This window comes from Quercus robur, chromosome 7, assembly GCF_932294415.1.
Source record: "Quercus robur chromosome 7, dhQueRobu3.1, whole genome shotgun sequence".
Classification (NCBI taxonomy): Eukaryota; Viridiplantae; Streptophyta; class Magnoliopsida; order Fagales; family Fagaceae; genus Quercus; species Quercus robur.
In genome coordinates, this window is record NC_065540.1 from 43,117,300 (window position 1) to 43,189,388 (window position 72,089).

At 35.9% G+C, this 72,089-nt stretch overlaps 3 protein-coding genes and 1 pseudogene across 3 annotated transcripts; 2 read left to right on the forward strand and 2 right to left on the reverse strand.

Annotated features, from left to right (window-relative positions):
* Positions 1 to 9,450: 9,450 nt before the first annotated feature.
* Positions 9,451 to 11,535, forward strand: LOC126693528 (UPF0481 protein At3g47200-like). The gene has a single exon (XM_050389507.1). The coding sequence runs from the start codon at positions 9,529 to 9,531 to the stop codon at positions 11,107 to 11,109; it is 1,581 nt and encodes a 526-aa protein (XP_050245464.1). The 5' UTR covers positions 9,451 to 9,528; the 3' UTR covers positions 11,110 to 11,535.
* A 17,468-nt stretch (positions 11,536 to 29,003) lies between these two features.
* On the reverse strand, positions 29,004 to 29,648 carry LOC126691447 (lycopene beta cyclase, chloroplastic/chromoplastic-like; annotated as a pseudogene).
* Positions 29,649 to 33,204: 3,556 nt separating this feature from the next.
* Positions 33,205 to 38,370, reverse strand: LOC126691448 (zinc finger BED domain-containing protein RICESLEEPER 1-like). Its single transcript, XM_050386495.1, has 7 exons — positions 38,352 to 38,370; positions 37,508 to 37,600; positions 37,222 to 37,294; positions 36,250 to 36,256; positions 34,301 to 36,147; positions 33,984 to 34,222; positions 33,205 to 33,236 (listed from the first exon to the last, which is right to left on the reverse strand). The coding sequence occupies exons 1-7, from the start codon at positions 38,368 to 38,370 to the stop codon at positions 33,205 to 33,207; spliced, it is 2,310 nt and encodes a 769-aa protein (XP_050242452.1).
* Positions 38,371 to 40,280: 1,910 nt separating this feature from the next.
* LOC126693530 (UPF0481 protein At3g47200-like) lies at positions 40,281 to 42,120 on the forward strand. Its single transcript, XM_050389508.1, has 2 exons — positions 40,281 to 41,874; positions 41,926 to 42,120. Exon 1 carries the CDS (start codon positions 40,355 to 40,357, stop codon positions 41,861 to 41,863), a length of 1,509 nt encoding a protein of 502 aa, XP_050245465.1. The 5' UTR covers positions 40,281 to 40,354; the 3' UTR covers positions 41,864 to 41,874; positions 41,926 to 42,120.
* The last annotated feature ends 29,969 nt before the right edge of the window (positions 42,121 to 72,089 follow it).

Genomic DNA, 72,089 nt, shown 5'->3' on the forward strand with positions numbered 1-72,089 from the left:
CATAAGTTCACAATACAGAGTTTTGTAAGCTGCAAAGATTGGGGACATCCCTCCACTCTCAGAACACTTACAGCACTCAAGGGCTCAGAACCCCTGTACAACTACTATGATTACATGGATGCATTTGAAAAGGTATTATTCTTCCAAACTGAGACCTATGATCACTCATGGTTCATTCAGTTCGACAAGAATTTCAAGGGACAGATACCTTCGTGGTTCCTCAAGTGGTGGGAAATGTTTGGTTCAACTCCTCAAAACTTCCCAGAACCCCTACAAGATGCACTAAGATATTTCGGTTCCAAATTCCAGACAGATAATCATTCTTCACAGTTCCCAGCCATCTTGCATATGACAGCTCGATACAAGATCCACTGGATTTGCTTGTGGAATTATGCTATAAATCAAAATCTGCTCGATAGGGAATTCTTTACAAAATGGTGGGATAAGTTTAGACCAACTGATGCTATCACCAAAATGTATAAAGACTTTCCTCTTCCAGTTCAGAAACCGATAGCTCATTGCACCAGATCACAATCCAGCCTTGATTCAGTACTCTTCGGGAAATCAAGCAGGGAACTCAAAGATCTTGCACAACAGCTACTCCTTCAATCTGCACAGCTAGAGTCAGTAGAAAAGAATTCTCCTGCCTCTTCTGAAGCCTCGTGCAGTCGTGTCCCGATTGATCCATTTCAGGATTCACAAGATCCTTATGATGGTTATAATCTGGACAGTGATTAGTACCATTCCAGACACCCCAGGACGCTCCAGAACGGCCTCCAGAAGCTCAGAAATCATCTTCTGCAAAAACCTGGTTACTATTCAGAACAGTACCCGCATGCAGACAAACCACTATTCACTGCACAGTCCAGAACACTATGCAGAGTCACTATTCCAGAAAAGCAAGGGGACAAAATACTGTTTATAAACAGTGACCAGTTACTGTTCACTCTACAGTACCCCAGACAGAATCATGGAAATCACTATTTGCTTTCGGTGGAAAAGAATCTACCCTCAGTAAAAGCAAATTACTCTCCGTGATTTCAGCAGCCTCCTGATCTTATCCAAAGCTCTCCTCAGCTATAAAAGGGACCTTGGGCATCAGTCTTCGGCAGGCTTAATTCTCCTAAGTCCTCTCCTCCAGAGCTTCTTACTTAGTACTAGAAATACTTTGTAATCAGAATGGCTCTCTTCCCTTCTCCCCTAGTTTACCAATGTACCAGAACTACATTTGTAACCTATTTACCCTTCCGCACTGAGTCTGCCCAGAACGGCACGCTCCCCCTCTGTAATTAGTAACTTACCCCCATTATATATATTAAAGTCGGCAGAAGAGGTTTCCTATTACAAATAGGATTCGGTCAAAGCAAGGTGACTTAGACTAACTTGGGCTTGTGGCAATTCAAGCCACACACGGGCCCACTTTAACAAATCTCCACCTTCGCTTGAATTGATCAAGCTACACTAGCAAACTCCTCCATCAGCTCCACCTGAGCCCTTAAGGGCTCACAAGCTGCAAACATCAACCACAATCCTCCATAACACAATCCCTCATCCCTGCAACTCATCCTCCTGTCCTCAAGCTAGAAGACCAATTGAAGCTGTGCACAGCTTCAACTTCTCAATAGTGACACCCTTAGTCAACATGTCTGCCGGGTTCTTAGATCCACAAATCTTCTCAAGCATTACCAGCTTATCTTCAACAAGGTAACGGATAAAGTGATATTTTGTCTGTATGTGCTTCGACTTTGAATGAAAAGCCGAATTTTTGGCAAGAAAGATTGCACTCTGACTGTCACTGTGTAGAATGTCCATCTCCTGCTTTTTACCCAATTCATCTAAGAAACCATGTAGCCAAATCATCTCCTTTCCAGCTTCAGTTGCTGCAACATACTCAGCTTCTGTAGTCGACAAAGTGACAATCTTTTGCAGATTTGAAGCCCATGATATAGCTGTACCACCCAGAGTAAAAACAAACCCAATAGTACTCTTTCTACTATCAATATCACCAGCAAAATCAGCATCCACATAACCCTGCAGTTTCAAACTTACACCTGTGAAGCAAAGACATGTATCTGATGAACCCTTCAGATATCTCAGAATCCACTTGACTGCCTCCCAATGCTGCTTTCCAGGCCTACTCATGAATCTGCTCATAACTCCCACTGCATGTACAATGTCTGGCCTTGTACACACCATAGCATACGTCAAGCTGCCAATAACTGAGGCATAGGGCACTTTGCTCATATGGTCCCTTTCTTCTTCAGTCTTCGGTGACTGTTCTTTGCTTAGTTTGAAATGACTACCCAAGGGTGTGCTCACTGGTTTAGTTTCATTCATATTGAACCTATTGAGAACTTTCTTCACATACTCTGATTGTGAAAGTTTCAATGTACCATTAGCCTTGTCTCTAATGATTCTCATACCAAAGATTTGCTTTGCAGCTCTCAAATCCTTCATTGCAAACTAGATGGACAATTGCTTCTTCAGATTATTAATCTCCTCAATGCTAGACCCTGCAATAAGCATATCATCCACATACAACAGTAATATAATGTAAGAATTGTCAAAAGACTTAGCATAGCAACAGTGATCAGCTTCACATCTCTTGAACCCAATTCTATGCATAAAACTGTCAAATTTCTTGTACCACTGCCTAGGAGCTTGTTTTAGGCCATACAAGCTCTTTCTCAATTTGCAAACTAGATTCTCTTGTCCCTGAACAATGAACCCTTCTGGCTGAATCATGTAAAGGTCTTCCTCCAAGTTACTATGAAGGAATGCTGTCTTCACATCTAACTGCTCAAGATGTAAATTTTCTGCAGCTGCTATTCCCAATACCAGTCTGATTGTTGACATCTTCACAACTGGAGAAAATATTTCTGTGTAGTCAATGCCTTCCTTCTGCTGGAATCCTTTAACAACTAATCTAGTCTTGTAATGTTTGCTACCATTATACTCATTCTTTATTTTGTATACCCACTTGTTGTGCAAAGCCTTCTTTCCTACTGGCAATTCAGTCAGTTCCCATGTCTGATTCCCCAACAACGAATTCATCTCATCCTTCATGGCTAACTCCCACTTGCTTGAATTCTCATCTTGCAAGGCTTCATCAAAACATTCTGACTCACCACCATCAGTCAACAGGAGATAATTTAGAGTGGGTGAATAACGCTGTGGAGGTCTAATATTCCTGGAAGATCTGCGGACTTCAGCTATAGGTGTACTCGGATCTACCTGTGAATTTACATTTTCCTTATCTTCTTCACCCCTTTTCTGGACAGTACCTTCAATCAATTCATATAAGTTGACAAACTCAGATTTTTTTTTATCTATCTCTGTTACATCTGACACTACAGTTGACCTGTCCTTGTACATAACCTGTTCATTAAATATCACATTTCTACTTCTGATGATTTTCCTGTTTTGTTCATCCCAAAACCTATAGCCAAATTTCTCATCACCATAGCCAATAAAAAAACATATTTTAGACTTTGCATCAAGTTTACTACGAGCATCAGAATCAATATGAACATAAGAAACACAACCAAAAACTTTTAAATGTGAAAACTTTACCTCTTTACCACTCCAAACCTCCTCAGGAAGTCTGAACTCCATAGGAACTGATGGTCCTCGGTTTATCAGGTAAGCTACAGTGCTAACAGCATCAGCCCAGAAAGTTTTTGGTAATCCAGCATACAACCTCATACTTCCAGCACGCTCATTGAGAGTTCTGTTCATGTGCTCGGCCACACCATTCTGCAGTGGTGTCCCAGAAATGGTCTTCTCCATCCTAATTCCCTGTGCAGCACAATACTCACTAAACCCTCCATCTATGTACTCTCCTCCATTATCTGACCTCAAACATTTTACTTTCAAACTTGTTTCTGTCTCAACCATGGCCTTCCACTTCTTAAAGGTTTCAAATACATCAGATTTATTTTTCAGAAAATAAATCCATACCTTTCTGCTTGAGTCATCAATGAAAGTGATGTAATATCTTGAACCTCCAAGGGATGCAACCGGAGAAGGCCCCCCACAAATCAGTGTGTACTAACTCCAATTTTTCAGCCTTTAGTGTCCTGCTAGTTTTCAAGAAGCTCACCTTTTTCTGCTTTCCTAAGATGTAGCTTTCACACATGTCAAAATCAATGGACTTCAATTCTGGTATTTTTCCTTTTGACAGCAGCATCTTCATCCCTTTCTCACTCATGTGACCAAGTCTGCGGTATCATAGGCTTGTATCAGTACTTGCATCAGCAATTGCAATTGTGTCTCTTGGACACGAGGTCATATATAGAGTACCAGTCTTCTTTCCAAGAGCCAATACCCTAGTTCCCTTTGTAACCTTCCAAGTACCACCAACAAATAGTATTGCATATCCTTCATCATCAAGTTCTCCAACAGAAATCAGATTTCTCCTCAGGTTAGGAATATGTTGAACCTTCTCCAGTAACCAAACAGACCCATTGGGCAACGATATCCGAACATCTCCCATACCCACAACATCCAAGGCTGAACCATCAGCCAAATACACCTTACCAAAATCACCTGCAACATAATTCTGTATGATTTCTCGGTGTGGAGTGGTATGGAACGAAACTCCTGAATCCAAAACCCAATCTTCAAGTGGACTGTCTACTGCAAGAAGTAGTGCATCCCTGTACCTCTTCTATTACAGCATTAGCAGAATCATCTTCATTTTTCTTCTTAGGACTTTTGCATTAATTCCTAAAGTGACTTGTTTTCCCACAATTCCACCATTGTACTTGTTGGCCTGATCTAGATTTACTTCTGTTCCGATTAGAATTTCTGGATTTTGATCTGCCTGATTTGAATTTCTGTTATTACCTCTGCCTCTTGTCTCAAGGTTTAGGGCAAAACCAGATCTTGAGGTTTCGCCTGCATCTCTTCGACAAATCTCCTCAGCCAGAATTAAATCTCGTATATCATTGTACTTGAACTTTTCCTTTCCTGTAGAATTGCTTACTGCCATCCTCATTGCCTCCCAACTATTTGGCAAAGAAGCCAAGACGATCAGAGCACGAATCTCATCATCAAAATCAATTTCTACAGATGACAATTGATTTGTGATAGTATTAAATTCATTCAGATGTTGTGCTACTGATGCACTCTCTGTCATCTTCAAATTGAACAATTTCTTCATCAGATGCACTTTGTTGTTTGCGGACGGCTTTTCATACATACCAGACAAAGCCTTCATTAAATCTACTGTGGTCTTCTCCTTTACAACATTGTGTGCAACAGACCTAGACAGAGTTAACCTAATAACTCCCAATACCTGTCTGTCAAGAAGAGCCCATTCCTCAGCCTTCATAGCCTCAGGTTTTTCCCCTAGAAGCGGTAGATGCAACTTCCTCCCATAAAGGTAATCCTCGATTTGCATCCTCCAAAATCCAAAGTCTGTGCCATCAAACTTTTCTATTCCAGACGCCTTTCCTGCTTCCTCTGCCATTGCTCCCACTCAAACCTAACCCTAGGCTCTGATACCAGTTGTAGGGAATTTAACCAAAAATTTCTAACTTGTGAGAAACAAAACAAATAGAGAAAACACACGCCAAAGAAAACAATCACATGCACAAGACAATATTTACGTGGTTCGGCAATTTGCCTACGTCCACGGAGTTGCAGGGATTTCACTATTATCAGGGAAAAAAACAAAGTACAAAATTACGGCTATAATATTTCTCTCATGTGGCTGCTCACTAGGTTAATTGGAATTACTCTAATTCACACAGCTGCACTTAATACAATATATATATATATATATATATATATATATATTAAAGTCGGCAGAAGAGGTTTCCTATTACAAATAGGATTCGGTCAAAGCAAGGTGACTTAGACTAACTTGGGCTTGTGGCAATTCAAGCCACACACGGGCCCATTTTAACACAATAGTGAAGTATGCAAATTAATTTGAGAAGAAAAAAAAATTCAGAGTTTTTTTTTTTACTCAGCAAAAAAAAAAAAATCAACAGGTAACTAACATGGCGACCATATGATATATTGACAACGGAAATTTCTAATGCTCGGAAGTTTTCTTAAATCCCAACAGTCGATCGCAAGTTTAGCACAACCCTCAAATGGCTATGCATGTGTGTGCATTTTGAAAGTTTAATAGTGTGTGGAGTACAAGTTAATGGTTAATGAGAGTGTTTCCATCAATAATGCAGATTTTAAGGTGTACTTTGCCACTTATTACAAATTATTTCAATCTAATGTAGGGGTTTTGAGGGTCCCCTTATATAGATTTTAAGTAATAATTGGTGACCTAAAGCTTGGGACAATCGAAGTTGGATCGTTGTCTTAACAAAGAAGGACTTCATTTTTTTTAATATAAATTTACTCTATACGTAATAAAATTTTAATCAAAAAAATTCTTGAAGTTACTATAAATTTTACTACAAAAGACTTACAAGATATGACTATGAGTGTGTGTTTATGCATTTGAACCAAAAAATGAGTATAAGAGATCAAGATACCTATTTAGTTTTTAAGGAATTCTACCGCATAAAGTTCTTTTAATTTCGACATTTCATTTTATAATAAATGGTTTAGATTATATCATATTATTAACATATTAACAAAATTCTGATTATATATATAAAGGAGAGATATTATGTGAGAGTGCATGAAGTCATGTCATGCAACGCTTTAATTTTGCATTTAGTCTTTTTTTACATCTTTTCATTAAATTTTTTTTTTTTTTTTACTGTTTTCCAAATGTTCACATTAACTTATTTTTACTGTTATTTCATTAATCTCTCATTAATTGCCTGAGATTACACCACACATTTCTCTCTTCTTCATGTCTTTTAGCATGCCCACTGTTTTAGCATTAAAAAAAAAGAACTAATAATAATAATTAACCAAATAAGGCCTTAGGGTGTGATCGAGAGACAAAAAATGTTTAAATAAAATGTACTGTTTTACTATTATATAAAATAAAATACCTAAGATTAACAAAGCATTTGTAAGAGAGAGAAAAGGGAATCTAAGGGGCTACTACCTCTGTCATGTTAGTCTCCCACTACCATCAAATCTCTGAAACTCTTATGGGTAATTATTTTTCTCTTTTATTTTTAAATTAGGGGTTTAAATATGATCTAGGTTTGGGTAATTTGGTTGGATAGTTTTTGTTTTGGGTGTATAAGTAGAGAGAATATTTGATGCGCAATGTAAAGCCATATTCTACCATAGTTTTAAATCATCTATAAGACACATGCATAGGCACTTGCCTACACTATGTTTTAAAGTTGCACTATTGATGAATGGAAGACAATGAGAGGGTTGGGCATACTTTCATTTCATGGTAAGCGATTTGTGAACACAACATAAATTAGTCTATTTTTATGGTCCTATTACTCTTTTGCATTTATTTTATTTTTTATTTTTTTTGAAAAATTAATCTTAACTTGAGAAGGCTATAAATGTGCAATAAAATTACTAAACTAACTTTTAATTTCTCAAAATATATATGTTTCTTTACTCCAATTTAGTTTACTTTTTCTTTAAAATATAAATACAATATTCTTCAAAACTGTTTTACATAAAAATATTACAAAATTATCGGTGCATCACACAGATAACTTACTAGTTTATATTTAAAAAAAGAAATTAACACAGCAAATTTTGAACTTTTTAATTTATTTTAGGGTATGTTTGGAATGGATGGAGACAGAGGGGGTGGAGAGGAGAGGAGAGGAGAGAAGATAGGAGGTATGTTTGGAATCGAGGGAACTATACCGAATAGAGTTCTCCCTATTGTGCCGATACCGATAATACCATGCTTGTCAGCTCCAACAAGATCTTGTGCTTGTAACAGCTAAGAACATGCAGCACGTCCTGAACCCGAAAAAATCAGACTGGAATCCCTCAAATTTCGTGGGGAGGTTTGGATTTCCATATCAGCGATACCGTATTGTTTTATCTCAAGGGTGGTTTCATTGAACTTGATAACTGTCATGACATATTTCCATTTATCAATGTTTACTTTATATGATTTGGTTTTAACCAAAAAACTGGTTGTCGTTTTATTTATGATTTCGTTTTAACCACACACCAAAAAAAAAAAAAAATGTTGTCATTTTAATATAAACTATGATTGGTAGGGTGCGTTTGAGGGAGAATTATGATACGCCGGTGTTTCTTTGGATTTTTGTTTTTGTAATTCGTTTTGTTGGAGTGCAATTAGCTGGGGGATCGGGTGCTAGAGTTATATTGCAAATAAAAAGATCTAAAAAATTGTTTGATAGGTGTAAAAGGGAGGATTTCCTCATAGAACTTAATTAAGAGGTTCATTGGATGGTGCTGTGGATAATTCTAGTACCACATAAAAAGTCATAACTATCATATGTGATTGATTGTGACTGACCATTTATTACTTTCACATGAACTCAGCATTTTTTCTCTATCACTCACCGTCTGTCACATAAAAATTTGTGACAAAAATTGTGGCTTTTTATGTGGTCTTAGAATTATTATGAAGCTACAACTTCTTTACTTGCTCAGCAAGAGGATAATAAGTTACAAATTCTATTTCAATAGGACATGAATTTCTATTACTATGAAATTCATAAATAAAGTTGTTAATTGTATAATTACTTACCATTATCCTTTTTGTTGTAACGAATCTTATGTGTTCCTTCTATAAGAAAAAAAAAAGAAATTTGTCCATTTTTTGGGGTCTCAAAAGAGAGTGAAAACACATCAGGAGCTTGTTTGGTAGGCCATTTCAAGCAATTTTTAGAGTATTTTAAACACACTAACACACATTTCCATCAATATATATATTAAAAATACTCAAACAATATTATTCAAACTCTTCTACCAAATACCCCATAACTCTTAAAAAGAAATTGAAAAGGGATTTGATTCAAGTGCTTTGGGGCAGCTGCTAGAGACAAACTCTACCAAATCACGCCATAAAAAATTAATTCTTAGTTTTAAAAAAGGTAACTGAAAATTTTATATATTATATTGATGGACAAAACAAGCCATCCGTACATGTCTTACCATAGCCGACATGCGGTGCAAATGCATAGAATGGGATTATATCCCACGTAGCACTCACTTCCGCTTATGCTGCAGTGCGGCAAATTTAGGCGCCATGATCAACCATGTCTTACCCTAGCCAACATTATATTTTTTTACGAGTAATGTTATATTCATAATAATTTCTCAACAAATTATAATTAACAAGTTATTATTAATAGATAACTTAACACATGTTAATGATTTATTTAACAAAATGTATGATGTTAATGAAACTACGAAAGTAATAGGAAAGTTTTGATTTATTTTTAAATTTTTTAGACATAGCTTGTAGTTTTATTCCAAGCTTATTTAATATGTTTATTCATCAAAAGGTATATTTGCTATAGGAAAGTTCCAATATATATTCAAATAAGAGCAACATAATTTGTCAAGCTAAAGTTTACAGGTAGTAAATACGAGATAGGAAAGCAAACTTACAATATTCATTTTGCCTTGTTTGGTGCAAATACTATGACCGGAATTTCCAGGGGAGAAGTCGGTGAAACAAGCGGTGGCATCACTAAGAACCCGGAGCTGGAGGCAAGGATGAAAACAATAGACGACGCAAAAGAAAAGTTGAAGCCATCCCCAACACCAAAGATACAAAAGGTTATATTCTTGCGGCGAGATCACAAGGATTTCCAGAAACACTACGAGCCAAGAGCAGTGTCACTCGGTCCTATCCATCATCGTAATGACAAGTACCAGCTCGGAGAGAATTACAAGCTTTTATTGACAGATGAGTTCGTCAAAGGAAACAAAGAGAAGATAAGCTATTTGTATAAGATGATTGGGGAGAAAATCAATGAACTGAAGGACTGCTTCGAGAAGGGAGTGATTGAAGACTATAAGGATGAGGACCTCATTTGGTTGTTGTTGGTGGACGGCTGCGCAATACTACAATACATAGACTTCGCAGTTAACAACAACTTCGAAATGATGAATATAAAACCCGACAGCATAGCCTTTACACAACAGGATTTGTTTTTGCTTGAGAACCAGATTCCCTATCGTCTGCTCAAATGGTTGATGAGTTGGAGTGAGAATGAAAGGCAGTTGAAGGAATCAATTGAGCGTTACATTAATAGGCTTGTGACGGTACCACCACTACCAGAGGCAGAGAATCAGTCAGCAATTTTCCGTAACACATGCCCAAGTTCATTATCATGGAGTTTCTCGCAAAGACGGAAACTGCAACGAGCAGAAAAGGAGAAGGAACAAAGCCATCAGTCAAAGGAGAAGCAGCAAGAGGATCACTCATCAATTTTCCGCCCCGCATGCCTAAGTTCATTGTCACGGTGTCTCTCACAAATATTGAAGAGGCAACAAGCCGAAAGCAAGAAAAGCTATCAACCAATGGAGAAGCAACAAGAACAAAGAATATTAATTGATGGAGATGTAGATCCCATCCATCTTCTTGATCTTCTGAGGACAAGTCTCTTGGAGAAGCATAAAAAAACCAAAGGAGAGAAACCAAATTGGGAAACTTGGCAATCCTATCGCAATGTTCAGGAGCTTCGAGCAGCAGCTATTCATGTGGAACGTAGTAAAAAGGAAAATTGTCGCTTGAGCGACATATCGTTTACTACACTCGGTTGTTTGGGGTACCTTTGGCTTCCTCCAATAACTGTGGATGACTCAACAATGCCAAAGTTCTTGAACTTGATAGCCTACGAGATGTGTCTAGATTTCCAAAATGACTTTGGGATCACCTCTTACATATACTTCCTTGATTCACTAATCGATGAAGCCAACGATGTTAAGCTGCTAAGGAAAGCGGGAATACTCTATAATTGCCTTGGCAGTGATCAAGAAGTGGCTGATGTCTTCAATGAGATAGGCACCGACTTGGTACCTAACAGCGAAATATATAGGGATATCAGATTACAAATTCAGAAGCACTACGAGAACCAGTTTATGACCTGGTTGGCTGAATTCTGTCACGACCATTTCAGCAGCCCCTGGACGTTCTTGGCTTTTGTTGGCGCATTGTTGGCACTTGTGCTCACTATCATTCTGTTAATGTATATTATATTATATTATGGGCTTTAGGCCCAATTACCTTTCTTGTATAGCACACTTGTACTTGTACTACACTTTACTTGTACCGCACACTTACGCCTCCTATATAAGGCTCTGATGTATATTCTCTCATTATGAAATACAATACAATCTTCCAGTATTTCTAACATGGTATCAGAGCCACTGCTCTGACCTTTTCTTAGCAGTCTTGTCTTCATTAGTGTGGCTTTCTTTTTAACAACGCTTCCGCCATCACACTGCCGTTGCAGCCTCTCGCCGTTGAACTTCCGACGTCATCCAGCCGTCGTCCTTGGGTTCCGGACCTGCAGCCGCCGTCGTTAAGGAGTTTCACACTGCACAGACCACTGCTCCGCTGCAATTATTGCTCCGATTACGATTTTGAAGGTACCACTGAGATCGTCCAGCGCCGATCTACACACTCGTGGAAGCCTCGTCGCCATCGGAGACTACACGCGCCCCCACGCGCCGTTCAAAGTTGTTGTGCCGCCGATCATGCGCCACACGCGCCACCACGCGCCACAGCTTCTTTTCACGCGCCGTCACGCGCCTCCACGCGCCTCAACAGCCTCGCTGACGTCATCGCTGACGTCAGCCCTAACAGCTTGCTGACGTCACTGCTTGCGTTATCCGCTGACGTCACCTTCTGAATCTGGATTTGACCGTTGACTTCAGGTTGACCGTTGACTTTGACTGACCGTTGACCGTTGACTTTTCCAGGGTTGACTTTTTCAGTCCAGGTTCTCCTTACCCAGTTTTTCGCGTAGATTTCATTTCTGCTGTTTGTTTTTGCATATTGTGTCTCTAAATGGATAAAAAGGATAATTTTGTTCCTCGCCCCATCAATACTGTATTGGAGGGGAATAAAAATTACTTATCTTGGTCTCAAGCTATGCGCAGTTTTCTTGAGGGTCGCATGCTCTGGCATTATTGTACTGGTGCAATGATTATTCCTGTCAAGGGAGCAAGTGAAGAAGATGCTGTTTTTCTTGGTCGCATGATTGAATGGGATAGTCATAACCACATGATCCTCACATGGATTCGGAACACTTCCATTCCCTCTATTTCCAATCTGTTGGGCAGCTTTGATGATGCAAAATCTGCATGGGATATGTTGGCCAAAAGGTACTCCACTACTCATGGATCCATGAAATATCAGTTAGTGGTTGAATTGCATCAACTCAGGCAAGAACCAGGGCAATCCATCAATGACTATTATGATCAGCTTCACTACATTTGGGACCAAATTGACCTTTCTGATCCAACTTGGGCATGCTCAAAGGATGCTCAGCAATATGCTTCCATCAGAGATGAATTTCGCCTCTATGAATTCCTGATGTCACTTCACAAGGACTTTGAGCCCATTCGAGGTCAGCTTCTAAATCGCAGTCCTGCTCCCTCTCTTGATACTGCTGTGAATGAGTTAGTTAGAGAAGAAGCTCGTCTTGCAACCCTTCAAGCCCAGAATAAGCTCAATGTTTTGGCTATTACTCCATCTACTCCACTCATAGAGCAACCTCAGCAATCAAGTGATTCCTCTGGCTCTCACAATCGTCGCAAGCAGTCCAACAAAAAAGTCTGCAACTATTGCAAGCGTTCTGGCCACACCATTGAGACTTGTTTCCGTCGCAACAAATCTACTGCTGCTGTTGCTAATACTGAGCCTACTCCGCCAATGGCTTCCACCTCAGCTGAGTCCCAGTCTTCTGGATCCACTATCAACCTCTCCCCCACTGAACTACAGGAGATCATAGCTCAGGCTGTTCGTATGCCTGGTAATGCATCTCTTTCCACTGCCCTATCTGTTCTACCCGGTAAGTCTCAAACTTGGCTTTTTGATTCTGCCTGCTGCAATCACATGACACCTCACTCATCCTTATTCTCCAAACTTGACCCTGCACCACATCCTCTAAATATTCATATAGCTGATGGTTCCACCATGCATGGAAATAGTTTAGGTTTTGTTTCAACCTCTAACATTTCTGTTCCTGGAGTCTTCCATGTACCTGACCTATCCTATAATTTGTGCTCTGTGGGACAATTAGCTGAATTAGGTTATCGCCTTATTTTTGACTATTCTGGGTGTATTGTGCAGGATCCGAGGACGGGACAAGAGCTTGGGACCGGCCCTAGAGTTGGGCGTATGTTTCTCGTGGACAATCTTCATCTTCCACCTGTTGCTCCTGTTTCTGTTGCTGCTGCAGCTGCTGCAGTTTCTTCCTTACCATCTCTTGCACTTTGGCATTCTCGTCTTGGTCATGCATCATCTTCTCGGGTACAACAGTTAGCTTCTAGGAGTCTGTTGGGTTCTGTGTCCAAAGACAATTTTGATTGTACTTCATGTCAGTTAGGAAAACAACCAGCTTTGCCTTTTAATAACAGTGAATCCATTTCTAATAGTATTTTTGAGTTAATTCATTCTGATGTTTGGGGACCTTCTTCTGTTGCTAGTATTGGTGGATCTCGATATATTGTTGTCTTTATTGATGATTATTCTCGTTATAGTTGGATATTTCCTATGAAATCTCGTTCTGAAATTTTACCAATATACAGCAACTTTGCCAAAATGGTTGAAACCCAATTCTCCAAACGTATCAAAACTTTTCGTTCTGATAATGCTCTTGAATATACTCAATATGCTTTTCAAGCTTTGTTACATTCCTATGGCACTGTGCATCATCTAACTTGTCCAGGTACCTCTCAGCAAAATGGTCGAGCAGAAAGAAAACTTCGTCATATTCTTGACACTGTTCGTGCTCTTCTTCTTTCTGCCAAAGTTCCTGCCCCATTTTGGGGTGAAGCTGCTCTTAATGCTATTCATGCGATTAATCGCATTCCAAGTGCTGTCATTCATAATCAGACTCCGTATGAGCGTCTCTTTGGGTCACCTCCTGATTATCATCACCTTCGATCCTTTGGATCTGCTTGTTTCGTTCTTCTTCAGCCTCATGAGCACAACAAACTTGAGCCTCGATCTAGACTTTGTTGTTTCCTTGGTTATGGCGAAACTCAAAAGGGGTATAGGTGTTATGATCCTGTCTCTCATCGTCTTCGTGTTTCTCGTAATGTTGTCTTTTGGGAACACCGATTGTTTGTTGAGCTCTCTCACTTTCGTTCTTCCTTGACTAACTCCTCTGTTTTAGAAATCTTTCCAGACGAGTCTCTTGTTCCTTCTACAAATACTTTTGATCCTTCTTTGGACTTCTCTCCAGATATTTTTGATGCTTCTCCTAGACAGGTTGAAGATGAACAGGTTGATGACGAGCTACCCCACCTTGAGCCTGGGTCCCCTGCTCCTGCTCCACCTGAAGATCCTCCACAAGACATTCCACATCGCCACTCAACCCGGGTAAGATCCATTCCTACACATTTACTTGACTATCATTGTTACACTGCCCTTGCTACACTTCACGAGCCTCAAACCTATCGTGAGGCCTCCACTGACCCTTTATGGCAGATTGCAATGAAAGAGGAACTTGATGCATTAACCAAAAACCATACCTAGGATCTGGTCACTCTCCCTCCTGGACAGTCTGTGGTTGGTTGTAAGTGGATCTATAAGATCAAGACTCGCTCTGATGGGTCCATTGAGCGCTACAAGGCTCGTCTTGTTGCAAAAGGTTTTACACAGGAGTATGTGATTGATTATGAAGAGACTTTTGCTCCAGTTGCTCGTATCTCATCTGTTCGTGCCCTCTTAGCTGTTGCTGCTGCTAGTAAATGGGATCTTTTTCAGATGGATGTTAAAAATGCTTTCCTTAATGGGGATTTGAGTGAAGCAGTCTATATGCAACCTCCTCCTGGTCTCTCTGTTGACTCAAACAAGGTTTGTCATCTTCGACGTGCACTTTATGGTCTTAAACAAGCTCCACGAGCTTGGTTTGCCAAGTTCAGCTCCACTATCTTTCGCTTGGGTTACACTGCCAGTCCGTATGATTCTGCCTTATTTCTTCGTCGTACTGATAAAGGCACCATTTTGCTTCTTCTATATGTGGATGATATGATCATAACTGGTGATGACCTCAGTGGCATTCAAGAACTCAAGGATTTTCTCAGTCAGCAATTTGAGATGAAAGATCTTGGACATCTCAGTTATTTCTTGGGTCTTGAAATTACTCATTCCACAGATGGTCTTTATATTACTCAAGCCAAGTATGCTTCTGACCTTTTATCTCGAGCTGGACTCACTGACAGCAAGACTGTTGACACTCCGGTTGAACTTAATGCGCATTTGACACCCTCGGGGGGGAAACCATTTTCTAATCCTTCTCTTTACAGACGATTGGTTGGCAGCCTAGTTTATCTCACAGTTACTCGTCCAGACATCTCCTATGCTGTTCATCAGGTGAGCCAGTATCTGTCTGCTCCACGATCTACTCACTATGCTGCTGTTCTGCGCATTCTTCGATATCTGAAGGGCACTCTCTTCCATGGCCTTTTCTACTCAGCTCAGTCTCCTCTTGTACTTCGTGCATTTTCTGATGCTGATTGGGCAGGGGATCCCACTGATCGCAGGTCTACTACAGGTTATTGCTTTCTCCTTGGTTCTTCTTTGATTTCTTGGCGAAGTAAGAAACAAACTTTTGTGGCCCGCTCTAGTACTGAAGCAGAATATCGTGCCCTTGCTGATACCACATCTGAGCTCCTTTGGCTACGATGGCTTCTTAAGGATTTGGGTGTGTCCACCTCCTCTGCTACTCCCCTTTATTGTGACAACCAGAGTGCCATTCATATTGCTCACAATGATGTCTTTCATGAACGGACTAAACACATCGAGATTGATTGTCATTTTATCCGTTATCATCTTGTCCATGGTACTCTTGAGCTCTTCTCCGTCTCCTCCAAAGATCAACTTGCAGATATCTTCACCAAGTCACTTCCTAAGAGACGCACTCGTGATTTAGTTGACAACCTCAAGTTGGTCTCACATCCACCTTGAGTTTGAGGGGGGCTGTTAATGTATATTATATTATATTATGGGCTTTACGCCCAATTACCTTTCTTGTATAGCACACTTGTACTTGTACTACACTTTACTTGTACCGCACACTTACGCCTCCTATATAAGGCTCTGATGTATATTCTCTCATTATGAAATACAATACAATCTTCCAGTATTTCTAACACAGACAAAATATACTGTCAACTCTCGCCCGGGACCCTAAGATAACTTCTGCAAGAATTTCACACGAAACCAAACATCAACAAGGTAAAATATTATTTGTTATTTTCTTTTCAAGTGACTAGCTAGCTGATAATTACATCGTTTCTAGCAGTGCTCCACGTTCTCACATAAGGATGAGCCCTACAAGTCGGTCCTACCATGAGGCCAAACCTTATGTGAGAGTCTAAAACACTGCTATGAGACTATTTAAATATTTACCATTTTTACACGGCTTTCTCCAAATAATAAGGCCAAGGGTCATCCCAAAACCACATCATCTTATTAATATGTTTAGCTTGGTATTGAAGTTTCCTTGCAATAAGTGAGGGTGATTGTACTTTCTAATTTGATGCAATGTGTTTGGATTGGAAATAACAGTAAGAGTTTGTGCGTAATGTGTTTTTGAGTGTTACTAATGTATAATCCATGCACATACAATTAAAAACAAAAATATTTACACATATAAGGGTTCAAATTTTATCTAGTGTAAGAGTTACACATTTATAAGCCATAGATATATTATATATATATATATATATATACACACACACACATGAGTTTACCTTCTTCTTTTTTTCTTTTTTTTTTTTTTTGGGTTTTTAAGTTTTATTTATATTACACTCTTTGCCTTTTGCACAATGTTAACTCACCTAGAAGGCCAGAAAAAAAAAAATTAAAAAAACTTAAATAGGACACGTGGCACAAAATTAGACAACAATTGAAATCTAAATTAAAATCTAATTGAATTGAATTTTTTAGTCGTAACTGTATACATATAAATAAAGAGTAATTATCAAAAGTAAAGATAATATATAGGTTAAAACTCTCTCTCAAAAAATAGTATTAAATGTAATAAAAGTTAAAAATAATATATACTTTATCCAAATTCAAATACATCGCCTATTTTATGATCTAATTTTGCAAAGCAAGGTCGCAGTAGACACAATTCTCTTGGTCCTCTCTTTTTTTCCAAGTGCAAGGCAGTTGCATACTTAATTGCATCAACTTAATGCCACATTTTCTTTTCTTTTTTATTTTCAGGCAAGTGAATGGAGGACATGAATAGATTGAGCATGATAGTTGTTACTTAAAAGAAATGTTGAATTTTTTCAATTAAAAATCAAAAACAAAAAAAAAATGCGGATTCTCATATGATAGGGGTAGCAAATAACATAAAATAACTACTTGTCCTTGTTTACAGTCCAATCCCAAGGCCTTAGTACACATTTGGATTACGTCTACAGAGGAGCGACTGAGTTTTGCGTTCTTTTTTTTTTTTTTTTATTGAGAAGCGCATTTCAGCCAGCAAAGTGCTTTTCTAGTAGGTTCTGTGCACTGTTCATGGGACCCACAAATCTCTTTTTTAAACAAAACTTTTATTAAAAATAAGTCTCACAATACTATTCATACATTTAAAAATTATTTTACTATAGTATTTTCAGTTTTCAGTTTTCAACAAAATAAATGGTATCCAAATGGACTCTTAATGCCATTTTACACCAACGTCATCATTCAACTCAAAAGTTGGCCTAACACAAAATCCGCATCAAATTGGACCCTCAGGGGCAAGGTAGTCACTACTTGCACAAAAATTAAAAGCTTAGTTCAAAAAAAAATAATAATAATAAATACCAAATCTGATACTCATTGGTTGGAGAACATAATTAAAATAGATTTGGCCCTACATGATAAATGGTCATTGATTTTAATTATTCCTTGATAAGAATAATTTATGTAATTAAAATTTTAATTTTTATTAGTCCAAATCAAGGAATAGAAATAAACATGCATACGTGTGACAGTTAAATTTTGTTTGAGAGTTCATAAAAGGAATGGATTATTAAATGTAATTTTTTTTCTTAAATGAGTAAATAATTTGATAATTCAAAAATCTAATTACTTTTATGGTCACATTAATCAAATGAGGACATAATTATTATAAAAACTAGCATGTAGTCCATGCTTACGCACGGAAATATTAACAATTGTGATGATAAGATGTTTATCTTAGTAGATTCAATTTCCACATTGAGCATTATGAATGGAAGTAACTTAACACCAACATTTAAAAATCAAATTGGACACATTGCAAAAAATTAAACTACAATTAGAAATTAATTTGATTCAATTTGAATTCTAAAATTGAACTTCAACTTAATATAATATATATGATTATATTTTTGTCACTTTTAACAAATTAACAAAATCTTAATCCAGACATAGTAAAAACTATTAAAAAATAAGAACTAATCATTGAGCTTGGAATCTTCTTGGAGGCGCCAATGAAGCGCTAATGTATGAGAGTGCGTGTGAAGCAAGGAAGAGTGGGATTGAACATTGTGTTTGAACCCGGCCTTGCTCTAAAAAATCCGTAAGGAGGAGGAGAGGGCAGTGTGTGGATCTAGTTGGTAGAGGTTGAGAGAGGAGGAGACATGGGATGAAGATATGGAATTAGGAGGAGATGATGTTTTACTTTTATAGTCTTTCTCGTTGGACTCCTTGGTTCTAGTTGTGGGATTAGAAGAGCTCCAGACTCTATTGAGATCACCCATAAAAGTGTGCAAGTGAGATGTTCTTGCTTAGGCCAATGAATATTATTATTGTGGTTTTCTTGGCTTCCGTGTTAAATGTTAATGCATCATTTATTTGGGCACAAAAATTAGAAAATTTAGATAAGATACATGACACAAAATTGGAGTCCAATTTATAATCTTCATGAAAGTGTGCAGGTAAGATGTTTTTGCTTAGGCCAATGAGCATTATTATTGTGGTTTTATTGGCTTCCGTGTTAAATGTTAATGCATTATTTATTTGGGCACAAAAATTAGAAAATTTAAATAAGATACATGACACAAAATTGAAGTCAAATTTATAATCTAATTAAATTTTTTTTGAGTTTTGGTTAGGACAAGTGGCGCAAAATTGAGAATCCAATTGAAATCTAATTGGATTTTCTCTCTGCTTCACCTATTATTATATATATAGATCAGGCAATTATCCCTTAAAATTTTCAAAAATTCTCATTTCATCAAAAAATAAATGTCTCCCTACTTTTAAATGTAAAAGTATCACGCCAAGAATCTTAAGCTCATGATTCATATATCCCTTCTCCCATTACTATAACTATCAAATTAAAATAAAAATAGAAAATTAATTACTCCTAATTGCCATACTCACTAGTTCAATTATGCGAATTTTTGAAAAATCTCAGCAGGGGATTCCTAAGGAAAATCTAGTGTAGATTGTGAATAGAAATGGAAGGAAGTGGCTTTGTGTTTCAATCTTTTAGATTTTGCATAAGTTACAAGAAAACATACACATTACTTTTTGAATGAAAAGAAACTAAACACGTTAGCTTCTAATTGAAATACTTTGAATTCATGAGGGATTCCTTAAATCCATAAGGTAATAGGGTTATGAAATCCACCAAAGAGAAACAATAGACAAAATATGTAATTTTTTTTATAAATTTGATAACTAAATTGCTTTGAATGTTACAACTCATTTAAATAGTAAAAAGAAAACCTAAGGTTGCAAGCAAAACACCTAGAAAACCCTAATTCACACTAATCAAGTAATTATGTGGCATAATGGTAATTTTTACCAAAAAATGGAAAGTTTGAGATAATGTAAAAGTTGAAACTACTGTCTCTAAGAGACGTCCTACAAAAACCTGAACCTATCCTGATTTTTAAATTAAAAGTTATTAAGTAAACAAATATTACTAAGAATAGTAAAATCATTAAGTTTAGTGCCTTAACAAAAGAATTCACCAAATTAAGACGCACCTCGTGACATAGACACTAGTTTTGATTAGAAAACTATTTCCCTTCGGCTATTTAAGTTTCATACAATTCCAACATCATTACCTTGATAAGTTCTACTGAGACCTCGAGACAGAGCCAAGATTTGGAGTTAGGGAGGCAATTTTGTTGTTGACTATGTGTGGCAACTGAGGTTTTTTTTTTTTTTTTTAATGATTTTTTTCGTGCATCTACTGTTGGGTAAGGGGAAAGTTATTTTGTTTAAAATTGGTTGATTGTGCCTTTTTTTTAGCTTTACTATTGGTAATTTTTATTGTTAGGCTAATTTTTTGAGCTCTTGTATATTTGTACTAGATTTTCAATCTATAAATTTTTTTATGTTCTTTGAAAGGAGGAAATTTCAAGAGTTACAAACTTTTTTATAAATTGCTAATGTGGTGAGTAGTTATTGATAAGTAAAAAAATTGTGCAAGTGGTGGATTCAGATACGAACCAATAAAAATTTGTTAGGTCAATAATTTGTAAAAAAGTCATAGAAAATTTTGTTGTTATAACATTATTCTTAAAAAAAATCAATTATATTGTTAAGTGGAGCTAAATGTAATTTTATAAAACAAAATTGCTCAAATTAGTACATATGTATATACTAATATTAAAAAAAAAAAAAAAAAAAATTGGAGGAGCCTTTGCCCCCCAAGATCAAAGAGGATCTCCATCCCTACTAGCATCCCTTGATCTTGAGCAGTGATTCTCGTTACTCTAGAAAGGCTTGTGATGTTTTACATAGTTTCAATAGGCTTGACCCATATATATATATATATATATATAAAATGAAATGTACTAAAGCACAACCCATGGACGACATTTTCTAAAATATAAACAATTAACTTTTATAAGACAATTTTTTAAAAAGGTTTTATGAATTAATCTGAAATTCATGGTGTTAAAAAAATGTGTCAATTCAACTGAAAAGCCATTCCTGTTCATTAAGGACGGAATCAATACACAATTTTTGTAAGAAATTATTTGGAAAAAGAAAGTTCACATTTTTTATTTGCAGTTTGTGATTTTGTTACATATATGTGAATTTCTTGTAACTAACCAAATTTTTTGAGTATAGGGACAAATTATCACCTTGGAAAAAGTATTTTCAACATGCCCTAAAGTAGAATTATGTTATTCTATCATTGTTCACTCCTCAATTTCTTTAATACAAAATCAATTTTAGATCTCAATATATAATTATGTACTTACTAATTGATACAGTGCTTTAAAACTATGCGCTCTTCTAAATTATAGATTTTTAAGCCTTACTTTTTCCTTTCTAAGTACAACTTTTCAAACATTGCATTTTCAAGGTACTTACAAAAATGGACCTTTTCAAATTACCATATTTGTTCACACAAAAAAATCCTATTATTTCACATTTGGAGAATTAGAGACGATACCATTAGAATTAGAGACGATACTGTATTATTTTTGAAGAAAAGAACTATTGCATTTTTTAAGAGTATGAGTTAAAGTTTTCTCCAAAAAAAAAATAATAATAATAATTAGGAGTTAGAGAACTTTAATGCATTTTTCTTTTATTAATACGATTCCCCTCTAGTTTTTATTATATTTATATTTTTCTTATATTGACTTGCATGTGTTAGAGATGTAAACTGACATTTATTATTTAAATTATTTTAAATTAAATAAATATTTATATGCTTCAAAGTTTTAAAACTATTATTTTACTCTAATCATGTAATTTCTAATTTATTTAATAAAAAATTAAAATGTTATATTTAATGCACAAATCTTCTACTTTTGCGAGGTCTGCAAGAGGTGATTAGTAAACAACCCAAAATTTTCTTTTGCGAAGATTAATTTTTAGCTAAACTCAAATCCACAAGCTTTCTACTTTATATAAAGACTAACTTGATGTAGTTTTTTTTGTTAAGTATAAAATAACATATATTAAATCATATTAAAAAATAATTTAACAATTTATATATTAATAATATATATATTATTAATAGGTTATTTTTTGCATTTAAATGTTGATATATTTGTCTAAAGCAAGAATGGAATAAATCGTTCTACCTTTTTTTTGTTTTCCTAAAATAGATAACTGTGAATAAGAAACATAAACAGTTTTACACTTTTACTTATGCTTGATCCCTGATGCAAAATATAGAAACATAAAGAGTTTTATCACAAAAGTTTATTCGAAACTTGCTATATGTAGCTAGGTAATAAGATAAAAGACTATTTCACGGGAATCACATTTTTAGTTTTTACTGTTTGAAGCTCGATACAATATTGCACAATTAATCTGGTAGGAAAACCAATACCTTGTTAAACTTTTTAATAATCTTAACAATAATTCAATACCTTTAACATTTAACATTCACGTCATTCATATATACTTCACTATTTTGAGGCGAAAAAATCTCCTTTAATTGATATATAGAAAGTTAGAAACTAATCTCACTGATCGTACTAGCTCTTATTCTTTGAATTCAGTGCCACCGTTTCTCCAATTTTGGTGTAGTCAAATAACATTTCTTTCCGTTCTCACTAAAAAGATGACCCCAAATGGATATATTATTAGATAAGTACCGTAGCACAGAATATGACAAAGTATATATTTTTTATGCAAGAAAAATTATAAAGACTAGGTTTATTGCAAAAGTGTCATAAAAATTTGCAATCTAAGTCAAGTCAGGAGGAACAAGTCGTGTGCACTGTATCATTGAACTGTTGTAGGGAATGTTTTTTTTTTTGCAAAAAGGGCCAAAAATACAAGAATGACCCAAATCTTCCCTCGGGTTCTTTAGAAGTGATTTTTTGAGAAGAGTCAAGTCCAAAATTCCAATTAATTGTATGATGAACAAAGGCTAATAATGCTTTAACGAAATGCCAATAACTGAAATCCAAAAAAATGCTTAAAAACAACAGGTCTAAAACTTTGAACTACAAACAACAAGAAGAGGAAATTAAGAGAAGTCAGGAGGAAGAGAGGGAAGGTTCTCCTGTACCATTATTTTCACACCTAAAGTTTCAATTCCAAGGGTAAAATGTAGCTAGTCATTTTTGAGCCGATGAGAGGCATTTAATATAGAGTTTGGTTTTTGGGTAGTAGAAGAGGCTTTTAGCCCCCATGACACTAATTTTGTGTCTTGGCTTAAGTTGCTTTTTTTTAGGGAAAAGTTTGGCATGCAAGCATGATTTGGGAAATAAAATGGCCCTAACTCAAGGGTTGTTGTTTCTTGATCATTGCAACTCTTGGGTATTGTATTTGGTGGCCAAAATAGCTAAGCTAGGCTAATTATAGTTTAGTAGCTGTGTTTTTTTTTTTTTTTTTTTTTTTTTTTGGGTGGAAAAAGAGAGCAAGGCAGCAAACTTTGGCTACAGACAGCAAAAACATAAGACCTCATTTTGGGGTGGAAAATTTTGGTACAAGACCTTCATAGCCTAAGATTCCACAAACGTCCCTAACTCACTTGTTAGCATATATGCATGGGCTAATAAGCTCATGCAAAAGTTCTGAAAGGAACCAACCTATACCTTCCAAGCCACAATCCCTCAATTTTTCCAATATATTACATGGGCTTGGGTCATGCATAAAAAAATATAATATAATATAATACATTAATTAAGCTTGTAGAAAATGTGTTACGAAAATGAGTATCAACAACTGTAAAATTATCAATTTTTCCAAAAGTTTAAGTTATTGGGAAATAGTAAATTTAATAATTTAACTATATAATTTTATCAAACTACCTTTAAATAAGTAAGATCCAATACCTGAGATTTTAAATGGGAGCTAGGTAGAGTAGAGAATGCAGTGATCGAACTCAAAACCTCTTACTCCGATATTAAGTTAAGTAATTAATTGTATATCAGAATAGTTGCATAAATTATATATATATATATATATATATAAATATTTTGAGAAAAAGGGTATCATAAAGCTGGTATAAAAGCAAAGACCAAAATAAAATTATGCATGTTTAAATACTGGACCTGTTAAAATGGATAAAGACATAAAAGCTAGTCACTATCAATACCTTATTCAGAAAAGTGTACCATATATGTAATGAAACCCAAGCAAGTTTCCTTTTTTTGGTAAACAACCCCAAGCCAGTTTCAGTGTCTTTTATATCTGTTTCCACATATCTGGTAGATTAAATTTTAAACTTGTGATTTTATCAAGTCATAAAAAATATAGTTGATTAAGAAAAGTAAAAAGTGTGTATATTTATTCCCAACATTTAAATATTCGAATAGAACATGTTGGCCTGAAGTACATGCAGTAGTTGGTTTGTGATCTAGACAGTATCTAGACACTAAGGAGTGTTTGCGGCTGATCTTTTAATAAGCTGCTTGTTCTTTGTAATATCTTTGTATTTGTGCTCGAAAAATTCTTACTCATTCATCAAAAGAAAAAAACAATGCAGAGCCTTAAATTTCTCAAGCAAAGTTTCAACGCACTATCAAGTATATGTAAATTAAATTCTAGAACTACATGGAACGTTGTCTAAGAGAAGCAGGGGAAACCAGCAGTGACCACGACCAACCAGCTGAGGAGGCACAGTCAGAGGGTTTCATTCCCAAAACGCTTGCAGGAAGCCAGGTTTAAAACGGTAACGGAGGCAGAGGAAAATTTGATGAATCAATATCCAACTACAAATATACAGAAGGTTAATTCTCTCTGCGACATGACAAGAATTAATTTCGAGATGAACTATGAAACATGAGTGGCATCATTCAATTCGGTCCTATCCATCATGGTAACCCAAAGTACCAGCTAGGAGAGAAGTACAAGCTTATATTGACATATGAGTTTATCAGAGGTAGCGGAAACGGTATATTTAACACTATCTACTCATTTCTTTGTTTTATTTTTAAATTTTTGTAGCTTTATATACGTACTAGTTGTTAACACAATAATAATAATAACTAGAAAAAGAAAAATATAATGATCAAAAACAAAAACAAACAAAAAGAAAGAAAAAGAAATAAATTCAACATCTTTTTTTTAGTCAAATTGGACAAGTAATTTCTGCCTTTTTCTAAGAAGAAATTTCTATCAACTTGAGAGACACCCCCATCCAAGTGGTGGGGGTACATGATAGTTTTCCTATCATTAAGTAGCTTTTAAACAATCTTGACCAAATCATTCTTGGAAAATGCTACCCAAACGTGTTGGATACTCTCATTCTTGGAAAATTCTACTCAAATATTTTTATTTTTATGTAAACTACCCAAACGTTTAGTACATTCTAAATCCCATATACACAAAAAAAAATCTACTCTTTTTTTGGTTGAACATTTCATTGGTTCAAAAATATCCATACACCCTTTGGTTTAAGTAGAGACAAAATTGAAAGACAACCCGGTAAAAATGCATCCCTAACTCAAATGTACAACATTGTTTACAAAATAGGATCATTTTCCCTTTGGTTTTCAAATTTAATTTGAACTTCTAATTTCTTCAGTCAAGAATTTTAAATTTTAATTTTTATAATTTGTTTAGTAAAGGATTCTACTAACCACAAGTAATTTATCCTAAACTCTCAATCATGGTTTTTCATTCTATTTTTAAAACCCCCATGTTTTAGGATAATAATTACACATTCATTTACATTATCAATTATCAATTTATAACAGTATAACTATATAAGCAAATTTGTGTTATCAAATTTGAATATAAAATACAATAGAATAACTTAATATAAAATAAATAAATAAAAAGTATAAGTTTTTTTTTTGAATATATAACAAACGGTAGAGGAAGTTAAGTTACCGAATATATCATTCTCAAAAAAAAAAAAAAAGTTACTGAATATATATATATATATATATATATATATATATATATTTGACGTTAAAGGATAGGAAACCTTATTATTATTCTTAAGGAATAAATTACAAATATTGAAGCTTGTGTTGCAATTTTAATAACACTAGTCGCTAACCCATGCAATGCATGGGAAAATTTTGCATAAATGTAAAATGTATCATGTATAAGATTCAAAGCTGAAATTTTTAAAGCATAATGAAAATATTTGATCACAAAATAGAGAAATATAAGAGAAAGATGTGGCTATCGTCAAAAGACTAATCCATGGCTATATAGTTGACAAATTCAGTTATAGCAAAAAATGAACCCAAAAATTCAAATGTTAAAGTGTTCAAAAAGCCAAAAAAATTAAAGAATCTGAATATTCTGAGCCTAAAAAATTATTGAAACAAAACAAAACACAGATATGTCTATGTGATTACATAACAAAGAAATATAGAGAATGATGAGTTACCTTCAAAAGAATAATTTGTGGATATAGTTGTTGAAATCTATTAGACAATTTTAGATCTTGCAAAAAAAAAAAAAAAAGTGAGAAATCAAAGAATCAAATGTTAAATTTTCCAAAGGTCCAAAAATAATAATAATAAATTAATTAGATGATTTAGAGCCTTGAAATTATTGAAACAAAACAAAAGAATATATGACTTCACAATAGAGAAATATAACAAAAAGATTGGTTACCCCTGGTGAAAATAGCTACAGCAATAGTGTAGCCAATGTATTGTGGCAGCGAGAGAACAATATCGAAGATGTGTTTGTTTTCTTGGTTTTTTAGAGACTTTTGCTTCATGTAGGATTTGAAGTAAAAAAAAAAGAACACTATTATAATAGAAATTTTTTTCTCCCAATGCCAAAACTTATCAACAATAATCAATGAAACCTGACTATAATATAAAAATTAGAGCCTCTTCAGAGGAACAAACATAAGTTAAATCATCAAACTAAAGCTAGCCCAAAGCATGCATACATACAATCACATATACTTATCATCAACTACAATGTAACCCTAACCAAACAATGTGAGAATCTACAATTCTAAATTAGATTAAACCCTAAAGGAACTTTGTTTTTTCAATTACAATAAAAAAATATTTGCCAAGCAAGAAAAAATTCTAACCAGAAAACAAAAATCGACAATCCAAACCCAAGAAATTGGAAAATTTTAATTGTAAATTAGCATATCTTTAACCTTGCTTCAATTTATTTTTGGTAGCAGGCCCAATCTTTAGTACAAAAATTGAGAAGATTAAATCTAAACAAAACTGAATGGAAGAATAAAAATTAAGAATAGAACCTTTGATGTTGCAATGAAGGATTAACACAAATACGGGAGGGAGAAGGAACTGTAGGCATTACAACTTTAACTCAATATCAAAAGTAAATCAACAAACCAAATTTAAACACCTTAGTACTCTTCCATCCACGCCTCGAAGCATAAAAAATGCAGCCACGGAGTGTAGGATTGTGTCCACAAACCGAAAGTGTAGGATTTTTGAGGGCTTTCTCAAAACAATAGTCCAGAAGATTTAGAATCAGCCTTCATCATTAGTTGTAGAACTTCGAAAAAACACTATTATTTGCGTACAACAAAATTATGTGTTAGAGAACAGAATTGCAAACCTCCTATGATACTATGAAAAATCTTCCATGTCAAACAATATTAGATCAATCGTTTTTCCTGTTGATTGTATTTGTTAGAAAAACAAAAAAGAAAATAGAGATATTACAAAGGTGGTAGCTCTCAGTCTCTCACAAAATCTAAAATTTTCTCTAGAACAAAGTACGGCTCATAAGTTAAAACCTTCAATATACTTTCTGGATTAGTAGTGTTTTAGTAGGATAGGTAACAGAGTTGCAAAGAGGTTTAAACATGTGATTAGTAGTGTTTTAGTAGGTTATGTAATTTTTTTTACTGATTTTTTTTTTTTAAATAATGCTAATGTGGAAAATTAATGTTGATGTGGAAAATTGTGGAAAGGTTAGAGGCTTCGATTATATATATATATATATATATATATAGATAATAAGTTTTTTGAAAAATTAAACAAGTCTCAAAAAGGGTTCTTCAGAGAATTTGTTATTATCAATGAACACAATATGATAATAGTTTTTTTTTTTTTTAAGTGAAAATCTAAAAAAAAAAAAAAAAAACAAATTAAGACATTTTCATAAAAAAAGGGCCTTAAAAATTCTCCGAGAGTCGTGATTTCACATGGGTCATCCCAAGGCCACATCATTTTATAAGTTCTTTAACTTGGTTTTGAAGTTTTCATGCAAGTCTAATAGAAGTTAGTGTGAGTGTACTTTCTAATTTGATGTAATAATTTTAATCTTGCAACCAAAAAAAAAAAAAAAAAAATTGCATTAGGTGAATTGCATCAACTTAATGCTACATCCTTATCATTGTACAAAAGTCTTGGGCTCTGATCTAACTTATCAAGGGGAAAATGATGGTCTCCATTTGAAATTGATCTATGATTCAAATTAAATTTTATAAATTTAAAAGTGTACAGATTACCAATCACATAAAATTTTAAATGACAAGACAATCTATATAATGTTAAATCTAAAAACAAATTGTGCAATGGAAAAAAATAGAGAAAACTTGATATAGAGAGGATCATAGGAGCACTCCTTCACATTAGGTGGTTTATCTTTATTTATGTGGCTTATTAAGCCCAATGGCTGTTTTTTCCTTTTTCTTCTTTCTTTTTTCAGACAACTGAACGAAGTAGATTAGTAGATGAAACTTATTATCCAAAAGAAATGTTGAATTATTTCAATTAAAAATCCAAATGTATATTTTTTTAATTTCTGAAAATGTAAGCCTTCCATACAGGCTCGATGCAAAGAGGCAAAACAAATGAATAGGAACAAGTGGTAAAAGAAATTAAATTTATTGGCTTTATTCTAGTGCTATTATTACTAACATAATCTGACAAGTTTTCTTTGAACCAAAAAAAATCCTTTCAGGTTTCAATCGGCATAACAGAACTCTTCCTCCTATAACAAAATGAGTAGCCAAAAGAGGAAAGGCCAATGAAAATAACCTTAATAGATTTGAATGCCACAACGCTCATCCTCTTCAATGCTTTTCATTTTTATGCCTGAGTGCCTTAATCTAGCCACCATTCTTTCCTTGATATCTTCCAAAGGCACTCCAGGCAGAGCAACTAGGGAAGTTTCCTAAAAAAATTAATATCCTGTCAGAGAAAAAGGGAATTGCATATAGAAAAGTGGGGATCCTACAATTTCTCTCTTTCAGCTCCACATTGTTGTTCAGATTTGAATCTCTCTGGTCCATGAAAACCATTTTGTTTACATAAAATGGGTGTTCTTCAACCTCAGCCAAAATCCCATCAGCCACTCGGTAACCAGGATTATAGGGCTTGTCATACTGAACAAGGCATCTAGAAAAGCCAGTCACAACAAGAACCATGGCAGCCTGAACTGTGAAACTATCATTGCAAATCAACAAAGATTTAGGCTCCTCATGAATAACCTTAATAACTTTAGCTTGGGGAAACTTGACACCATTTGATATGCATTTTTGCAGTATTTTTTACTTCAGCTGCTTCTGAATAACCCTTCCACAAAGGTCTATCAAGGTCCTTCTCTGACAGATCATCAACAAACACAGCAGCTCCAATCTCCAGAACAGGTAGTTGCAAGGCAATCAAGCAAGTCCATGCACTCCTAACCATGTATGATGACAGCGCATGTGCTAGGCTAGAGTACATGAAGTTCACACAATGATTTACGCAATATGAACTTGTGTGTGGCATTCTAACAAATAGTTTGTGCACAACACTGAATGAAAGCAATTTCAAGAGAATTGGATAATGTAATTTGGGTGCTGTACGCCTGTACTCATGTCTTATATGTGTCATATTTGTGTCTTATAAGTGTCATGTCCATACACGACCTGTGCCCATATCTGTGCTTTCAATATGAAAGCGTATGAAAGCACCAAAGCCCTACTTCAAGATTTTGTTCATAATATGAATGTTCAAATAGCGTATAAAACACCAATAAACGTTTAGACCCCCAAATGTAAAAATACCAACACAAGCTTATATACAAAAAGTATATGTGCGGAATGATGAATATAATCTAAACCCAAATTGGTAAAACACTCTAAACCAAAATTAATCACAAACATAGCAGTAATTGAATAATAAAGAGTAAGGGAAGAGAGAAGCAAACACAAAAATAACACGGCGATGTGTTATCGAAAAGGAAACCGAAATACTTGGCAAAAAAACTCTCTGCCACCCTCCAAGCAGTCAAATAATCCACTAGAGAATGAAGTTGGTATACATGAATAGCAATAAACCCTCCAAGCCTAATCTACCTGATGCACCTAAGCCCTCCAAGCTTCTTGCTCTAATAGGGTTACGCCAAACCTTGTCTTCTCTAGTTTACCGGATCCCGCAATAAGCCCATTACATCAACCAAATCCCAAGCACCAAAATAACTCCTCACTAATATGGATATGGTGAGATAAAGATTTGGCAAATGAACCTCTCAAGGGTATGTCAATGGAAAGGGTGAGAGTAGAAGAATTTGGAGAATCAAAAGATTAAGATTGTGGATTAATCAATCTTATTTTTCTTTAGGGTTTCTCTCTCAAAATTCTCTCTGCAGGAAACTCTCTACATATCATGGATATAAGGGTATTTATAAAAGGGTACGTGAGGAATGTGGAAAGGCATATTTCATCCAAACAGGGCATTCTAGCAACTCGGCCTCACGACTGGAACTAATCACGAGTCTAAGTCGCGAGATAACTATCAGGCCAAACTGTACTTTTTGTCCTATAATGCTCCAGCTGTCGTGACCCTTCAACTCCCTACATGCTTTACACGTGTGCCACTTTGACAATTTGCCAGTTGCGAGATCCAGTCATGAGACTCCTTTGAGTGCACACATCTTAAGTTTTCTTCACACTCTCACACACACAGCCCTTACATAATTCTCATCTAAATACAGAGTATCTAATTACTAAAATACAAGCAAATTTGGCACAAAATAAAGCTAACACATGATTAAATAAATTCAACCTTACATAACACATGCGTGAAAATAAAAGGTCATAAATCTGGAAATCTAATAAAAAAATCACCAACAACACTGTTTTGATTCTTTAATAAAGCTTTGAGACCGAATTTCTCCCGAACTTGGTCTTCTTGAAAACTTGGTGTTGAAAATGAAAGGGGATGTCCTCTATTTATAGGGGTTTCAGAGTATAAACTCCACTTTGAATTGATATACTTGAAGATATGTAGTAAACTCTGATTGGCCCAAATTTTGCTTAGAGATAATTATCTCTATTTATCTATTTTGATAAAGTTCATATTTTCATAAAGATAATAAGCAACAAAAATAAATAATTATCTCTATTTTATTTATTTATTTATTTTAATAAAGATAATTATCCATAAATATTGAATAGGAAATTTATCTTTAGTTTATTTATTTATTTTAATAAAGATAATCTATATATCTAATAATAGGTAAAGTAGAGATAAAATCCAATTAAATTTTAAATTGAAATTCAATTAGAGTCTAATTTGCGTCATGTGTCTCATCTAATCTAAATTTTAGAATTTTGTGTCAAGTGAATTAATTTAGTGTAAAAATTGAATTTCAATTAGAGTTTAATTTTGTGCCACGTGTCCTATCTAATCTAAATTTTTAAATTTTTGTGCCAAATTAGTTAATTTAGTATAGAAAACGAGGATTCCAATATAATAAACCATAAGAAACATAATCATATAACTAAAAAAAAAAAATCAAATTTATAAGTCATATATATAAATATATATATATATATATATATTAATAGGTAAAACTTAGAGAAAATTGAATTAGAATTTGAAATTATAATCCAATTTTGCACCATATGTCTAAATTTATGTGGGAACTACATCATAATTATCCACTTAAGCTAATGCCATGTGTCTACTTAAGTTTTTTAATTTTTATGTCAAGTGAGTTAATGAGTGCAAAATATTAAGAATATGAAAGTTCAAATATGTGTATAAATACCCTTGAACGTTTAGACTCCCAATTACAAAACAATCAATTCAAGTTTTATGACAAACACTAAGTGTGCGGAAAATGAACACAAGCTATAAACAGAATTGGTTACCAATCTAAGCCAATTAAAATCACATCCACAGCAGAAAATAAAAGGCAAAGATTCAGGGAAGAGAGATGCAAACACAAGGACAACACACGATGTGTTATCGAAGAGGAAACCGAAGCCCTCGGCATAAAACCTCTCCGCGGCCCTCTAAGCGGTCAATAATCCACTAGAAAATGTAGTTGGGATACATGAACAGCAATAGACCCTCCAAGCCTAATCTACCCGATGTACCTAAACCCTCCAAGCTTCTTGCTCCAATGAAGTTGCGCCGAACCTTTTTCTTTTCTAGCTTACCGGATTCCGCTATAATCCATAGCATCCGCCATCCTTGGCATCTTCCAATGCTTCCCAAAGCTCCAAAAACACTCAACACTCTACATGGGTGTGGGTAGTGTTTGGATAGAAATCTCCTCTCAATAGGTATGACAATGAGAGAGGGTAGGGGTGTCCACGGGTCGGGCCGGGTCGGTTTTGGGCCCAAACCGAACTCGACCCGATTGATTCGGTTTCCTGAATTTGGGATCCGTATTCGACCGAATATCGGGTCGGATCCGACATATCGGGTAATCAGGTTGTTCGGGTCGGAGTCATCGGTTTCACGGGTCTGGGCCTCAGATTGGGCCGGACTTTTTGACAGAGTTAAAATTACAGAAAATACATTTTTTAGGGCCTTTTTACTTAATTTATTTTTAAATAGAGCTTCCAGCTTAACAAAACTAGACCTATTGGGCCATCAATCAGGACAAATCAAAAGGCCCAAATAAAGCTTTATTCTTTTTATCACCTGTGATCAACACAACACACCTAAAAGTCTCTTATTTTTTAGTCACTTATGATCTGGAACAAGAACCCAATACATAATCTTTCCCACATTAAGAACAAAAAATAAACGCAAAAAATAAAATATAATCTGTTAAACAATACAATAAACAGCTTAACAAAACTAGACCTATTGGGCCATCAATCAGGACAAATCAAAAGGCCCAAATAAAGCTTATTCTTTTTATCACCTGTGATCAACACAACACACCAAAAAGTCCCTTATTTTTTAGTTACTTGTGATCTGGAACAAGAGGCACCTATCAATCCCAATACATAATCTTTCCCACATTAAGAACAAAAAATAAACAAACAAAATAATATATAATCTGCTAAACAACACAATAAACTCCTAGGCAGTAAACTGCTCAACACCCATATATCCTGCAAACCACAAGGTCCATAACAAATAATATTTCCAATTTTCCAGCAATAAAATAAATCACAACAAATAATCCTATAATGCAATATTCCAACAGATATATATATACTTAGTAACATAAAGGCAGTCACTGCAAGTTTTTTGGGCAGTAACCCATAAGGCAGAAAGCTTGCTAGTTATACAAAGTTCCAAGCTATATAATTAATTACAACAATCAAATACCATAGGTATTTCCAAAAAATAGCTTTTCCAAAGCATTGAATGACTACTCTATAGTTTATAAGTCTATAACTAATAGAAAAGAAAACCTATGAACTAAGATTTCTTTTCTATAAGTATTGACAGTTGAGTATTGTTACAAGTTAGAAAGCAATATGTCCAAAAAGCTTCCAAAATATTTCCAAAATGCTGCCTTCTTTACAAAATAAATTACCATCCTCCTACAATAGACAAAAAAATATTCAACAAATAATACATTAGTACCAAGTACAAGACCAACTAGTAAGGAAAACAAGTATATAATAGTAAGGGGCTATAAAGGCAGAATCATACCAAGTCACTGATTAATCATCAATGCTAATCAAGGGTCGTTTGCCTGAAGTGGTACCCTTGCTTGAGCTTGTATTTGCTGGTTGTTGATTTAAAACTAGAAAATAATAGGAAATAAACACAATAGATTAAATTTTGCTTGAATACATGAGACATTCAATAAAATTAATACACTAAGTTTCAGAATTTAAGCATATTACCTAAGTCAAGTAACTCCTCCTCCAATGCCTCAACATCATCCCTTGATTGGCGATGAGAAATTGGAACTGTGGCTTGAAGCCAATTTTGTGAACATACAAGGTTTTGAACCATGAGAGGAGATAATGCACTTCGAAATGGATCAACAATTTGACCTCCAGTGCTAAATGCTGACTCAGATGCAACAGTGGAAACTGGCACAGCCAGCACATCCTTAACTACTTTAAACAACACTTGGTACCTATTACAATTGTCCCTCCACTACTCCAATATCTCAAAATTTGCATCCTTTCTACCATCACAGTTTTCAGCCAAATACCTCTCAAGCTCATTACTACAACCTACAGATTGCTCAACTTGGAAAAAACGCTCATATCGCGAGTGAACCATAACATATGGATCACTAGCATCAGTTTCCAATTCTGTCCTCTCACTCCCACTTTGATCTTGCACATTTGGTGAATGAATACAATTGTAAAAATTATGCAACTTAAACAAAAGGTCTTTCACCTTATCAACCATCACTTCAGCAACTGCATTCCCATAAATTTCAAAAAATGAAAACTTCAAAAACCTCAATTTTTTTCGTGGATCAAAGACCACAGCCACATACAAAAGAGGATTAATTTTCTCCCCTTCCCCCCAATACTTCTCAAACTTAGTTTGCATGTTTGTGGCTGTGCTTTTCAAGAGAGTGTTTTGGGATTTAACTAAATTGGAAATACTCTCCTGAATAACAAAGATCTCATCATAGAAGGCATTTGAAGTAACATACAATGAACCAGAAAATTTCTTTGTTGCATTATAAAACAGCCTTAAGAAAGTCACAAACACCCTACAATTTTGGAAATCAATCATACATGGAGACCCCAAACCACCACTATCTTCCTTGGTCCTAAAGTACGACAAATAACCATCATCTTCAAAATCCATTCGGAAAAACACTTTCTCAAATTTTTCAGCAGTTTCTAACATGATATAGGTCGAGTTCCACCTAGTAGGTACATCTAGACTGAGAAGACTCTTGGACTCCATACCTAACCTCTCCATAAAACTCTTAAAAGTTTGACTTCTATTGGGTGAGGACTTCACATACCTCACAGCTTCACGCACCTTAGCAACAGATGCATCTATCTCTTTTAAACCCTCCCCCACAATGAGATTTAGGATATGGGCACGACACCTCATGTGCATGTACTCATTTCCTAAAACTGCCCCATTCCAATCTTTAGTCACCCTTTGCAAAAATTTAATTGTTGTTAAATTTGAGCTAGCATTATCTACTATCAAGGTGAATATCCCATCAATACCCCACTCACGCAACGACATCTCAATCTTTCTACCTATAGTCTCCCCCTTGTGGTCTTCAACTTTACAAAAATTTAGAATTCTCTTATGCAATTTCCAAGCATCATCAATAAAGTGACAAGTCAGACACATATAATTTAAATTTTGAATAGAAGTCCATGTGTTCGTAGTGAGACACACCCTACAACCCTTCAAGGATTTCCTTAGCTTCTCTCTCTCACTATTATAAATGCCAATCACATCCCTAACCACAGTTTGACGAGATGGGATATCCTTTAATCTAAGCTTAGGTTGCAAGGTACTAACAAATTTCTTAAACCCATACCCCTCGACATACCTAAAAGGCAACTCATCAATTATAACCATTTCAGCCAATGCCTTTCTAGAAGCCTCAATAGAAAAGGATGTTGACACAAGGTGCAATCCGTCTTCTCCATCCTTTTTGGGTACAAAAGCTAATGTTTTCTGCCCTTTAACTACATCTTCTCTATTAGGGTTCTTGGGACATATTGGCACATGAGCTAACAAATTACTGGTACCACAACTCTTACTATCAGCATTATAAGATTTTTGACAATAATTACAAATAGCCTTAGTCTTACTAGTATCATCCTCACCTATCTTTACTTTTTCAAAGTGACCCCAAACAACAGACTTTTTCCTACCACTACAACTACCACTAACAGGAGCTGTCATACTCACTTGGCATGGTGGAACTGGGGGCAACTCAGAAGCAGCAGCTGCTTTAGCTTGGGAAGCAGCTTGGGTAGCAGCAGAATCCTCAACTTGGGTGGGAATATCATCTTCTGTAGCAGCTGGTGTTTGGACAAAGGGTTCATTAGTGTTGGTTTCCATGACCTAAAAAAACAAAAATACATATTAGCAAACTAGAGTAACAAGTATAATTAATAGCTTTAATAATAATAATAAATAATAAGCACACACACCAAAAAGGAAAACCAGTATCCTGGAAGCAAACATTTTAATAAACATAATCAAAAGAGATTATTAGAAAGAAAGATCACAGATAACTCAATGAAGTAAATTAATTAGGGACATGCAAGATCACAGATCTCTTCTTAGCAGTGACAAATTGCATGATCATACTAATCACATCATAACAATCTTCTCATACAAAGCAAGGTAAATGTTCTAAAACTTGTGTTAAATGTGTTAAAAACAAAACAAAGCAAACTAAAACTTCTATAAGATGCTATAACCAAAATGTTAAATCAACTTTGTTCACATCATAACAATCTTCTCATATAATCAACTTCTAGGTGTTAAATGTGTTAAAAACAAAGCAAGGTAGACTAAAACTTCCATAAGATGCTATGACCAAAATGTTAAATAAACCTTGTCTAATTTGGGCAATACAGAACATACAAAGCTACAAACTAATAGAAAAGCAAAAACAAAAGCATCTGCAAGCCACATTAATGCAACTCTCATGAACTAAATCAGTAGTTTCCCTTTCAACATTCTACTAATCACATCATAACAATCTTCTCATACAAAGCAAGGTAAACTAAAACTTCCATAAGATGCTATAACCAAAATGTTAAATAAACATTGTCTAATTTGGGCAATACAGAACATACAAAGCTACAAACTAATAGAAAAGCAAAATCAAAAGCATCTGCAAGCCACATTAGTGCAACTCTCATGAATTAAATTCAATAATTTCCCTTTCAACATTCTACTAATCACATCATAACAATCTTCTCATACAAAGCAACGTAAATGTTCTAAAACTTTAAAAACAACTCTAATGAGTTACATTCAATAGTTTCCCTTTCAACATTCTATTTATCATTTAAATTACTCTGCCCCTTTTGTAAAAAGAAATATCAAACAAATGAACAATCACCAGTCAGTCAGTCACTACATTTTTTTTTTTTAACTAAATACAAAGGAATGCAAAAACCATACCTTGAAGAAAACCGTGGGTGTATGGGTTTCAAACTTGAGGGCAGATAATGATACTTGGAATCAGCTTTCAATCCTGTATAAAATTAAAACAGGATCAAAATTGATTAAAGAAAAGAACACAGAACAAAAGTTAAATAGTTAGGGTTTCTAAGTTTTTTTTAGTTAGGGTTTCATAGTATGAATCTTTGGGTTTATTTGATTTGAACATTTGATTTCCATCACAAATGAAACCAACGAGATTAACATAAAAGAAAGATGAGAAACAAAGAAAAATTACCTTACTGACTTAGTGAAGAGTACACGGGATGAGGAAACCGTGGGTGTATGGCAAGCTCATACTTAAGGGCAGATAATGATACTTGGGAGTCAGCTTTCAATCCTGTATAAAATTAAAATAGGATCAAAATTGATTAAAGAAAAGAACACAGAACAAAAGTTAAGTAGTTAGGGTTTCTAAGTTTTTTTTAGTTAGGGTTTCATAGTATGAATCTTTGGGTTTATTTGATTTGAACATTTGACTTCCATCACAAATGAAACCAACGAGATTAACATAAAAGAAAGATGAGAAACAAAGAAAAATTACCTTATTGACTCAGTGAAGAGTACACGGGATGACTCCAGCGGTAGCTATGGAGAGAGGAGTGGACAGCGGCGGTGGCACTAGGCGTTGGAGGCGGAGAGGGGACTGGGTAACGGCATTGGAGGCGGCTAGGGTTTGTTCTTTAGAATCTGGATTTGGATTTTGGAGAAACAATAGTTTGGAACTTTGGATTTGGGGAAACGGTTTAGACTTTATAGAGTGTGAGATTGTGAGAGTTTGAGAGAGTTTGAGAGAGCAAGTAAAGACCCGAGAGTCTGAGACTGAAGAAATGAAGACTGAAGAGATGAGGAAGAGTGAAAAGGGAAGGAGGAGGCGTGAAAGGGAAGCCATGTCCATTAGGGGTGTCTGTCTCTGAAGCGAAAACTAAAGAGAAGAGTGGAGGCTGAAGAGACTCTTGAGACTAGTTGAGAGATATCAGATCTTCACATTTAATTCTCACCGTTAGATTTCCTTTTCATCTTAGATTATAGCCGTTGGTTTAAAATAGATTATTGTGCCACTGAACCGGTCATATCATGGTCTGTCTTACTCTCATTAAGACCATTCATTTTAAATTTTATTTTGTGATGAACGGCTGATGTTTATGTTGGGAAGGTGTGAGCTTTGAGTCTCGGGCTGGGCAAGGCATGGGCTGTTCTGGAGACTGGAAGACTGAAGACTGAATCACTGAAATGTCAAATCTACTTTTTTTTTTTTTTTTTTTATAAATAATTCGGTCGGTTCGGGTTTTCTGGGTGAAATATTTTGAAACCCGGATCCGAACCGACCTATTCGGGTTGTTTTCTTCCCAATCTGTGACCGACCGTAGCTGGATTCAGAACTGTCTGTGGACCTTCGGTTCGGGCAGTTTCGGGCGAGCGGGTCGGTTGATGCGGGTCCTTGGACACCCCTAAGAGAGGGAATGAGAAGAGACTACAAAGATTTCTCTCTAAGAATAAGTAGCTCTCTCTAATTGGGTGGGTGTTTTGAAGAAACCTCTCTTAGGGTTTTTCTTTCTGAATAGCCACCCATATTCTGTGGGAATGAGGGGTATTTATACTGGTGTAAGAATGGAATGCGAAGGGTCAGTTTTTCCAAAACAGGGTTGGCTGGCGACTTGACTGAGTCGCGAGTTCAAGCCGCGAGCTAGCTGAATGGCCAGTCTGGATTTTTGTCCTGTAGTGCTCCAGCTGGCATGACTGTTCAGCTCCCTTGCATGCTCTGTGCGTATGTAACTTTTGGCGGCTTGCAAGCCACGAGCCTCCCGCGAGATCAAGTCGCGAGTCCCTGCTTCACTGCACAGTCTTGAGCATTTCTTCGCACTCTCTCACACACTACCCTTACATAATTCCCATCTAAATACAAGGTTTCTAAATGCTGTATTACAAGCAAATTTGTCACGGAATAAAGCCAACACATGGTTGATTAAATTCAACCTTACAGAATATAATATTAATAAAAAAAATAAAAAAAAATAAAAAATAAAAAAAACTTAAAAAAAAATCACATAGGCTCAATAAAAATCACCATATGTTTCTCAAAAAATAAATAAAATAAAAATTACCACATAACAAAAATCACCACACATTCTATTTTGTTAAAAATTAGAAGAAAAAAAAATGATCATAGGTAGTATTAAATTTCGGTAAGAATTTTAGTATGTGACTAATTACGTTTACCTTAAAAAAGTAATTTGAATAATTATCTATATTTTATGATGAAAATTGTGTTTAAATTTAAATGTTTCTATATGTATGCATGAATGCATGTGTTACATGCTTTAAAAAAAAATTAATTTGACTAATTATTTATATTTTTATAATAAAATTTTTTAAATGCATCAATGCATATGCATGGAGTTACATGCTAGCTATCCATAAATTTTGAATAGAAAATTTATCTTTATCTTGTAGGTCAAATGACGACACATGGCAAATTTCAATATACCAATGTGATGTCAACTTGGATGACACATGTCATCATTTGTTTAATTAATTTAATGACACATAAATTTGGAATTTGTCACTAAATTTTGACTTGGCATATTGTAATTGGTTTGACAAATTTTTGCCTCCTACAAACATTTTCTAGCTCTACCTTTGCTACAAAATAATACATCATGCCATGCCAAACTAACGAGGTAAATAAAGTAAGAAGAAACAAGCCTATTCACTGTATCATTCAACATTTGTGTATTGTCTTTAATTTAATAGAATAGATGATCCCTGTCCCCCGACTTGGTATATTAGTAGAAAAGAAGTTGAAATTACGCATGTTCAACATCAATCTTTCATAATGGATAAAGATATAAAGCAAGTTTCAATTTATTTTGCACTTTTTAGATATATCTTATAGATTATATTCCAAGCTTGATATGTTAATCCATCATAAAAGATAGTCGATTTAGGAAAGTGTCTATATTCAAATAAGAGCGACAGTCCTAATTTCTAAAGCTAAAGTTTCCACGTACTATGTCAAGAATAAATTACAGTAAATACGAGTTAGGACAGCATACTTACAAAATTCAATTGCCTTCTTTGGTGCGAACTTTCAATGCCCGGAAGAGAAGAAGGTGAAACAAGCATAGGTATCACTGAGGAGCCCCAGGTGCCCAGCATTTCAATCGGAATTACTAATCTCAAGGCAAAGCTTGAAAAAATAAGGGAGGCAAAAAAAAATGTGATGAATCAATCTCAAACACCAAAGATACAAAAGGTTATATTCTATCTGCGAGAACAAGACGATTTCCACAAGAATTATGAGCCAAAAGTGGTATCACTCGGTCCGATCCATCATGGTAATCCAAATTACCAGCTAGGAGAGAATTACAAGCTACTGTTGACATATGAATTCATTGAAGGTTTCATTAAAGGTAGCGGTAAGAATATGGAAGATGTATACAACATGATTAAGGAGAAAATCTATGAATTGAGGACATGCTTCGAGGAGGAGTTGACCAAGGCATATGATGATGAGGCTCTCACTTCGATTTTGTTCGTGGATGGCTGTGCAATATTACAGTACATATATTGTGCAACTAACAACAAGTTCAAAGAGTTGAATATAAAAACGGATAGTGTAGCATTTGGGCAACAGGATTTGTTCTTGCTGGAGAATCAACTTCCCTATCGTCTACTCACATGGTTGATGAGCTTGAGTGTGAAGAAAGAAGAATTGAGCAAATCAATTGAAACTTACATTGACTCGCACGTTAAGGTACCAGAGGATCAGCAATCGAATTGGTTATCGTGGAGACTCTGCCAAAGATCGAAGCCACAACAAGCACAAAGTGCGAAAGAAGAAAGCCACTATGAGGTGAAGCTACAAGATCATACCATATCAGTGGCTAAAGAGCCCGTCCATCTTCTTGACCATCTGAGGACACGAATGCTTCATGGACAAGGGTACATTCATGATGGAAAGGTTGGTGAAATCAACCAAAATATACAAAATGTCCAAGAGTACTGGCAATCCTATCGCAATGTCCAGGAGCTTAAAACAGCAGGTATCCATTTGAAACGTGGTGAAAATTGTTACTTGAGTGAGATAAAATTCACTAAACAATTTCTTTTTCGTGGACAACTTCACCTTCCTCCAATTGTTGTGGATGACTCAACAAGGCCTAAGTTCCTGAACTTGATAGCATATGAAAGGTGTCTGGATTTTGAAAATGATTTTGGGGTCACCTCTTATATATCCTTCCTTGATTCACTAATCGATGAAGCCTACGATGTTAAGAAGCTAAGGAAAGCACAGATACTCCACAATTTCCTTGGCAGCGATGAAGAAGTGGCTAAACTTTTCAATGAGATAGGCACCGACTTGGTGCCTAACATCGAAATATACAGGGATGTCAGATCACAAATTCAGAAGCACTATAGGAGCAAGTGGATGACCTGGATAGCTCAAGTCTTTCACGACTATTTCAGTAGTCCCTGGACGTTCATTGCTTTCTTTGGCGCATTGTTAGCACTTGCTCTAACTATCACTCAGACTTGGTATTCTGTCAACTCTCCCCCAGGACCCTGCGATAACTTCTGCAAAAACTTAACACCAAAGTAAATATGCAAAAGGTAAAATTTTATTTGCTGAGAATTACTTGGTTTAATTTCTATGCCTTCCAGACGGCCATTTCCAAATAATAAGGTCATTCCAAAGCCATATCATCTTGTTAATTTGTTTACAGCTTGGCGTTGAAGTTTTCTTGAAATAAGTCAGGGTGATTGTACTTTCTAATTTGATGTAATATGTGTGGATTTGAAATAATTGTGTCTGAGTTTGTGCGTGATGTGTGTTAAAGTTTCATATGTAATAAAGTTTCAAGATGAATATACTTGATTCAAATTCAAATATGTCTAATTTTGCAAAGCAAGGTGGCAGTAAACACATTATCGTCATTGCAGTAAGCGTGGCTGTTTGAGTAATGAGGGAGCATTATCTTCAGAATATATTGTTGGCCTAATACAATTCTTGAAAGAATTCTTTGGAAAAAAAACCCTTCAGAATATATTGTTGTTTGCAATTGGTGATTTTGTTGCATGGAGGTGAATTTCTTATAACCCAACAGAAAACTCTTTTAAGCAGGGGGCACATTGTCACCTTGAAGAAAGTATTTTCAACACGATTTAAAGTTGAATTATGTTTTTTTTATCATTGTTTTCTACTCAATTTCTTTGATAAAACATTTATATACTAAATGTATAATTATATTCCTACTTGATACAGTGGTTTAAAGCTACACTTGTTCAAATTACAGTCTTTGAAGCCTCACTTTTTTTTTTTTAAGCACAACAATTTCAAACAATGCATTTTCAATAAACTTATAAATATTCACTTTTTGAAATTTTTTTTTTTTTTTTAAAATCAAAAGTAAAATCCCATTTTTTATTTTGCATTTGGAGAATTAGAGATGAAACTATATTGTCCTTATATTAACTTGTATATGTTTAGATATGTAAAGTGACAATTATTTTAGGCAAAAATGTAAAACATAAGTCTAAATATGACCAAAATTAATTTCAGCATTCTAACTTTACTTTTTAATTTTATTCAATTCAATCCTTTAAATTTCAACATGATTCAAATCAGTACCCCCATTAGTTTCTGTTAGAATTGTACCATTAGTGACCTCAAAACTACATTGTTTTAGGTTTTACAATTAAAATAAATCCAAAAATCTAATAAAAAATTTTCTTTTTCAGAAAAAATAAATTAAAAAGATATTGATATATTTTACCAAAAACATCCAGCAAATTTTCCCCAGCAATCCATAAAACTTTCCACGCAACCAAACAAACTATAGAACAATCCAATCACAAAAATTTAGAAACAAAAATTTACGTCGCCAGTGAAAGAAACACCATTTAATAACAAGAACAATACTAAAATCAGCCAAGGAAACCCAGATCTAGAAAAATTAAATATATTTTTTATAAAAAAATTGCTTCCCACACCAAATCCGACGACGCCGAACCCTGAAATGCCTGGATCAACCTCACTTGGCTGCAAATCTTAGAGGAGTCGGGTACAGGAACACACAAATCTCCTGTATGTTTTGTAGATCCGAACCCATACTTATCGACCCATTTGTCAAGTTCAATGGCTTCGTCTCCCACTCTCTCAGCGTAAACCGTTCAGGTCATGCTTTTGCTGTAGAGAAAAAACTTTCTTCAAGTGCTTTGGACTTTTGCGAATGGATTTACGTTTGAATGTGCAGAAATTGTGTGTAGATTAGTTATTATGAGTTTGATGCTTCTGTGGAGCATATTTTTTAGTTTTTTTTTTTTCGTCTTTATATGTCTTTTCTTTTTTTAATTATGGTGCAAAAATGAAAAATAATTCTAAAAAATATGGTTGGGAAAATGTTTTTTTATTTTTTTTATTTTATAGTTTTCTGGAACTTTTTTATAATTAAAGAAATTTTAGAAAATCAAAATAACATAGTTTTGGGAGTTACTAATGGGGAAATTAATAGAGGACTTAAAATGTGTTTTTTTGCATTTTAGCCTCTATTTTAAGTTAATAAATCTATTATCTATATATGTTTTTAAATTTTAAAACTATTATCATAATCTAATGTTGTAAGAAAAAAAAAAATAGAAGGTCTTATTCAAGGCATAAATCTTTGACTTTTGCAAGGTCTAAAAAAGTTATCAGCAGGCCACCTAAAATTTTCTTTTGGAAATATTAATTCTATAGCTTCGTTTATGTGATCTTTCTAGTTTATTTTAAAGACTAACATGATATAATTTTTTGTTAGATATAAAATAATATATATTAAATCAGTTAAGGCGTAAAGAGATGGAAGTGGTATGGTGGAAAAACATGCTTTTATGGTTTCCTCAAGCAATACAAAAACATGCTTCTATGGGGTGGCTTACTTTGAAAAATAGGTTGACTAGAAAAAAATATATTGATGCAATGGGGTTTCTCCGACATAGTTATTGTGCATTCTATAGAAATAAAATAGAGAGTAGGGAACATTTGTATTTTGAGTGCTCCTTCACCAAGAGAATTTGGAAGCATATTATGGGGCTTTGCCTAGTGACTGATGTTCCTATTATTTGAGATGAAATAGTCCAACGGGGGTGACTATTTTAAAGGGCAAAGTTTTAGAGCTACCTTTTGCAAACTGGTCTAGTGGGCTACAATTTACCATATATGGTTGCAAAGTAATAGCATATGTCATGGAGGAGTTGTTTTGATAGAGTAACAAATTATATAGAGAATTAAATGGGATATTAGAGCCAAAATAGAGCATGTTGTTATGGCTGGAAATATCATTCTTCACAAAGTTTTAAGCTCTAGATGGGACATACTTCTTTGATATGATAATGGCACTTATGGCCAAGGCCAATTATGTTTACTAGTGTTTTTTATAGATTAAGTTGTTGCTTTAGTCAGTGTGTAATAGTAATATCAGGGAAGTTACAAGAAAACAAACACGTTGCTTTTTGAATGGAAAAGAAACTAAAAATGTTAGCTTCTAAATGAAAAAAGAAACAAAACATGTTAGCTTCTTAATGAAAACCTTGAATTCACGAGGGGTCCATTAAATTCACGAGGTGAAAGGGTTCTAGAATCATCAAAGAAAAATAGACAAAATTTGTATTTTTATAAATTTGAAAACTAAACTACCTTGGAGGCTACAATATGTTTAAATAATAAAAAGAAACCCTAGGTGGCTAGGAAAACGCTCAAAAACCCTAATTTGCACTAATCATGTAATTAGGTGGCAAAATAGTAGTTTTTGCCAAAAATAGCAAAATTGAAATAATTGCAAAAATTGAAAATACTATCTCTAAGAAAAATCTCAAAACAAATGGGACCTTATTTTGACTCTTTAAAATAACTTTAAGGAAAAAAATATTACTATAAATAACAAAAACACTATTTTCTGGGCCTTAACGAAGAAATTTGTCTAAATTTAAGAGATGCTCGAGATTTTGAGTCTGGATCAAAATGTTGTTTCCCTTCAACCTGCCAAATTTCATGCAATTCCAATATCGTCGCCCCAATAGCCTCTACTAGCACCCCCCTTGATCTTACTCCGTGACTTCCAGCACCCTTGCTACTCCAGGAAGGACTATGCTATCTGTTCTACATCAAATAGGAGTGCTAGATGGAATTTTGTTGTTCTCTTGTTTGCAAGTTGTAGCCAAAGGAGTTGACTCTGTTTTTATCTAAACTAGTTGCAGACCCACACGATGCGTGGGAATATACAACTATTTTGTAACATTTTATAATATATGATTTATTCTATAAAACGTACTGGAGATATTATTTCTAAAATTGTTTTTCATTTCCCCATCTCTACAAATATATCATTCTATTACTTTGAGTTTTTTTATTATTAAAAAACTTTGGTGCATTCGATTGATATTAGTCTATTATATTTTTTGAGATGAAAGATAGAAATACTATTTTTTTTTTTCAAGTGATCTATTTTATTCAAACTTCTGTATAGTGTGTTATGGTTTTTTTTCTACAACTAAAATTTTTAAATTCCAATATTAATTATTTGAATTTCTCATTCTCTTAAGAAGATTATCATGATAATCAAACCTCATTACAAATTTACAATTGATATTACTCAAATAATTTATAGAGATATTCAAATAAATAATCATCTCACTTCTTAAATATCTAAAAATTAACTCAAACCAAAACTATAAGATAGAGAGTGCATGTGATAAATAACTCAAGAAACACACCACCAAAATGTATCATCCAAAAGTAGAGACACAAAAAAAATTCATTAATCTAAATTTACAATTGCAAGAAAGAATTAATAATTGAGAGAGAGAGAGAGAGAGAGAGAGAGAGAGAAAGCAATCACCTTTTTTGGAAGAGAATGTGAGACAAATAATAAAATTATATAAAATAAGATGAGTAGAAAAATATTTAAAAGAAAAATGTATAGTTCTTAACACCAAATTATCCAAGTCATGCTATGTAATAGAATAATAGTAAATCATTCTATAATTTCAAAGGATAGCATGTCACAAATAAATAAAATAATACTAAAAAGATAATAAATTAAAATATAACCAAATCAAATCAATCTAAAGTAGAGTTAAACATAAAAATTTATCAATCTAAAGAATCAAACATCCACCAAAATAAAGAATATATATATATATATATATATAGAGAGAGAGAGAGAGAGAGAGAGAGTATTCACCTTTTTGTATGAGCAAAATATGGATTGAATGTAAGAGAAATAACCAATTTTTATAGTCAAAAAATGGGGAGAAGAAGAGTCAAAATAAAAAGAAAATGAAGGGATGGAGAAAGTGTAAGGTCAAGGTGTAGAGTAGTGGGAAGATAAAAAAGTTAAAATAAGTAAATGTTGGAAAATGTGTAATTGTAAAGTGGCAAATTAATAAGGAAAAAAAAATTTAAAAATTAGAGAGAGAAAATATTGAAAATAGATTGATGATATGGTGTTGGTGTGGCGTTGATGTGGCTCAATAGGAGCACGGCAACATTAAACTCTACGCTTCAACTTTTAGATATACTAGTATTATGCTCATGCGATGCACAGCTTCATCAAGAATCATGTGTAAACTAAAAAAAAAATAAGAAAATATTTTTTAATTTAATTAAAATTAAATAATAAAATATATTTAAGTAGTAATCTCAATTTAATAGTTAAGAATTATACACAACCCAAGTTACTAAACATTAAGAATTTACATAAGAACTGAATTTTTTTATTTGAAAGCGAAGGAGGAGGTACCGACTTTCAACCTATCAAAACAAAATGTGTAAATATAAACTTCAGGAAATTTTTTTTGAGAAAAATTAAGAGCTAAGACCCTAAAAATAAGTTTGCATCAATAATTGAAAATAGCTTCATTAGCGTTGAGATGTGATGAAAAATAAAAAATAATACTTTTTGTGAGGTCCTGCATATCCCTTCCAGGCTGTTTTTGTGAACAACAATCTATATTATGAGTAAATGATGCATTTGGAATATAGGTTATAACTTTAAGGTGTTTAAAACTTCAATGGATCATGCCATATTTTGACCAATATTCTTTTTTAACCGTACACCTTTAGTAAATCTCATTTTAGCAATTATTTTCTTATTTTAATCCAGTGTATATTTCAATTGACCCAAACTTTCTAAGCCAACTACATTTTTATTCCTCTTGAGAATCCTTTGTTGCGATCATATCCCAATAAATTATAGTGATGAAGATCTAATTGATTAAGTTCCAACAATTCAAGCTTATATAGTAACTAAGCTTTTCAAAGTTTCCTTCAAACTCTATAGCTTCAAAGAGTTCCAATATAGTTACTTGTAGGATAAAAAATATGATGTATTTATGAACATAATGAAACAAAAAAGGAAAAAAAAAATGAAAAAAAGATAGAGTTAAATAACCTTGGAGAGGAAAATAGAACTTCGAGCTTTCATTGTAGGCATCCTTAAAGTATCCACACAATCTGGCCTGGTACAGTACACTCTAGTTCTTCGATTATAGCTTCCATTGCTAACCCATTTCCTATTGGATTAGGATGTTGATACACCTAGAAACTTAAAAATCAATAAACCCATTATAGAACAAAACCATCCAACTAAAAATATACACAAAAAAACTTAGAATACAAAAAATATAACCTTCATCACAGATTTATAGAGAGAGCATAGTCCGAATGAGAAGTTTGAGGGACATGGAGCAAAAATATTTATAATTTTTTTTTTTCAGATTGATTTTATTCCCTATGATCTAATCGCAAGTTTTAGATATACTTGAAGGTAAGCAAAAATTGCAGCAATTTTTTTAGATAGACACAAAAATTGTTCTTATCAACTTTTCCTCTACTAATCTTTGGATAAATACAAAATTTTAATTTTGAAAGTTCAAAAACGTGTATAAACACCCTTGAACGTTTAGACCCCCAAATACAAAATAACCAATTCAAGCTTTATGACAAAACAACAAGTGTGTAGAAAATGAACATAAGCTATAAACAGAATTGGAAATCAATCTAAGCCAATTATAAATCACATCCACAGCAAAAAATAAAAGGCAAAGATAAAGGGAAGAGAGATGCAAACACAAGGACAACACACGATGTGTTATCGAAGAGGAAACCGAAGCCCTCGGCGTAAAACCTCTCCGCCGCCCTCCAAGCGGTCAATAATCCACTAGAAAATGTAGTTGGGATACATTAACAGCAATAGACCCTCCAAGCCTAATCTACCCGATGTACCTAAGCCCTCCAAGCTTCTTGCTCCAACGAGGTTGCGCCGAACCTTTTTCTTTTCTAGCTTACCGGATTCCGCTACTTGACCATAGCATCCGCCATCCTTGGCATCTTCCAATGCTTCCCAAAACTCCAAAAACACTCAACACTCTAAATGGGTGTGGGTAGTGTTTGGATAGAAATCTCCTCTCAATAGGTATGACAATGAGAGAGGGAATGAGAAGAGACTACAAAGATTTCTCTCTAAGAATGAGTAGCTCTCTCTAATTGGGTGGGTGTTTTTAAGAAACCTCTCGTAGGGTTTTTCTTTCTGAATAGCCACACATATCTTGTGGGAATGAGGGGTATTTATACTGGTGTGAGAATGGAATACGAAGAGTCAGTTTTTTCTAAAACAGGGCTGGCTGGCGACTTGACCTCGCGACTTGACTGAGTCGCGAGTTCAAGTCGCGAGCTAACTTAATGGCCAGTCTGGATTTTTGTCGTGTAGTGCTCCAGGTGGCGTGACTGTTCAGCTCCCCTGCATGCTCTGCACGTAAGCAACTTTTGGCGGCTTGCAAGCCGCGAGCCACCCGCGAGTCCTAACCGCGAGTCTCTGCTTCACTGCACTGTCTTGAGCATTTCTTCACACTCTCTCACACACTACCCTTACATGATTCCCACCTAAATACAAGGTTTCTAAGTGCTATATTACAAGAAAATTTGTCATGGAATAAAGCCAACACATGGTTGATTAAATTCAACCTTACAATCTCCCTCTTTGGCTATTCCATGACAAAACACCCTAAAACAGACTCTAGACTTAAACGTGAGTTTGGGAACAATGGCAAAACTCACTCACACCTAAATCTAGAAGCTGTGAAGCACTTGAATCATATGAACATAATACTCCTGAAACACAACAATACACCATGATCATTGTAAGCAGAAAATTATAAATGCATATGAAACAGGCAGTATGTGATCAAGCAAAGATGGAGTTAAGAAACAAACCATGGCTTGATCAACCAAGTGAACACCACAAGGTAGTGATCACAGTGCTCATTCACACTTGGAATGAACACAAGGACATACAAGTTAACAAGCACAAGGCAAGACACTTATATGCTCAACACTCAACCAATGCATAACACACAAGGCATATGCATCTAGGAACAATCCTACAAGGGCACAAGAGTGACAGTACACAAACCAAAATGCAGAACATTTAGATTAAAGTACTGATTTCAACATAGCATAAAGGCTGCAATAAGCAAGGTACATACCATAAAGCCTACAAACTATGCATAAACCATTAACCCTAAAAGCTTACAAAAGCACATGGGTACAAACACATTATATTCAATAAAAACTTAAACAATATAAACTAAAACTGCTTAAAATTTCTCCCCTTCAAAGTGATGAGAAGCTGTGATGCACTTGGAACATATATATACTTGTACCCTGAAACACTTGCACAAAACACATTAGACCCTCAAGGTAAAGCAAGTAATAAATGACAAGTATAATATAACAAGTATAGAAATGACTACAATGATCACATAGCAAAGCAATTGATCATCCGAACATGCATTCAAAGAAGCACAATAGCATAAGGAAGTATGCATGTCCAAAACAAAAACATGATGCGAAGAGAATCACAAAACATAACTCAAAGCACCATAAAGCCTGTGCTTGTTCAAAACAAAGTTTTCTTATTATCTCAATGTCTTCTCCCCCTTGGTATATGCATCTCCCCTATGGAATATCTCTCCCCCTACAAATGTGCATAAGAAATAGAATTTCTCTCCCTAAGGATGTGCACAAGAGTCATATAGAAATGACAAAATACTCCGGAATATACTCTAGAGTATACTCTCCCCCTTTTTGTCAGGAATAGACAAAGGGTCAAGAAGAAACGAGGGCAAGAGATGAAGGTACAAACAATGCTAATGATGCATGAGGGGTGCACGATGAATGAGAAAATGAAGCTCAAACCTAAGACAAAGTAGCATGCTACAAAGCATAAAGTAAACATGACATGCTAGGATGAAGAAATAAGGTAAAGTCCAATGCATGACAATGGTAGCAAAGGTGTGTGTAAGAGGTGGCTAAGTGCATGCATGTCCAATGCATGAAAAATGCACATGTGGGGCAAGGTGTGTTAAATACACAACCAATGAACCAAACATGTTCCTAATGAGGAAACATGAGAAACCCCAAAGTTTGGTACTCATCGAAGTCCAAACAAGCGAGAAAATGTCTAAGAGGCATTTTATCAAACACCTAACATGCACACTATGAACAATAATGTGAAACAATGCATGAACATCATGAAATCTACCCTTAATACATGTTCTTTCTGCCACAAGGGGCCAACATCCAATGCAAATCAACAAAAGAAACCAATCCCATGAAGAAATTTGACAAAAATTAAGTTTTCCCAACCCCAATGATAAAAATCTCAACCAAGAGCACAAAACTCTCCAAAACATAATCTAAGATTCAAAATTAATGAAAAGAGTTTATAATTACCTTAGAGATGTTAAGGGAATGAAAAACCATTCAAATTGGTTGGGTTTTGATGTAACAATATTGAAAGAGAGGTTTTAGAGAGGATGGGAGAGGTTTAAAAACAAGTTTCCCACGAAAAAGCTCATTAAAAAGCTGATTCTGGGCGCTTCGCGACTGGCGAGTCGCGAGCCAAGTCGCGAGTGAGCCGCGAAACCTCTCTGTATGAACTCGCGGCTTAAACTCGCGGCTTAAACTCGCGGCTTGCAAGCCGCCAAACCGAGTAGCCAAAACTGGCAGCTTGCTGGTAGCTCGCGCAAGTAGCCAAAATGAGTGGCCAAAAATTCTGACACTTGTTTTTCAAAACAGAACATGTTTAAACATTGAAAAACAAAGTAAGCACTAAACATAAACACAAAAAGTGATAAAAATCACTTCCAAAAACATATAAAATGATCAAAAATCTTTTTGGATTAATCCATATAAGATTGAGCACACACACATCACATTTAGACAAGTACAATCTAACAAATGAATAAGACATTCATTGAACATTAGGCATGTGTGTTGTGTGTGTGTATCAAATGTGGAATAGTCCTTAGTCTAGAGTGAAGCTTCAATGATCGATTCAATCAAGTCATACACAACTAGTGCTAAGTCAAGTGGTCTATCTCAATTATAGAAATGAGCATATATGACCTCCCACAAGAAAATGATTACATATGATGAAGTTTTTCATTTGGCTTCTTTACAATTCATAACATTTGATCATTTTGAATCAAAACATCTCATTTTGAGATCGATGCCTGAAATTTGTGATATTTTAGTTTGATGAACAAGCCTTTGGCTTTTTGGGCATCATTCAATTTCATTTAAGTCGCTTTCCCCTTTTTCCTAGTCGAATACTAGTATGTGCGACGGCTTTTGCAGCTCATTATCTCTTTTCATTTTGAGATTTACATTTATTGAGCTCTTTAAGCAATAAAAATAAAAGAGTGGGAAGAGATATAAGCACAAGTCTACGTATGTATCAAAACCAACATGACTATTGACAAATCATTCATGACAAGCTTGAAGATCGATTTACAACAATCACACAAAGATGTCAAGATTTTTCCCACAAAGATATAAGTGCAAAAATAACAAGCTAAGCTCGAAAATGCACAAAGCCATTTGTACAAAGGTACAAGGCCAAACTCACATGTGATATGTGCTCAAACAAATACGATCAAACTTTTTGAATTTTTCACTTTTTATGTGGTTTTGGATTTTTACTCACACAAAATAGAAACATAATAAAAAACGAAACAATGCATACAAATAAATGCAAGATGCACAAAATGCATGAAGATATGACATTTAATGCATGAAGGGTCCTACAAAGATCGAAAGAATTAGATCAAGGACCAAAAGAGCAAAAGCTCAACCATAGGAACCCTTCCTCATCCAAACAGAATGATTATTTGGAATGAGTGTCTCAAGAGAAGCGAGACGAGGGTTGGAAGAATGAGAACCGGAGATGCACATAGTCAAGGAGTTAAGAGCATTAAACATTTTCTTTAACAACATGCTATTTTCACTTAAATCCAGTTTACTCTTTTTAGCACAACTTCCAAAAAGCTCAAGTTTCTCTTTTCTTTTGATTCTCTTAAGAGCTTGAAACTTAGAGCAATGAGGTCTTAGATGACCAAAGGCACCACAATGGTGACAAACAATGTGTTTAGGTCCACTAGGCTTTTTGGGAATGGATCTAGCAACATGGTTTTGTTCCCTCTTCAACTTATGACATTGAGGTCTTATATGACCAATCACACCACAATGGTGGCAAGTTGGAACAAACTTAGATCCATCCAAAGCCTTAGGTTGAGACCTAAACGAAGGTTTTGACTTAACAGCCTTTCTCTCCATCTTTTGATTTCTTTTATGTGGAGGAATGTACACCGATTTGTCCTTTAAGGTAGAACACACACTAGGCACAAAATCGGGTACCACAACATGATTGCAACAAATATTATCATCCATTTTATCAATGGGTTTAGCAATCAAACACTTGGCATGCATCTTAAGAGATTCATTTTCACAAAGATCATCAACAAGTTTGTTAGACAAAACAAGTTTAGCATCCAAGTCCATATTCAAACATTCAAACTCTTTCAGCTTTTCAAGAGAAATTTCAGCAAGTTTTTTATATTTCTCAACCAATTTGTTGGATTCATTGAGCTTATCAATCAAATCATCCTTTTCACAAAATAACTTGATCAAATTCTTTTGAAACTTCTTAGCATTTTTCTTCAAGAGTTTGTCAACAACACCCATGGATTCAAATAACATGTCATCACACTTATGAGGATTAACACTCATAGAGGCATTTTCACAAACATGTGGCATGTTACATTCATCACCAACCAAATCATGCAAAGAGGCATACAAAGCACAATCCATGGCAAATAAACACAAGGGGTCAAGGATCACACTTAGGTATTTAAACCACAACAAGTGTACCCGCTCTGATACCAATTGAAAGTTCAAAAACGTGTATAAACACCCTTGAACGTTTAGACCCCCAAATACAAAATAACAAATTCAAGCTTTATGACAAAACAACAAGTGTGCAGAAAATGAACATAAGCTATAAACAGCATTGGAAATCAATCTAAGCCAATTATAAATCACATCCACAGCAAAAAATAAAAGGCAAAGATAAAGGGAAGAGAGATGTAAACACAAGGACAACACACGATGTGTTATCGAAGAGGAAACCGAAGCCCTCGGTGTAAAACCTCTCCGCCGCCCTCCAAGCGGTCAATAATCCACTAGAAAATGTAGTTGGGATACATTAACAGCAATAAACCCTCCAAGCCAAATCTACCCGATGTACCTAAGCCCTCCAAGCTTCTTGCTCCAACGAGGTTGCGCCGAACCTTTTTCTTTTCTAGCTTACCGGATTCCGCTACTTGACCATAGCATCCGCCATCCTTGGCATCTTCCATTGCTTCCCAAAACTCCAAAAACACTCAACACTCTAAATGGGTGTAGGTAGTGTTTGGATAGAAATCTCCTCTCAATAGGTATGACAATGAGAGAGGGAATGAGAAGAGACTACAAAGATTTCTCTCTAAGAATGAGTAGCTCTCTCTAATTGGGTGGGTGTTTTTAAGAAACCTCTCTTAGGGTTTTTCTTTCTGAATAGCCACACATATCTTGTGGGAATGAGGGGTATTTATACTGGTGTGAGAATGGAATACGAAGAGTCAGTTTTTCCAAAAACAGGGCTGGCTGGCGACTTGACCTCGCGACTTAACTGAGTTGCAAGTTCAAGTCGCGAGCTAACTTAATGGCCAATCTAGATTTTTGTCGTGTAGTGCTCCAGGTGGCGTGACTGTTCAGCTCCCCTGCATGCTCAACACGTGAGCAACTTTTGGCGGCTTGCAAGCCGCGAGCCACCCGCGAGTCTCTGCTTCACTGCACTGTCTTGAGCATTTCTTCACACTCTCTCACAAACTACCCTTACATGATTCCCACCTAAATACAAGGTTTCTAAGTGCTATATTACAAGAAAATTTGTCATGGAATAAAGCCAACACATGGTTGATTAAATTCAACCTTACAAATTTTTCTTGTCAACTTTCCTCTATTTATTTTTGGATAGACACAAAAGCTTAATGTTGATATTAACATTTTTTTTTTTCCTTCACTTTCTGAATAATTGTGACATGGTGGGAAAGTTTAATTATTAAGAGTTTGAGTTTGAGACAAAGAGTTTAATTAGAATTGATTTTACTTTTTTGATGGCCGGACATCTGGACATGTACTCAGTTCTCACTTCCTAAGAGTTTTTTTTTTTTTTTTTTTTGGAAAGACCCAAGAGAACAATTTTTTTTTTTTTTTAGATATAAAAAAGAATGGTTGTACATTAAAATAAAGAAACTTGATTCAAAATTACACTCTTATATTATATTAAAGATAATTTGCTTGAAAATATACTTTATTAGCTATACGTTGTTTTGTTTTGTTTTTTTTTTTCTCTTTTTTTTTTTTTTTCTTTTTTTTTTTTTTACGTGTAGTAATTAAAAAATAAGGATTAGATCGATAGACCTAAACATATACTTTTAAGATAAGGATTAGATGGACCTAAATGTATATTTTTAAGATAAGGATTAGGTGTAATTAATTTGGATGGTAATCAAATTAAGATTTTTATTAACTTAGAAATTATAGGAGAAGAAGAAGATAAGATAAAAAAAATTATATCTATTTTTTTTATAGATCTTAAAAAAATTGCAATTTTTATGTGCAGTAATATAATTTTAAAAAAATATATGGATTACATGGACATTTTTTTACGTAGGAATTTATATGAAAGGTTTGTATTGTAATCAAATTAATATTAGAAATTATAGGAGAAGAAGAAGATAAGGAAAGAAAATTATATCTATTTTTTTATAAATCTAAAAAAATATTGCAATTTTTACATGTAGTAATATAATTTTAAAAATATATATGGATTAAATGGACATTTTTTACGTAGGATTTTTAATATAAAAAAGAATGATTGTACATTAAAAGAAAGAAAATTTATTCAAAATTACACTCTTATATTATATTAAAGACAATTTGCTTAAAAATAAACTTTATTAGCTATACGTTGTTTCTTTTTACGTGTAGTAATTAAAAAATAAGGATTAGATGGACCTAAACTATACTTTTAAGATAAGGATTAGATTAAATTAATTTGGGTGGTAATAAAATATAAAAAAAAAATTAACTTAGAAATAATAGGAGAAGAAGATAAGAACAAAAAAAATTAAATCTATTTTTTTATAGATCTAAAAAAAATTGCAATTTTTTTTGTGTAGTAATATAATTTTAAAAAAATATATATGGATTACATGGACATTTTTTACGTAGGATTATATGAAGAGTTTGTATTGTAATCAAATTAATATTTTATCAACTTAGAAATTGTAAGGTTGAATTTATTCAACCATCTAATTGGCTTTATTCCATGCCAAATTTGCTTGTAATTAAGCATTTAGTAACCCTGTATTTAGGTGGGTTTGATGTAAGTGCAAGGTTGAATTTATTCAACCATCTAATTGGCTTTATTCCGTGCCAAATTTGCTTGTAATTCAGCATTTAGTAACCCTGTATTTAGGTGGGTTTGTTGTAAGAGTAGTGAGTGAGATAGAGTGAAGTTTGCTCAAGAGTGTGCAAGAAAACAGAGACTCGCAGCTGGGACTCGCGGGTGACTCGCGGCTGCAAGCCGCCAGAAGCAGCACACGTGCCAAGCATGCTGGAAGATGAACAGTCATGCTAGCTAGAGCACTACAGGACAAAACAGGACAACTGGCCATACGGTTAACTCGCGACTGGATCTCGCGACTTGGTCAAGCCGCGAGGTCAAGCCGCGAGCCACCCCTGTTTTGTAAAACCTGACGTTTCACATTCCTCTCCCACTCCAGTATAAATACCCCTTTTACCCACGATTGAAAGAGAGCTTCCAGAGAGAATTTTGAGAGAGAAACCCTAAAGAAAAACCAGATTGTTTCACCCACAATCTATACCTTGGAGTCTCTTCAAATTCCCCTACTCTCTTCCTCTCCATTGTCAAATCCTTGAGAGGCATTATACCAAACCTGGTTCTCACCATCATCTTCACTGTGAGACAGTTGTTTGGATTTCTGGGAAGCAGTTAGGAAGGAGCCAATCTTCATTGGTTGATGCTACGGTCTAGTAGCGGAATCCGGGAAGCTAGAAAAGAAAAAGGTTCGGCGCAACCTCGTTGGAGCAAGAAGCTTGGAGGGCTTAGGTGCACTGGGTAGATTAGGCTTGGAGGGTCTATTGCTGTCCTTGTATCCCAACTGTATTTTCTAGTGGATTGATTACCGCTTGGAGGGCGACGGAGAGGTTTTTCGCCGAGGACTTCGGTTTCCTCTTCGATAACACATCGCGTGTTGTCTTTGTGTTTGCATCTTCCTTCCTCTCTATCTTTGCCTTTATATTATCTGCTGTGGTTTTATTTTATTATGGCTTAGATAGTTTTTAACCAATTTCATATTATAGCATGTGTTAAGTTTCCGCACACTAGTTGTTTGACATATTGCTTGTATTGGTTAAGTTGTATTTTGGGGGTCTAAACATTCAAAGGTGTTTTGTACACGTTTTTGAACTTTCAATTGGTATCAGAGCGGGTACACTGCTATTGGTTTCATTACCATTGTGTGATCCTTGACCCCTTTTAAGATGGATAGGTCTCAATCCCTAAATGCACCTCCATATTTTGATGGTAATAATTATGCTTTTTGGAAGGTTCGCATGAGAGCTTTTCTGTGTTCTATTAATGAATCCGTTTGGGATGCTGTTGAGATTGGTTGGACCAAACCTGAGGCAGCCAAATCCACATGGGATAAGGCAGCACTTGTTGCATCTAATGCTAACAGTAAAGCACTCAATGCTATTTTCTGTGGTGTGTCTCCAGATGAATTCCACAGGATTTCTCACATTACCATTGCCAAAGAAGCATGGGAGATTCTGGAAACAACTTATGAAGGCACGAAGAAAGTGAAAGACACCAAGTTACAAATGCTGACCACTCGGTTTAAGGAGCTTAAAATGAGTGAGGATGAGTCTTTTGACTCTTTCTATGGGAAGCTAAATGAGGTGGTTGTCAGTAAGTTCAACTTGGGGGAGAAAACGGAGGACTCAAAGATTGTAAGGAAGATCCTTCGATCATTGCCGGAAAGTTTTCGTGTTAAAGTGACAGCAATTGAAGAGAGCAAGGATCTTGATGACATCAAAGTACAGGAGCTGGTTGGGTCTCTGCAGACTTATGAGATGTCGCTGCCCAATCAACGGAAGAGTAAATCTCTTGCTCTAAAGACCATTAATGAGAAGGTGGAAGATCAAGACTCATCGGGAGAAGATGTGGTTGACAAAGATGTAGCCTACCTTGTCAAAAATTTCCGAAAGTTTTTGAAATTCAAAAATAATGGCAAATTTGATGATAAAAGAAAATTCCAAAGTTCTGGAAGGGAGAAGAGGGATTTCAAAAAAAAAGATGGAAAAGAATCCCAACCCACACAAGGTGTCACTTGTTTCGAATGTAACGGGCATGGACACTTTAAGAAGGAATGTCCGAATTATTTGAAATCGAAAGGCAAAGTGTATGCCACGACCTTGAGTGACTCGGATTCGTCTGACTCAGAATCTGAAGAGAGCTGTGATGGAGAGGGGAACTATTCAGCTTTTATGACTATTGCTCATGTTGAGTCTTCAGATGAGTTAAATCTGCTTGTACGAGACCTTGGAGAACATAGTGATGATGAATCACTAAGAATTGTTGAAGAATCAGATGCTGAAGAAGATGAAAGCACAGCAAATCTTCAAGAGAATTATAACTCACTCTTGGAGAAGTCGGGTGAGTACACAAGGGTGGCCAAGGCTGCTGTGAGAAAAATGAAGAAGGCTGAGGAGGACTACAAAAGTCTCCTAATTCGATATAGGGAGGCCAAATGTGAGATAGAAACACTGAATGGTGAGTTGTCCGAAACTTACACAAAAGTGAGATTTCTTGAGAATGAGGTTGTGCAAGCGAATGCTAAAATAGAGAGGGTCACCACCAAGAAGCTAGATGATGTTATATCATCTCAAAAGAGCTTTTCAGATAAATCCGGATTGGGATATACCGGAGGAAGTAGTTCATCTGGAAATGTCACTAAAGATGTGAAGTTTGTAAAGGCCAAAGATCCAGTTGTAGCTGACCTTACTGGTGTGAAGCTCGAGGTGGAGGAGAAGAAGAATGTGGTGGACCAACGAAAGCTGAATCCTCGTAATCAGTCTGTGGGCAGGTTTGAATCTCGTGCCAAGTCACGTCCACGACCACAAAGAGGTCCTAGAGGAACTTATGTGTGCCATTATTGCGGACTTCAAGGGCATACTCGACCAAATTGCCAAAAGCTGAGAGCAAAGAACAGTGCAACTCCTCAAAGGTCAGGAGGACCCAGAAATGATAGGAGAATTTGGGCAGGTGATCAATCTAGAGATCGAAATGGAGATCCCGGAATGATGAACGTGATGAAGATGATTGGTGCATTCACCAACTGCTTGGAAAGCTTCTCACGAAGGTTTGAAAGCCCTAACTCCCGTACCCAATCCTATAAGGAAATCACCTCAAACGCAAGTGACGTGTGGGCGAAAAAGGGTACTCATGCATAAGCATTACAACATGTCCATGCATTAATACTTCCTATGCTTTGCGACAATGTTTGTTTGATTTGTTTGCTGTTTTTTTTTTTATGTTGGTTGTTTGCTTGTCTACTTGTAAATATTTTTAATTTTGTTTTATCAATCTTTTTGTTTCTTATGTCAAAAATCCAAAAATCACATAAAAATTAGAAAATCAAAAAGCTTGATTGACTTTGTTGAGTTTTGTCTCAAAACTTGTTTTGCCTTGTACCTTTATGCTAATGGATTTGTGCATTTTCGAGCATTGCTTGCTTTCATGCACTTATATCACTGTGGGAAAAATCTTGAAATCTATGTGATTGTTGTAAATAGATCTTCAAACTTGTCATGAATGATTAGTGAATGGTTATGTTGATCTTGAGACATGCATAGACTTGTGTCTATATATCTTCCCACTTTTTATTTTTGTTTTGCTAAAAAGAGCTCACCAAATGTAAATCTCCAAATGAAAAGAGATATTGAGCTGCAAAAGCCTGTCGCACATTCTAGTATTTGACTAGGAAAAAGGGTAAACGACCTTATATTAAAGTGATTGTTTATTCAAAAAGCCAAAGGCTTGATCATTAAAGTGAAATGTCAAATATCACTCTCACAATGAGAGGTGATTGCCTCAAAAAGATCAAAAAGATCAAATGTTATGACTAAAAGTGGAGTAAAATGTAAAGCTCCAAGTTATGTTATCAAGTTGTGTGGGAGGTCATATATACATATTTCTATAATTGAGATGGGTCACATGATCTAGTGCTAATTGTGTATGCCTTGGTTGAATCGATCATTGAAGCTTCACATTAGACGAAGGACTATCTCATTGTTGATATCCACACACAACACACAAGTTTATGTTCAATAAATGCCATATTCATTTGTGTGATTGTACTTGATGAAATGCGTTTTCACATGCTCAATCTTTGTTAATTCAAGCACAAAAACATTTTTGAGTGTTTTAGGTGTTTTTGGAAAGTATTTTGTTTGAAAAATCTGAAAATTTCAAAAATCCAGTTTTGCCCTGTTTTGGCGGCTCAGTCGCGGGTATGTCAAGTCGCGAGCCTCAGTCGCATCTTCGCTGGTCATTTTTGGCGACTTGTTCGCGAGTGGAAGGTCCAGTCGCGAGGTTCACTCAGAGATTTTCGCGGCTCAGCTCGCGACTCACTCGCGGGTAGACCTTCCAGTCGCGAAAAACACTTAGAAAAATTTTTCAAAATTTTGTTCTTGAGTGCTTTGGCGGCTTGAGCTGGCGACTGTGTGGCGACTTAATCAAGTCGTGAAAAACGCGTGTTTTGCAGAAACAGGAGCAGTTTTTAAACCTCTTTTCAGTTTTCCCTCGAACTTTTGGAACTGTTCATCTTCTCTCTAAACTATCTTCTTTCCATACACTTCGTGAATCCATTTTCAAACCTCATTGGTGCTTCATTTCTTATCCAAATCATCAAGAAAAGGTATGGGTTTTGCTTTCTCAATCTCATTTCCTTTTCCTGCATATTTTTGTTACCGTTTGGACTGTTAGTATGTTCAAAATACTTCTCTCTTTGTGTAATGGGTATGGAGTGTCGCGTTTGATATTGTTCTCTCCTGTTTTCATGCTGAGCGGTCACAATGTGTTTTTCATTGTTCTGATTTTTGCCTATTATTGAGTCTGAAAATCTTTTCTTAAATGGGTTTGGTGTCTATTTGACTTACTCATTTCACTTGCTTAAGTATTGATGTTGGTGTTTGGTATTGGTTACTGAGTTTTTATGATATCATAATGTATGTCTCTAAACCATGTGCTCTAGTGTGGTTGATTGGTTTCTTCATGTTGAAAAATTTTCCCTTGTTCATATCTCTGATGGAGTGATTTATGTTATCTGCTCTAATTGTTCGAATGCTGTATCTGTTTGCATATCATGGTCATGATAACCTGTCTCATTGACAGTTTTGTCAGTTGTGTTGTCTATCTATGTCTTGGTGCACTATCACCATTTTGCTGCACCTGTTATTTTGTGCTTCTTTGTATTGTTGGAAGTTTGGTTGGATCTGCACTATCCTCAGTTTGTGTTTATATATTGAAATTTTGTTTACACTGAATCTTGTTGACAATTATCTTGTGTGGTATTGTTGTTTGGTTCTTTGCTGTGGGCCCGTTTTCTTGCAGATGTCTCGTCAATCTTCCAGGGGTAAAGACATTGTTGCTGACGAACCAGCAACACCAGTTGCTAAAAGGACTCGTCTATCATCTCAGGCATCTCAAGATCCCAATGAGGATAGGTTCAGACTTCCGCTTAACTCACATGCCTACTCAAATGTGTTTGACAAGTCAACCACTATAGTGGAACGGGTGGTAGAGTTCAACACTTTAGGGACCACTTTCATCCCTCGAATCTTTGAGAAACGAGATTGGGCAAACTTGTTCGGGAACTTTGATGATCCAATGGATGAGCTGGTCAAAGAATGCTTCTCCAATGCAACTGATCTTGGACCTCAACTCATTTTCTGGGTCAGAGGAACAGAGTTTAGTGTTACCCCAGACTCCATCGCAGATCTTCTCAGCATCACCAGACCTCAGAATGTGAATTTAACTCCTTATGATGAACGAAATCCAGAAGTTGGAGAAATTTTACAAATCCTAGGACACGATCATGAAGTATCTAGTGCAGGAACATCCATCAGCACCGCAAAGTTTGCACCTGAGCTGACCACACTGAAGTTGATCATGTTCACCAATCTCTACCCACTGTCCAACATTACATTCATCAATCTTGGGAGAGCTCTATTTCTTTGTGACCATATTACAGGAGCCCCCATTGATATATGTGCTCACATTTACTACACCTTGAGGAAGACCGCGTGTCGATCTGCAGCTCGAGGAATTATTCCATTTTGTAGTCTCATCACGAAACTCATTCTTCGTGCAGGCGTTATTCCTCCTGCAGATGGAAAAATGTTGACTCGTCAACGTCCCATTTCCTTGTTCACTCTTCAAGCTAGCAGAAGTCACTCCTCTAAATCACCAAGAAGTGCTCACATCTCTCCGGTTACTCCATCTGCCCCTAACTCAGAGACACCTGCACATACCACATCAACATCACGTGCTGTTCCTGAAGCTTCACCGGCTAGTATTCCGCAAGCACAGACTGCTCCTCATACTGATAGAGTCGGCAGTGTACTTGAGCATATTCAGAAACGCGTTGATGAGCTTGTGGCACTTCTCTACTCCACAAACAACCATGTCCAAATGCGCCTCGAGACTATGGAGAATCAGCTAGATGAGATACAACGAAAGTTGGACGAGAGTCTTTAGCTATTCGTGACAAAAAGGGGGACAGCATTCAGTAAGGGGGAGAAAAGTTCAAAGGGAAGTGTGCATAGTGATAGGGGGAGTACACACATACTTTTGTCTTTTGTTTTTAGTCTTATCCTCTAAACTTATGGTTTTAGGTTTATGTTTGTTGGGTACTTTTAGTGTTTTTATGGTTTTGATACACTGTGTTTTGGTGTATAACTGTTCCTAACTCTTTACTTATACTCTTGGTTTAATTTTTAATATATTTTGATGATGTTATTCAGGATGTTTTTGTGTTTGTACCCACCTGCTTTTGTAAGCTTTTAGGGTTAATGTTTTATGCATAGTTTGTAGGCTTTATGGTATGTACCTTGCTTAATGCAGCCTTTATGCTATGTTGAAATCAGTACTTTAATCTAAATGTTCTGCATTTTGGTTTATGTACTGTCACTCTTGTGCCCTTGTAGGATTGTTCCTAGATGCATATGCCTTGTGTGTTATGCATTGGTTGAGTGTTGAGCATACAAGTGTCTTGCCTTGTGCTTGTTAACTTGTATGTCTTTGTGTTCATTCCAAGTGTGAATGAGCACTGTGATCACTACCTTGTGGTGTTCACTTTGTTGATCAAGCCATGGTTTGTTTATTAACTCCATCTTTGCTTGATCTCATATTGCCTGTTTTAAATGCATTTATAATTTTCTGCTTACAATGATCATGGTGTATTGTTGTGTTTCAGGAATATTATGTTCATATGATTCAAGTGCTTCACAGCTTCTAGAGTTAGGTGTGAGTGAGTTTTGTTCAACTGTTCCCAACTCACATGTTAAGTCTAGAGTCTGTTTTAGGGTTTTGTCACGGAATAGCCAAAGGGGGAGATTGTAAGGTTGAATTTATTCAACCATCTAATTGGCTTTATTCCGTGCCAAATTTGCTTGTAATTCAGCATTTAGTAACCCTGTATTTAGGTGGGTTTGTTGTAAGGGTAGTGAGTGAGATAGAGTGAAGTTTGCTCAAGAGTGTGCAAGAAAACAGAGACTCGCAGCTGGGACTCGCGGGTGACTCGTGGCTGCAAGCCGCCAGAAGCAGCACACGTGCCAAGCATGCTGAAAGATGAACAGTCATGCTAGCTGGAGCACTACAGGACAAAACAGGACAACTGGCCATATGGTTAACTTGCGACTGGATCTCGCGACTTGGTCAAGCCGCGAGCCACCCCTGTTTTGTAAAACCTGACGTTTCACATTCCTCTCCCACTCCAGTATAAATACCCCTTTTACCCACCATTAAAAGAGAGTTTCCAGAGAGAATTTTGAGAGAGAAACCCTAAAGAAAAACCAGATTGTTTCATCCACAATCTATACCTTAGAGTCTCTTCAAATTCCCCTACTCTCTTCCTCTCCATTGTCAAATCCTTGAGAGGCATTATACCAAACCTAGTTCTCATCATCATCTTCACTGTGAGACAGTTGTTTGGATTTCTGGGAAGCAGTTAGGAAGGAGCCAATCTTCATTGGTTGATGCTACGGTCTAGTAGCGGAATCCGGGAAGCTAGAAAAGAAAAAGGTTCGGCGCAACCTCGTTGGAGCAAGAAGCTTGGAGGGCTTAGGTGCACTGGGTAGATTAGGCTTGGAGGGTCTATTGCTGTCCTTGTATCCCAACTGTATTTTCTAGTGGATTGATTACCGCTTGGAGGGCGGCGGAGAGGTTTCTCGCCGAGGACTTCGGTTTCCTCTTCGATAACACATCGCGTGTTGTCTTTGTGTTTGCATCTTCCTTCCTCTCTATCTTTGCCTTTATATTATCTGCTGTGGTTTTATTTTATTATGGCTTAGATAGTTTTTAACCAATTTCATATGATAGCATGTGTTAAGTTTCCGCACACTAGTTGTTTGACATATTGCTTGTATTGGTTAAGTTGTATTTTGGGGTTCTAAACGTTCAAAGGTGTTTTGTACACATTTTTGAACTTTCAGTAAGGGTGGTGAGTGAGATAGAGTGAAGATTACTCAAGAGTGTGCAAGAAAACAGAGACTCGCGACTTGGCCTCGCGGGTGACTCGCGGCTGCAAGCCGCCAGACGCAGCACACGTGCCAAGCATGCTGGAAGGTGAACAGTCATGCAAGCTGGAGCACTACAGGACAAAACAGGACAACTGGCCATACGGTTATCTCGCGACTGGATCTTGCGACTTAGTCAAGCCGCGAGGTCAAGCCGCGAGCCACCCCTGTTTTGTAAAACCTGACGTTTCACATTCCTCTCACACTCTAGTATAAATACCCCTTTTACCCACGATTGTAAGAGAGCTTCCAGAGAGAATTTTGAAAGATAAACCCTAAAGAAAAATAAGATTGATTCACCCACAATCTATACATTAGAGTCTCTTCAAATTCCTCAACTCTCTTCCTCTCCATTGTCAAATCCTTGAGAGGCATTATACCAAACTTAGTTCTCACCATTATCATTACTATGAGAGAGGTGTTTGGATTTCTGGGAAGCAGTTAGGAAGGAACCAATCTTCATTGGTTGATCCTACGGTCTAGTAGCGGAATCCGGGAAGTTAGAAAAGAAAAAGGTTCGGCGCAACCTCGTTGGAGCAAGAAGCTTGGAGGGCTTAGGTGCACTGGGTAGATTAGGCTTGGAGGGTCTATTGCTGTCCATGTATCCCAACTGTATTTTCTAGTGGATTGTTTACCGCTTGGAGGGCGGCAGAGAGGTTTGATGCCGAGGGCTTCGGTTTCCTCTTCGATAACACATCGCGTGTTGTCTTTGTGTTTGCATCTTCCTTCCTCTCTATCTTTGCCTTTTTATTATCTGCTGTGAATTGTGTTTTATTTCAGCTAAGATAGTTTTTACCAATTCCATATTATAGCTTATGTTAAGTTTCCGCACACTAGTTGTTTGACATATTACTTGAATTGGTTAAGTTGTAATTTGGGGGTCTAAACGTTCAAAGGTGTTTATACACGTTTTTGAACTTTCAATTGGTATCAGAGCGGGTACACTTGTTGTGGTTTTATTACCTAAGTGTGATCCTAGACCCCTGTGCTGTGGTAGCTGTTATGGAAAATACCATGCTGAATTATAGCTTAAGTATTTGTGAAAATGACTCTATGCATATGTCTGAAGGGTGTTTTACTAATGATCTCGTAGAGTTGTTAAAAACTAAGAAACATGCTAGAGTATTTGTTCACATGCTAGAATATCTTGAAAATCAGAATCATGTCTTACACAGTAGCATATCTGAATCTAAATCATTGATTAAGAAATATAAAAGAAAAAATAGAATGTTGTGTGAGATGATTAAGAGTCTGAAAATGAAAAGTCAATCTGAAAGAAGCATGAAAACTGATAATGAGTTTGTGTTTGAAGGTCAAGAATGTTTGTCACATGTGAACCTATTTATGCATACCTTATTGAAGGTGTTTAATGCATGTTTGTGGTATCTTGACAGTGGGTGTTCTCGCCATATGACAGGGGATAAGTCACTGTTTAAGACACTCAAAGAAAAGGTTTGTGACTATGTAACCTTTGGTGATGGAAGTTATGCTCAAGTCCTAGGCAAAGGAACCATTGAGATACCTGGTTTACCGCTGTTGAAAGATGTGCTGTACATAAAAGGGCTGAAGGCAAATCTGCTGAGCATCACTCAAATTTGTGATGATGATTTCTTGGTACAATTCTCTAAGAAGGGATGCTTGATCATCAATGAAGATGGGATTCAGGTTTTGGAGGGAAATCGGACTACAGATAACTGTTATGGAATAGTTCCCACAGCACCCATATCATGTAGAAGTGTTCGTGTAGATATATTGGAGCTGTGGCATCACAGATTTGGACATGCCAACTTCAAACAAGTAGCAAAAGTGTCCAAACTTGAAGCAGTTGAGGGACTTCCTAAGTTTGGAAAGGTGAAGAAGACCGTTTGTGGTGCATGTCAAATGGGGAAGCAAACAAAGGCAAGTCATCACAAGGTGAATGTGATTACCACTTCTCGGTGTTTGGAGTTAGTTCATGTTGATCTTATGGGGCCTACCAGAACTGAAAGCCTAGGGGGGAAGAGATACATTATGGTCATTGTGGATGACTACTCAAGATACACTTGGGTTGAATTCCTTAGAGAAAAATCAGAAGCATGTGAGAGGTTGGAGATTCTGTGCAAGAAACTACAAAACGAAAAAGGGGTTCCTATTGCCAAAATTAGAAGTGATCATGGGAGGGAATTTGAGAATGCAAGATTCGAGTCCTTCTGTGAAAAGAATGGAATCAAAAGAGAATTTTCAGCCCCCAAAACTCCACTACAAAATGGAGTGGTAGAGAGAAAAAATCGTGTGATTCAGGAGATGGCAAGAGTCATGTTTCTTAACAAGCAAATACCTCAAAAATTTTGGGGAGAAGCTGTCAACACATCGTGTCACATTGGCAATAGGATTTTTTTCCGAGTTGGTACAAAGAAGACCGCCTATGAGATTTGGAATGGGAAGAAGCCTAGAGTGAAGTATTTTCGGGTGTTTGGAAGTAAATGCTATATCCTAAATGATCAGGAGAATCTTGGGAAGTTTGATGCGAGAAGTGATGAGGGTATTTTTCTTGGGTACTCTACTACGAGTCGAGCGTATAGAGTGTTTAACAAGAGAACAAAGACTGTGATGGAGTCCATAAATGTCACGATTGATGATGCCTTATCTAAGGTGGAGATGATTGATGATGTGGAAGGGCCGAGCACCAAAGAGCCCGATGTTGAGGTAGAAGTTTTGGATATAGAAGGTGAAGAACCTATACCAGAAGTAGAATCGATTCCCATCAACCCAAGAATGGAAACGAGATCGATGTCTAGAACATCAAGTCCTCTTACTCCTCCGGAAGTTCATCCTCCTATCTCTCAAAGTGATGAAGTCTCCACTTCAAAGAAGCCATCTTCAAGAGTTATTAAGAACCATCCGGAAAGCAACATCATAGGATCTCTAGATGAAGGTCTTCGCCTCAGAAAAGGAAACATTCTGTTAGCCAATCATGTAACATATCACTGCTATCTTGCACAGTTTGAACCAAAAAGGGTTGAAGAGGCTCTTCAAGATGAGAATTGGGTTGAGTCAATGCATGAAGAGATGAATCTGTTTGTGAGGAATAATGTGTGGGAACTTGCTCCAAGGCCTGAAAACGTTCATGTTATAGGCACAAAATGGATTTTTAAAAACAAAACTGATGAAGATGGAGAGATAATTTGAAACAAATCTTGGTTAGTAGCTCAAAGATACACTCAAGTAGAAGGAGTAGATTTTGATGAATCTTTCGCTCCTGTGGCAAGACTCGAATCCATTCGAATCCTCATGTCCATTGCATGCACTTTGAATTTCAAACTCTATCAAATGGATGTAAAGTGCGCATTTCTGAATGGATATCTAAATGAAGAAGTGTTTGTTGAGCAACCAAAAGGATTTGAGGATCCTCACTTTCCAGATCATGTATTAAGATTGAAGAAAGCCCTTTATGGCTTAAAACAAGTGCCTAGAGCCTGGTACGATCGTCTTACACATTACCTTCTAGATAGAGGATTCAAAAGAGGGTATGCCGACCGAACTCTGTTTGTCAAAAATGATGAAGATTATCTCCTTGTGGCACAAGTCTATGTTGATGACATAGTGTTTGGGGCAACCATCGAAGATCGTGCTATTGAATTTTCTGAGGAGATGAAGAAGGAATTTGAGATGAATATGGTGGGGGAACTCACATTTTTCTTGGGTCTTCAAGTCAAACAACAGAAGGAGGGTATATTTGTATCTCAAGAGAAGTATGCCAGAAACATTGTCAAGAAGTTTGGACTAGACTCCAAAAAACATGCCTCCACTCCCATGAGCTTATCCACTATACTGAATATTGATTCTTCTGGAGTAGAAGTAAGCCCTACATTATATAGGAGCATCATAGGGAGTTTGCTCTACATTACAACCAGTAGACCGGACATTGCATTCAGTGTTGGCGTTTGTGCCAGATACCAAGCTAATCCGAAGGAATCTCACCTGACTGCTGCTAAGCGAATCATTCGATATGTGAATGGTACTTCAAACTATGGTCTGTGGTATTCAAAAGACTCAAATGCTTGTCTTGCTGGGTATTCAGATGCTGACTGGGCTGGCAGTGTAGACAATCGGAAAAGCACTTCAGGCAGCTGTTTCTACCTTGGTAACAATCTTGTCTCGTGGATGAGCAAGAAACAAAATTCCGTGTCTCTATCTACTGCTGAAGCAGAATACATCGCTGCTGGAAGTTGCTGCACTCAGCTTCTTTGGATGAAGAAATTACTTCATGACTATGGAATTCCTCAAGAAACGATGTGTGTCTTCTGTGACAACACCAGTGCCATCAATCTTTCCAAGAATCCTGTCCAGCATTCAAAATCTAAACACATAGAGATACGTTACCATTTCATTCGGGATCTGGTAGAGGAAAGAGTTGTGTGTCTTGAGTTCATACACACCAACAATCAAAAGGCGGACATCTTCACCAAGCCTCTCGATGGTCCACGGTTTGAATCACTCCGTAAGACCATTGGTGTTGGTACAATTCCTTGACTCTCTTGTGTGTTGTGTGCTTCACATATTTATAATATGATAAGCTTGTTTGTGTTGAGGCACACACTACTTTGTTAGCTCTTTATGCAGCATGTTTATTGTTTGTTTGTCCATTTGTGACTACTGTTGCTTCTTCCTATGTTTGTTCAATCTTTTTCTTCTTTTATGTCAAAAATCCAAAAATCACATAAAAATTAGAAAATCAAAAAGTTTGATTGACATTGTTGAGTTTTTGTCTCAAAACTTGTTTTGCCTTGTACCTTTGTGCTAATGGCTTTGTGCATTTTTGAGCATTGCTAGTTTCTTTGCACTCATATCTCTGTGGGAGAAATCTTGAAATCTATGTGATTGTTGTAAATAGATCTTCAAACTTGTCATGAATGATTAGTGAATGGTTATGTTGATCTTGAGACATGCATAGACTTGTGTCTATATATCTTCCCACTCTTTATTTTTGTTTTGCTAAAAAGAGCTCACCAAATGTAAATCTCCAAATGAAAAGAGATATTGAGCTGCAAAAGCCTGTCGCACATTCTAGTATTCGACTAGGAAAAAGGGTAAGCGACCTTATATTAAAGTGAATGTTTATTCAAAAAGGCCAAAGGCTTGTTCCTTAAAGTGAAATGTCAAATATCACTCTCACAATGAGAGATGATTGTCTCAAAAGATCAAAATCATCAAATGTTATGTTTGAAAGTGGAGTCAAATGTAAAGCTCCAAGATATGTTATCAAGTTTTGTGGGAGGTCATATATACATATTTCTATAATTGAGATGGGTCACATGATCTAGTGCTAATTGTGTATGCCTTGGTTGAATTGATCATTGAAGCTTCACATTAGACTAAGGACTATCTCATTGTTGATATCCACACACAACACACAAGTTTATGTTCAATAAATGCCATATTCATTTGTGTGATTGTACTTGATGAAATGTGTTTTCACATGCTCAATCTTTGTTAATTCAAGCACAAAAAGATTTTTGAGTGTTTTAGGTGTTTTTGGAAAGTATTTTGTTTGAAAAATCTGAATATTTCAAAAATCCAGTTTTGCCCTGTTTTGGCGGCTCTGTCGCGGGTATGTCAAGTCGTGAGTCTCAGTCGCGTCTTCGCGGGTCATTTTTGGCGACTTGTTCGCAAGTGGAAGGTCCAGTCGCAGGGATTACTCAGAGATTTTCACGCGCTCAGCTCGCAACTCACTCACGGGTAGATCTTCCAGTCGCGAAAAAAAAAAACACTTAGAAAAATTCTTTCAAACTTGTGTCTTTGAGTGTTTTGGCGGCTTGATCTGGCGACTTTGTGGCGACTCATTTCAGTCGCGAAAAACGCGTGTTTGGCAATATAGGGGCAGTTTTTAAACTTTTTTGTTTTCCCTCGATCTTTTTGTGACTGTTCATTGTCTCTCTCATTTGCTCTTGCCCACTCACACCGTGCCTCCATTTTCGATCTCCATTTTTGCCTCTTTTCAAGCTCAAAATCCTCGAGTAACAAGTATGGTTTTTCTGTCTTGAACTCTATTCTACTTGTTTTTGTGGTTTTCCCTATGGATTATCCGCATTTGATTGTGATTTTGAGATGGGTTTTTAGCTCAGCTATTACTCTTTGTCCATGCTTAGCTTATGGAAGCTTTTGTTTCTGTGTTGAGCTATTTTAAATTGTTGGTTTTGTTATTCATCATGTGCTTAGCTAGGGTTTGCTATTTGTTGGTCTCATCTTGTCTGATCCACTGTTGATGTGTTGATTCAAAATGACCCTGTGTTGAATGTGTGTTTTTCTCAGCTGATTGTGTGGTTTTATTTTGACCCTCTCTACTGTGTAGTTATATTTGGGCCATTTGTGTCCCTCATTGCTATTTTCTGGTCATTTTCATCTAGCTATTAGGGTTTCTTCATTATCCCTAAATTACCACTAACCCACTGCTAATAAAGTCTGTTGGATTGTGTTCTGTCATTTCCTCTGTTCATAATACAGACTAGACATGTCACCATTCAAGAAAGCTGCTGTGAAAGGAGGTAGTTCCAAAGGGAAGGAACCCGTCATTGATATTGATGATTACCCACCTCAAACAAAAGAGACTCGCTCTTCATCAAAGAGATTCGATCCCAACAAGTTCAGATCCTATACAGCCTATCAGTCTCATGAGAATTATTTTCAAAATGCTACACCATTACTAGAAAGAATTGTGGATCAGTCCTCACTTCATGACACTGACATTCCGAAATGGTTTGCTCACAAGGACTGGAATTACCTTCTCTCTGATCTGGATGACGCTATAAAGATTTGGTAAAAGAATTTTATGCCAACGCAATTATGGAAGAAGTTGAACTTAAGTGCTGGGTTTGGAAAAAGAGCTTTTCTGTCTCTCCTGCATATCTGGCAAAAATCCTTCACATCAACAAACCAATATTCCGACATTCACCGATTTATGATGATCTTTGTCCTGATGAGGAGCTTCTCAAAGAAAGTCTAGGTCAAGACTTGGAGTTCTCACCCAATGGAAAATCCAACAATGTTTCCTCTCTTCCTCCAAAACTGAGAGTGCTTACAATTGTGATGTTTCACAATTTGTACCCTTTATCAAGCACTGGGTATATGAACCTCGGACGTGCTTTGTTTCTTCATGATCTAATCTCTGATGTGGAAATAGACATCTGTGCTCATATCTTTCATGTTCTGCGCAAAACGGTTCTTCGAACTGAGTCTCGGACATGCATTCCTTTCTGCTGTCTCATTTCACGAATCTTGAAGCTCAAGGGAATTTATCCAACGGCAGATGAATCTCCTCTCTCAAAACCAAGTCCAATCAACATGCGTACATTCAATGCAAGCATTGGACATAGTCGGAAGAGAGCCAAACCAGAAACTTCTGCATCTCACAGTGGCTCTCATTTCAGTACTCTCTCCCTTGATGAGAAACTTGATCGCATTGTATCCTCTGTCCACGAATTGAATACAAAGATGTCCGGACTCACAGCTACTCTACACCATCACAGCACTCGATGCGATA

Bases quoted from the DNA above. Each gene is read 5' to 3' on its own strand.
- LOC126693530 (XM_050389508.1), top strand. From the start codon at position 40,355: ATGCCCGGAAGAGAAGAAGGTGAAACAAGCATAGGTATCACTGAGGAG.
- LOC126691448 (XM_050386495.1), bottom strand. The intron at 37,295-37,507 runs GTCAGTAAGGTA...AATTTTATACAG, and splicing joins TCCCGTGTACTCTTCACTAA to GATTGAAAGCTGATTCCAAG. The intron at 34,223-34,300 runs GTATTTGGCTGA...CAATTGTAATAG, and splicing joins TGTAGTAATGAGCTTGAGAG to GTACCAAGTGTTGTTTAAAG.
- LOC126693528 (XM_050389507.1), top strand. From the start codon at position 9,529: ATGACCGGAATTTCCAGGGGAGAAGTCGGTGAAACAAGCGGTGGCATC.